Below are 69,505 nucleotides of genomic sequence, written 5' to 3' on the forward strand. Positions count from 1 at the left end.
GAAGGGAAGAAAAAAAAGGAAAAAGAGAAGAGAAGAGAAGAGAAGAGAGAAGAGAAGAGAAGAGAAGAGAAGAGAAGAGAAGAGAAGAGAAGAGAAGAGAAGAGAAGAGAAGAGAAGAGAAGAGAAGAGAGAGAAGAGAATAGAAGAGAAGAGAAGAGAAGAGAAGAGAAGAGAAGAGAAGAGAAGAGAAGAGAAGAGAAGAGAAGAGAAGAGAAGAGAAGAGAAGAGAAAAAGTAAGGAAGGAAAGGAAAAAATTCAGAGGAGAAAAGAACAGACTTCCCATCACTGACAGGACCAGAAGAGCCAGAGCAGCTCTGAAAGGGCTGAAAGGGCTGAAGGGCTTTTCCCCAAGGTGCAGCCTGCTCCAAGGGCTCTGCTGTGAACTCCCACAGGAACATCCCACACCCCAGGGCCAGCCCTGGGCTATAAAACCTGCCCTCAGAACAGCTCCCACTGCTGCTGCAGCATCTGCTGGAGATGAGGGCTCCCCTGCTCACCTTGCTGGCTGCTGTCCTCTCTGTGCAACAAGGTGAGCTGCTCCTGCTTAGCATGAGGATTAGGGGGACCATTTTCCACCTGGCAAAAACGTAGAGGGTTTGTCAGCAGCTTTGTGGTGCTGTCACCAATGTCCTTTGGCACCTTGATCAGTGATTTGATGCAGAAATAAGAATCTGGTGAATCCATTCTTCTTTCCGGTGCTGGAGCTCTGGTTAAATCCTCACTGAGGTTTTTGGGGTGTTCCAAAAGGAGGAAAGCTCAAAGTGATAGAAAACAAAATGTTTGGGATTTTTTTTTGTTTCTTAATCATTTCAGTTTTGGGGTATTTTAGAGACTTTTCTGTCCTGCTGCTTCCTCTCTTGCACGTGTCTTCCTAGAAAATGCAACACTGGGAAATTCTGTAGATTAAATCAGCGGCAGAGGTGAAAGAGCTTTTCATGTTCAAGGCATCCCTCTCCCAAAGGGAAGGCTGAGTGTTGTCCTCCTCCTGGGAATGAGGCACAAGTGTTGCTCCATCACTCCTGGCACGTGGGAATGATGACCAGAGTGCCAAAATTTCCCCCACACCTGACAGTTTCCCAGAAACCATGATACGAATCTGGTTGAGAAAGAGGCTTCTAATTAATCAATTATCACTGATGTATCAACCCCCTACTCCTACATCCTTTGGGAATGGTTCTCCTGGAAGAGCAGGACCTTCAGCCAGTTTTGGGTGCGGGAAAATGATTATTCAGTTATTTAAAAAAAAAAAAAAGGACTCAGTGCCCACAATTCCTGATTGAAACGACATAACATGGACAGAAGAGAAGAATTTTCAAAGGAAATGTTTTCAGTGTGAGCCAGGATGAGTTGGAAGCTCAGAGAGGTCCAGGATCACAGGTTCATGGTGGGATTCCTTACTGGTGACATTTGATACTGGCAGCAGATTCCCAGTGGATTTAAGGACAGGCTTTTACACAGCACCTTTCTGTGGCCTAGCTTAGATCCAGAATAAGAGATTGAAACTGTTTGGGCTAAAACTGGGACAAAGGAAAATGTGGAAATTGGGATTTGATCCTTCTCAGCTATCCTGGGTCTCATCCAAGACCCTAGTGATCAAATTTTGGTCAAAGCTCTTGATCTCTCAGCTGACCAAAGAGGGTATTTTGCCTTTTCCATCCATAAATTCACTGTTATGGATATTTTGTGTCCAGCAAAAATCATAAAGAGTCTTGATCCTTTTCATTGAATCACATTAAGGGTAGAAAAAAACTTCTAAGATCATCAAGTCCTTGCTGCAGTGTTGGACAAGACAAGGCAGATATTTGCTTAAGGTGTCCCTGAAAGTTTCCAAAAAGGAAGATTCCACAGCCTGGAATTGCTCAGAGACTCTCATCCCTTTAGGAATTTAGTTTTAATATCTCTTAGCATCTGTTTTTGTACTGTTCTTCTATATTTCCACCATGGGACACATAAAATATTTTATTAATTTCTTCTTTGCTGCTTCTTTTTTCTTGCATGAAGAAGATCCCTGTGACTTTCCTCAGTATATTCTCATTTTCAACAAGCTAAACCCTCCCAACCTCTTTTGACAAGGTTGCATTTCTGAGATCCTCTGACCTTTTCTCCTCCCTCTCCTCTGCTCCCTCTCCAAATGCTCTGCATAGTTTTGGAAGTGCTGTGAGAGATTTGGGCACCAGGGCTCCACTTTGTGTATCTTGCACATGACATTTCTGCCCCTGTCCCCTTGGGTGATGCCTGTGTCCATGGCTGGAATGTGTCCTGCTGTTGTCACTGTGGTTTTGAATTGAAACTGAACCAGTTTTTTGTCACCCTGCACTTAAATGTCTTAGGTTTTATCCATGGCAATTTATTTCTCTTTATTTAATTGCACCCACCCTTCTTTTTCACTCTTCTGTTGCATGCATCTGTCAAAATCACTTAAAATCACAGAATCATGGGATGGTTTGGGTTGAAAGGGAACCTTCAAGATCATCTCATTCCATGGGCAGGGACACCTTCCACCATCCCAGGTTTCTCCAAGCCCCATCCAACCTGGCCTTGGACACTTCCAGATATTGGGCAGCCACAGCTTCTCTGGGAATTCTATTCCAGGCCCTCCCCACCCTCACAGGGAAGAATTCCTTCCATTGCTCCAGCTGGTTTGACAAATAATCTTTGGGAATTACCCTCTGAGGGTGTTCTCATGTCTGGCTTTGCACCCATTCCCCAAAATTTCCAGCAGCTCTTGTTTCCTGGGCTTGCTCAAGGATGACATCCTTCAAGGTTATGCCAAAAATTCCTTAAAACCTCCTTGAACCTTCCCCTACTCTCCACATGAAAATTCAACTTGTAGAGGTGAATGAAGCAAAAAAGAAAAGCTGCACAGGATCATTAGTTGATGGTTTTTCCTTTTCTATCAAAAACTTCTTGTTTCATGGTGTGACCTCTGCTGTCCTTCCACTTTCTCACTGCCAACTTCTTATCAGGCAAAAGTGCACTCACAGGGACGTGTCCTTCAGCTGGTTCTGCCCTTTCCAGAGTGACAGACTTAGCAGGAACACAGCCAGCACTTGGCTTTGTTTCCCTCCAAAAATAATCTTTTTTTTTTAAAGGGGCTCCATCAGCAAACCCCTCTCTTTGCCCTGGGTGATTTCACGAGCTCTGATCTCAACCACCACTATAAAACCTTTCAATCTGCCCAGCTGGGGAGTGCTCTGTGCATATTTTGGGATGTTTTATCACTCAGATTATTTTTTTTTTCTCTCTTTCCTGTTTTGCTCCTTTCCAGTGGTCTGGAAAGCAGCACCACATTCTGGTTTTGAGGGCAGGCATGGATATTCTTGGAATACACAACTCATGGCTGTGTGACCTTCCTGCCAGTCATCTGCTACTGCTGCAGATGCAGGAATTATCCCACCAAATCTGCCTCTAGCACTTAAACCAAGCTTTTGGTTAAGATTTTCCACTCATTCCCAATTTTATGCTCAAAACAGGAGTTTGAATGAGCATCTGAGGGCTCTCACCAGATTTCCTGGAACTGAGGTCAGGGCAGTTCAGTGATGTTCAAGCACAAAAAAAAAGAGATGTGACAGCAATTTCTGAGCCAGATGAAAGAGAAGTAGGACACTGGGCACTGTCCACCTCCTTTAAACACTCTGGGCATCTTTAAATTCTCCCTGCCAAGCCCTGCCCAGGAGAAACCCTGAGCAGTAATTGGCAATTCCCATGGCTGAGCTGCTATGGCTCAGCAATAATCTCCTTCATAAAAGCCCCCAAATCCTTGAATTCCACTCACATCTCTGCTCCCAGGGATTGCAAACAGATCAATAATGCTCTGCAGCCTGAGCCAGAGGAGACAGAGAGGGATTTAGAGCTGCTGCCACGGGTCAGGAGATAAAGAAAGTCACTGGTCATTCCCACAAAAACATTCCTCAGGCTGTAATGAGGAAATGGAGATCTCTGCACTGGAGCTTTTGTGGTTTTTAAACTGTGCAATGTGCTTTTTTCCACCTTTTTTTTTTTCTCCCCTCTCCCAGTTTATCCATTCATGTGCTACACCTGCCAAGAGCAGGAGTCCAACAAGGAGTGTTTGACCATTTCCATGTGTGCCAAGGAGGACAAGCACTGTGTGACCATCAGGAAGGACGTTGGGACAAGTAGGTTTGGGGACAGCACCTTCTTTGTTTTGTAGGAGAGCAGTCCCAGGAATGGGATTCCATCCCAGAATGGGAACAGCAAAGTCTTGGCGTCCAACTTCCAGGAGACACTGACCTTACTGCAGTGTCCAGACACACTTGATATTCCTGCTGGAAATGAGGACACACACAGCAGCACCAGGCAGTGGATTCACACCTGCAGCTGTTTGTCCCTCCCAGAAATGTTTCCAGAAGTGTTTTGGTCAAATCTCACCATGGCTGATTCCCTGTGCCAAGCACAATCCTGAGGGCTCCTCAAAGATCTCTCATCCCAAATCTCAGGTCATGCAGAACATTCCCCCTGTGTTTATACTGTAGGAAAAACCAAACTGGTGGGAACAACCCAGCCTGAGCATCACTTCAGGCAGCCAGAACTGAAAGCCACAGGTGCTCATTCCATGGTAGGACTGACAAAACCTAATAACATGGAGCCCTGAGAAGTCCTGGTTGGGCTTGATGACCTTGAAGACCTTTTCCAACCTTAACAGTTCTAGGATTTTATGACATTTTGGCTGCCCCATCCCTGGAAGTGTCCAAGGCTAGGCTGGACAGGCCTCTGAGCATCCTGGTCTGGTGGGAGGTGTCCCTGCCCATGGATGATTTTTAAGGACCCTTCCAACCCAAACCATTCATGATTTTATGGTTAATTTAATGAAGTTTGCCTTGAGGATTAGTGCCTGGCCTTCCTTTACTCACCAACACAGATTTAGCCACAGAAACATTTAAACAATGATTTTTCACCCTCCTTTATCTCTTTTCCCCATCATTTTTTTCCCTGCACTAGAGCCCAACAAGCCTAAATACATCATCTCCAAGATGTGTTCTCCAACGTGTCCAGCAACAGACCAGCAACAAATCCAAAGCTCCCAGAACATTTCCTGCTGTGAGAAACCCCTGTGCAATGTGAATGGAGCCAGCAGCAGAAAAAGCAGCCATGGAATGATGTCCCTGGGTGTCCTGGCCAGTGCCACTTTCATCCTTGCATATGGATTGTGATGGGTTTGGAAGAGCTCCCCGTGATGGCTGAAATAAAAATGTTGTTCTGGGATAATTCCCACTCTCAAAGATTTGTGTTTTGTGGTTGAGCTTCCCCTGGGATTTTTGAGAGAGCCTGGCTGAGTCAGGTGCTGAACTCCCATTGATTTCCTGAGCCTGCTGGAATCTGAAGTGTCCCTAGACATCCAGCTCACCTAAGGAAACAGAGAAAATGGCCTTTTTGACATGTTCATTGCTGCTCTCAGGACATCCTTGAAGGCATAGTTTTGTCTCTTCCTCTCAAAGCTCTGTGAGGAATAACATCCCACCCTGGCTGGAACACAGGGAATGGCTCCACAGTTGTGTCAGCACGGGCAGATCAGTGAATTTTTTCACAGACAGTGAGTCTGGTTATCAAACATCTGTTTACAAACAAGCAGGTGGAAGTAAAGCTGATTTATGGCAGTGCTGTGGACATTTCTCCAGCATCAGTGGGGAGCAACTTCTGGCTCCTGAGGCTCTTTTTTCCCATTCCCATCTTGAAATGAGCATCTCTCATCAGGGAAAAGGGGGAAAGGCAGAGAGGGAAATGTGTGGCTGGGAGAGGAAAGGCAGAGGGAAGGTGGGAGGGAGAAGGGAAGGAAAGGTGGAACCTGCTGAGCTGGGAGCTGCTCTCACACTCCTCATGGACCTCATCCAGCTGGAAAAGAATCCCCATATCCATTCCCCTTTTTTGTTTTTTTTTTTTTTTTTTTTCAGGGCCAAAACAACCCCACTCAGCTGTCACCAACCCCTGTCACTCAGAGATTGTGAGAGGCTCTGCACAGCCCCACGTTCCTGGCAGAGAAACCATGGATTGTGTTGAGCTTTGTTTGTTTCCCCCATGCTCTCTGCTCCCTGAGGGGACACAGAAAAGCTCTGTAGGAAGCCTGGGGGTGTCACAGAGGAGAAAAAGGGCAGCCAGCCAGGGAATCACACAAACAGCTCAGAGCCTGGGCTGCAAGCTCCCATTCCTGGAAAACACATCAGAGAAAAAAAAAAAAAAAAAAAAAAAAAAAAGGAAAAGCTGGCAGCATCCCCAGCTCAGCTGTGTCCTGGGAGAAACCAGAGCTGGTCCAAACAATTGAAGGGTGTTTTTTCTTGTGGTTGTGTTTGATGGTTAAATGATATCTTTGCTTTTTCTGAAGCATTGCCCTGGGACTCTGCTGGGTTTTGGTTGCACATGTGGAAGGATGTGGATTTTTGAGGCATTTCACAGTGCCTGGATTTCAGAGCCACTGGTTTTCCAGGGGGATGAAAGATTCCACATCAGCTTCATGTTTTGTGCTTTGGATCTGGTGACTGGTTTTAAATACTTTTTCTAGATATTTTTTTTTTAATACTTTGTTTAAGGGATGGAGGGGAAATGGCCACCACAGTGCTAGGCAGGGAGAAGAGGACACTGACACTGAGCAGACTGGTGAGCTGTGTCTGCAGATGACAAATGTCCAAAGACCAAATTAACAGCAGAACCTGCTGAAAATTTTCTCTCACCAAAAACAACCTCAAAAGGGAAGGAAAATTAGGATGGAGAACAAAAAAAGGAAGGGCTGTGGTGGCTGTGCTGCATCCGAATTCCAGGAGCAAATCTTCCAGAAGTCCTCCATACCCTGCACAGCTTTTCCCTGCAGGACCTCAGGTGCTTTTAAAAAAACTCCAAGAAATTTGGGCTCCAGGTCAATCCTGTTACTGTTTTACCACCTGTATATTGGCAGGAGAAAAAGGAAATAGAAGGAGCAATTTATATCTCAACCAGTTTTGCTGGACATGAGAATGCAAAAACTTGGTGGGAGTCATCTGGAGAGGAAGGAATGAGTGGAAGTTTGAGATAAGTCCAGTGAGGGTGTCAGGAACCAGGATGGACACAGCTCAGGAGAGAACAGATCCTACCCAGATCTTTTGCAGATCCTTATTCCCAACTTTTTCCCCACTTTTCACTCGAAGTGCTGCCAGAAGGTCAAAGGAGAGTGGTTTCCTGGAATTGTGTACAAATTTAGAGGAGCCCTTTATTTTCCTGAAATTTCTAAATGCCAAATCAGCTGAATTAAGCAGGATTATTCCAAGAGACTCTTTGGAGGTGAAAGGATTGTGTTTAGCAGGATTTATTTGTCTTGTCCACCCACCTCATTCCTGGACTGAAAGCTCCTGATTGTAGGACATGGAAAAGTAAATCTGGAGGTGGGAATTCTGGATGGACTTTGCCATTCCCAGTGCTGATCCTCTGAGTGGAAAATCGCTGGAACTCTTCCAAATAAAGAAGAAAGAGGGACAATTTAAAACTCTCCCTGACTGGAGGTGAGGAATGGGCTGATTATGAGCTCACAGCTCATTTTCCACACTGCTCCTCCCTTTCCTGGGCTGGAGGAAGGTGCAGGTAGAAGATCCAGGCTCAGCTTTAGGCAAAGCCTAAATCTCCTTTTTTTCCCCCATGGATTGAATCAGCCCCATTCCCCTTTTCCAGTGTGAGGTTGGGGTGCTGGTGCTTTCCAGCAGAGAGGAATTCCAGGTGATTCCTGGAGCTTCATGTAGGATTTGTTTTCCAATCCCAGAGTCAGGAGTTGTGTTTGTGCTTCCATGTGTGGAGTAAGAGAGAAAACAGGTGTGGAGACACAACCACATCAAACACAGGAGCAAGAACCACTTTGCTGCCACAGATATTAATGAGATGAACTAATTAACACATCAAAAGTGAATAAAATTAGTGTTTTCGACACAAATATGCAAATCAGTGAGGGTTGCCAGCCAAAGTGGTGTCCAGGAAAATGGGGAAAAGAAATTCATCAAAGCTACTAAACCCAGCCTGTTCCTCCTGTTTCTGTGCAACTGGGAAATCTGGGTGTTTTGGGAGACTGGGTATCAACAAATCACATTTAGATTGAAAAAGAACTCCAAAATCCTTGAGTCCAACCTGTGATCAATCCCCAACCAGGCCAGAGCACTGAGTGCCACATCCAAAGCCTTTTTCCATGAAGAAATGTTTTAATAATCCATTATTATAAAGGGTGTTGGGTACTCTCTAGGGACACACTGAGCTGCCAACCCAGACTGGGAAAAAAAGCTCTGAAATAGATCATAAAAAAAACCCAAAACCAGTGTAGGGGCTATTGAGGAGGCAGGGATGATGAGCAAGAATTTTGTGACAGGTGGGTGATATCCCTCCCTGTGAAAAGATAAAATCTGTGAGGGTAAAAGTGGTACCTGTCACACAGCTCAGCCTCAATAAAGCTTTTGGCAAAAAAAAAAAAAAAAAAGCCAAGAAAACTCAGTTGGGCTGAAATCATGAGCAAATCACAGCCACCAATTTGCTGTCAGGCTGGAACAATCCATTAAAAGGCTCCTCTTGGCTCTGGGATGATGCAAAGTTTTAATTGCTGGTTTGGATGATGCATTAGACAATAAATCCACTGAGCTCACGGGTGATGAGCTGGGAGAATCTGCAAACAGGAGAATTCTGGGTGATTCCAGTTAATTTAAGTGGTGGGTTGAGAAAAAGAGGGTGTAATTTAGGAAGGACAAGCACAAAGCTCCCCAGTTAATGTGGCAGGAATATGGGATGAGGGAATCTCCCTTGCAGCAATCTGGCAGGAAAAGAAAATGTGCTGGATCACAAGTTTAACACGTGTCAAACTTTGGGAAAAAATGTGAAACAAAACCTTGTTGGAATTCTGCACTCCATAGAAAAGATCTTAACACTGGGAGGTGTAAACTGGGTGGGAACCTCCAAATGGAAGGCTCAGGCTGCTTTGTTCTTCCCACTTTTTGTGTTGGGGTTCACAGAGCAGCAAAAAGGATTTTAGACAGGATCAGGAGGAATTCCTGGCACCTAAAGGAGGGTGAAGAGCTGGAAAAGTGCCTCCAGAAGCAGCAGCTTCAGTGCCATAATTAGGATTCATCAAAGCGTGGGAAAACTCTGGTCTCAGCATCTCCTTTGTGGCTCCACTGGGGCTGGAGAATGAACTCATTCCTGGTTATTCTCATTCCCATTCCTGCTCCTCTCTGTCACCTTTCTGTCATTCCCATGTGGAGCTGGTTCCTTCCACCACAGGATTGGCTTTTGCTTTATCACAGAATTATGGAATGTTCTGGGTTGGAAGGGATCTCATTCCAACCACTCTGGCCACGAGCAGGGACACCCTCCAGGAGATCAAGACAAAAATGGAGCAGCAAAAGTGACCCAAAGCTCTTCCAGTGATGTGGAAAGAACTTCCAGGTAGGAACTTCCACTCCAAAGGATGTTCAGATCCAGGAGTCCCAGGATTTCAGTCAATATTAAAGCAGTGCTGAGGCAGAAGGTGGAGAGAGCTCTGCATAGGAATGATGATTTTTCCCATTTTCCAGCTGATTCCTTAAATCCCAGCCCTTTAATTCCACACAAAGAATTGGAGGTGCCAGGGGCACAATTTTCCTTGGTCCAGGAGAGGCAGGAACAGCCCCTGGATCTTTGCCCAGCTCACAAGAGCTCACCTGGGACCTGCCTGCAGCTCCAGGATGCAGAATTAGATGGTAATCAGCAATTAGATAATGAGCAGGCCCCACTCCTGGGAATGAGAAACTCCCTTCTGCAGTCAGGAGGAATAAAACTCCCTGAGATCTTTGGAGAGAAAAAAACATTTGATTATATATATATATATAAAAAAAAGGAGAAAGTGTATTTTGCCTTTCTCACTCTTCCTTATGGATTTCACTGAGCACCAATGTGGGTGTGCCCAGATCATCTGGCACGTGTCACTTTTGTGTCACCAGCAGCTGCCAAAAAGATGAAAGCTTTGCAATTTTCCCTGTGCCTCTAAGGTTGAGCACAAGGTGAAGGTGAAAGAGCAAAAGAAAAAAACAAATTTAGGACCTGTTTTTTACAGTTTTTGTTCACTTTCTCTTTCGTTTTCCCCCTTTTAGATCAAATTCCTGAATATTCCAGCCCTTTTATTGACTTTACCTGGGTGTTTTATGGCTGCTCTAAATTCTCTGGAATTTTCTACCCAAGGTCAATTTGTTCTTTCCCTACTTTTGAATAAACAGAGGAACAGCAATCAGCAAATGCCTTTCCTTTTACCTTTGTTCTGCTGGTTCTTCTGCTTCTTCCACACCCTGGAATATTCCCATTCCTGTATTTTTTGCACCAGTTTTAACATTTTCCACTACAAGCCTCCATAAGTCTATCACCTTGCCCACAGCTTCAGCATATTTTTGTGCTGCCTCCTTGGAGCCTGGTGAATTCCTTGTCCATAGAAAAGTGAATTTTTTTTTGGTAGAAGAAATAAGGGAAAGGACTGAAAAGCCTTTTCCCTCCCCAAAAGAACCCAGAGAAGAGGCTCCTGTTGTGGGAGAGAAATTTTGCAGGTGGGTCAGAACCTCTGATGGCACAAAAAAAGTCCAGGACTGGGAAAAAAAAGCTATAAAATGAATCCAGAGTTCACCCAGGAGATGGAATGAGGCCTGGAGACAGGGATAGACACTATATAGTTAAGGATTAGTGTTGAAGAAGAGAATAATGGAATATTTTGAGGTGGAAGAGCAAAATGATCAGCAATTCCAACCCTAAAAGTCACAACCTGAGGCCAGAAACAGATGGAGACAAATCACAGCACAAGGCCAAGGTCCACCCAGGGACACTTATGGAGCCTAAAGGGTTAGGCTTGAGCTTAAAGGGGGTCCTGCTGAGACTGCTCAGGGAAATTAAAGTTTCTGCCTGAGAAAGAAGCTCCTCTTAAAGAGTCACAGTTGTTTTCCTGTGAAAAGCATTAAACAGCATGGCTGAGGGTGAGTCATGCAGGCTTTGGCAGGAGGAAGTGTGAGAATTCCAACACCAGGCAGAAATCCACTTTCACCTTTAGCTCGGGGAGAGAAGGGAAAAGGAAATGTGGGTGTCAGCCAGAAGTGAGAGTTCATCACTCTGACAGCCACATCCTGACTGCAGGTGGGGGCAGGTGAAGGTTTTATTCCTTTATCCATAAAAAAATACAATAAATGGCATGGCCCAAAGGTCTGGTTGAGTGCTTTTATTTCAGGGATCATCAGGAATCTGAGGGAAATCCCAGGGGGCAGCAGAGGTGGTGGATGAGAGTTTGGTAGCCTAGACAGCAAAGAATAACCTGCAGCTTGGTTTGCCCATGGAAAATCCATGTCCAGAGCATCCTTGGATGCTCTAAATATGATCCTGAGGGAATTCTGGACAACTTTGAGCCAGAGAGATCAGCAGGGACTTGAGGAGGAGGGTGGGATGATGAGGAAGGGCTGGGATATGGAGTCAGGCCTCTCATTCAGCAGGAATTCCAGGGATGGTGATTCCCAGCTCCAGCAGCTGGGCTAGAAGAATCTGTGTGCCCAGGATATGCTGCTCTGGACAAAAGGGAATTTTGGAAGCAGCAAGGATGGAGATCCTGGGCTCCTGCTCTCTCATGTCCTCCCAGTCCTCTGCCAAATTGATTCTCCACATTTTGGCAGGTGAGACAGGACTCTCTCACAGTGGAAATAATCTGAACAATTCCCAGCTCCAGAGAATGATGCAATTACTCAAAAAAAAAAAAAAAAAAAAAAAAAAAAAAGGAGTCTGTCCCCTTCCTGTGTCATGGGAGGAAAGCAGTTTGAGCAGTTCTTCTCCACTAACAGGGGAAACGTCTCATTTGCAAATTCCTCTGGGGTTTTGGTGCCTCACATGCACAGCCAGGCTCAGGAAGTCTCACACAAACCCTGACACAGAAGTGTGGTGGGGAAGGAGCCTCTGTGTGTCCCACCTGGCTCCACAGAAGCTTTTACTGACCCTGAATTTCAAGCTTTAACTCGTCAAGTGCCTGTTCAACATCCAACCCTTGTACACCTAGCCAGTTTAGGTTTGATTTCTGCTTTATCTCTGCTGCCCTGATCCATCATGGGACCTGTCACACTCATCATTTCCTGGTTTTCAGTGTACCCATTCCTCCCCAGCGTGCCACAACCATGAAATATTTACTCTAGCACCAGTTTGTCCTCTGATCCAGCCAATTCCTTATCTCCCTTGAGCTGTCTCCACCTTTCCCCAGAACAGGACACATTCCAGGTGCTGGATTCTATCCTTGCTGCCTCTCTTGCTTTACCCTTCTTTTTGTGAATAAGTATTTTTTGCCCTTGCATTCACAATGAATGGTTCAATGAAGTCCTGCAGTGACCTCCAAACTTGCAAGAAGAGGCTGGAGCACTCAGGGCTGGACTAGAACAGAAATCTCTGCCAGCAGAGTTGTTGTGTTGAGCTCTGCAGTTTGTCCCACACAATTTGGGGGGGGAATGGGAGATGGGAGATGAGCTTGGGCTATAAAATATAAAATATCCTGAGCTGGAAGGGACCCAAAAGGATCATTGAGTTCTCAGAAGGGCTTCTTTCTTTACCTGGTGTAATTCCTACCACAAAAAGCTGGTTGCTGGTGGCTCTGGGTCACCTCTTCCTTCCTGTCATTAGTGCTGCACCCGCCCAGCCATCCCAGCAGTATCGGGATGACTCCATCCCGTGCTGGGCTGTGACCCCTGCGACACCCAGATCCTCCCTCTTCCTTCTTATCAGCGGGCAGGCTGCTCCAGGAAAACAATGGGGCTGATCATGTTAAATTCAAGTGTGGGAGAAACCCAGGAAAGTGTAGATACTTGTAATCTCTTGGGGAGGATCATAAAATCTCAAATCTGGGTTGGAAAAGATCATCCCAGCCATGGGCAGGGACAATTTCCACTATCCTTGGTTGCTCCTGTTATAAGTACATATTATTGTATTGTTTTTTTTTTTTTATTACTATACATTTAATTGTTATTTAATTATTTTTAATAATCAAGTATTAGGGTGGATACTACATGCTTGGTGTTGAAATGGTTTTTAAGATAACAGTTTTCTTTAAGCTGAAAAAGTGTCTTTGTAGTAAGTGAACTGCCTGCTTGGTTAGATAACACCCTGCTACTGATACACCAGTTACCAGCACAGAGTGCCTGTAGAAATTGAAGACCACAGCCCAAATTAGGATTGATAAGAAAAACAAATTAAAACCACCAGCCAAGAAACACACACGGTCTAAAAAGGAGGATTCAGTGAGTGACCATGTAAAACAGTTCCTGGAATATGGAAAATAGTTTACAAAAAGTTTGAATATATATGATGGGTCTATGAATATGCAATGGGCTGATGAATTTAAGGGTGTCTCCAAAACAGCAGGTGTGCTCCTGCTTGAATGCCAAGCACTTGCTGTTACAACCTTTGGATCTATTGTTTGTCTCTTACTGTCTTTTATTAAACTTGTTATAATCTACTAGGAAAGCAAACCCTGTTTTTTATACTCCAAACTTAATCCAATCTGGCCATGGGCACTTCCAGGGATCCAGGGACATCCACAGCTTCTCTGGGCACCCTCTACCCTCATAGGGAAGAATTCCTTCCCAATATGCAACCAAAATGTACTTCCTTGGCCTGTATGAAGCAGGGCTTTTGTAAATGTGTCTGAGTTCCATTTTCACAAGTTACCACAGCCTGGGACAGTTCCAGTGGAAGATATGAGAGCACAGAAACTGCTCAGAAGTCAGTTCCTGCCAGAATACCTGGCAGTGACAAACAGAACTGACCACAGCACAGCAAAGGGGAAGCAGGGGTTCGCAGGCATGGCTTTGCTTCCCAAGCACAGCGCTTTGAAATGCCTCCCACAAGACAGGAGCCGGAATTCCTCCTGACAGATGCGTTTGCCAAGAAATGCTGACTCTGCAGAATTAAACCCATCTGTGGCACGGAGTTTGTCAAGCCTGCTTGTTTCCTGCTGCCTCACCAGCCTTATCCTCCATTCCCAGGCTTTCCTGACAGCCACTTTCGCAGGGACCCTCCCCCACTGCCCCTCCCGCAGCTCGTTTCCTAAAGGATTTAGTTATTTCCATGGGACCGACTGAATTTGTTGATCAGGGGACTTATTTACGGTCTGAAGACTCATCCAGGCTGTCCCATGCCACCCCAGCTGCTGGGCTCTTCAAGCTTCCCAATCCTGTGTCTAATCCAATTTAGGCTCTGGGCAACAGATGGGGGAGTTGGTTCTTTATGTGCTTGGGTCGTGAGTGGAGAAGGGTCAGAGATGAAGAAGGAGTGTTGAAAGCAGGGACAGGTTCTGTATTCGCCATGCAGAGTTCTGAATACAGGGAATGTGTGTGTACAGGGGGGATTTGGAATGAGTGTGTGTGTTCAGGGGATCTGTGAGAGGAGGAAGGGGAGACAGGAAATCAGCAAGTCCTGTGGATAGAGGGAGTCAGAGAACCACAGAATCCCAGAATAACCTAAATTGGAAGGACTGGATTTGCATGAGTGGGGTCCAGCATAGAATCAGCCCCTTATTCCCAAAGAAACAGAGGGGACTCTAAAGGGGGCTGGAAACAACCTCTTGAGGCACAGCTAGGGGAAAACACCCACCCGCCGCCAGCCCAACGCGCTCTCCCAACGTCCCTTTCCCGGCCGCGGTTCTCCCGAACGGGGAAACGAAACCAGGCGCGGCCGGGGAGGCGGCGGGGGGCGCGGCGCGGGGGCCGGGCCCGGCCCGGGGGGCGGAGCCGCCGCCCTTTCCCCACCCCCGGCGCCCGGCCCTGCCGCCAGCGCCGCGCTGCTCCCGCCGCCCTGCGCATCGCCCCGGCCACATCGCCCGCACCATGAAGGCGCTGCTGCTCGCCGTGCTGGCCGCGGTGCTGTGCGTGGAGAGAGGTAAGGCAAGGAAAGGCAAGGGGGCTCCCCCGCTTCTCTGTCGCTTTTCTGGGCAGCGCCGCGTTGGAGAGCGAGTTGGGGGCTGGGGGAGCGATGCGTGCGCTGGGGAAGTTGGAGGTTCGGAGGGGATGCGAGGGTTCGGAGGCGCGGCGCTGAGCCGCGTTACGGTTCGGAGCGGGATGCGGGGATGTCGCTCCAAAACCTCCTGGAGCAGGAACTTCGGGGCTTCCCCGCCTGTGTGAGCATCTCCGGCTGTGCGGGTGCGTATCTGGAGCTTTTCCCAGTTTGCAGCACGAACAAAGAGCAGGGCCGGCTCAGCTCCCCTGGTTTTTTTTTCGGGATAACGGCGCTGGCTGGGATGGGCTGAGATGCGGCCGAGAGGAGAGAAGGTGGACGGGGAGAGGCAGCCCAGCCCCGGCAGTGGCTGATGGAGCAAAGTCACTCGTGGTTCTGCCCCTCCGAGCATCCCCCGGTGCTGCGGTGCCCCCGAAGGGACGAAGCTCTGCGGGCTCATCCCGGTCCTGCTGCTGTGTGTTCAACTACCAAGTTGCCCAAGTCGCAGGGCCTGCCATCCCCTCCTTCCCCATGGTCTCCATCCCCTCCTTCCCCATGGTCTCCATCCCCTCTTTCCCCATGAACTCTATCCCCTCCTTCCCCGTGGGCTCCATCCCCTCCTTCCCCGTGGGCTCCATCCCCTCCTTCCCCGTGGGCTCCATCCCCTCCTTCCCCGTGGACTCCATCCCCTCCTTCCCCATGGACTCCATCCCCTCCTTCCCCGTGGACTCTATCCCCTCCTTCCCCATGGACTCTATCCCCTCCTTCCCCGTGGGCTCCATCCGCTCCTTCCCCATGGACTCCATCCCCTCTTTCCCCATGGACTCCATCCCCTCTTTCCCCATGGACTCCATCCCCTCCTTCCCCGTGGGCTCCATCCCCTCCTTCCCCATGGACTCCATCCCCTCCTTCCCCATGGACTCCATCCCCTCGCTATCCAAAAAACTCCTCGGGGCTGTGCAAAAACCTCGGATGGTTCCCATATGTGGCCAAACAAAGCAAAGGGGAGAGTTCTGAGCTCTCTCTCCCAGCCCCTGCTCAGCAAGCAGGGGTCCCTGCTTGTTTTCTGAGATGAAATTCGCTGTTTTACTGCCCTTTCCCATTCCCCCTTCCCAGTGGGATCCGGGAAGCCAAATTAAAGCCTTGAGTCTGGCTTGACTCAGTTCCAGCTGGGAGGATGGGCAGCCCAGGCCAAGGCAGTGAAGGGTTCCATTTCCCCCCCCCCCAAAAAAAACCCCACAACCCTTTCTGCTTTAAAAGTTAAGTTTTTATCCTGGCAGAAGCGTTTGTTGCAGGTGGTTTTGTCACCAAACACTTCCAGCATGTCCTGGGGGGATTTCACACACCCTGCTCAAACATTTTGCATATGGATCTTGATAAGGATTTTGCCCAAGAGAATGGAAAAGCAGCATCGGGGCTGAGTGGAAAAGCTGTCCAAGCAACAGCATCTTCCTGGTGCTGCCGAGCTCCAGAGTGGGCTTTAAAGGCGTTTTTCTCCCTCTCTTTGCAAGAATGATTCAACCTCTTATCTGAAGGAATTCCCCCAATTGCCCTGCTCTGTTTTTTGGGAGGTCTTTGTTCCTCTGAGAAGCCAAGCAGCAAGCAAATAAACATATAAATTCCTCCACTGGTGAAAACAAAGCTTCTCTTTTGCATTGTTCAGTCTTGGGATTTTTTAAAATTTTTTTTTCCTTTTCTTGTAACCTTGATCTCCAACTCTTTTGCTCAGTCTACAGCTGCATGAAATTAATTCTGCCACCCCTCTTGTGCCTTTTGTCTAAACCCCTCAGCCTGTTTGTGCTCTCAGAATTCTGCAGTGGGTGTTTTTTTTAGGGCAGGAAGTGTCTGAATATTTCCTTTCCTAAACTCTACCTCTCCTGGAAAGATTTTTTTTTTTTTTTTCTCTGTTAAGACAAGGGGTAATGGGTAGGTGTGACAATGAAAAGCGTGGGGATAGGTAGGACATGCAGTGGCAGGAGCAGGGATTGAGTCACGTGGCAGAGAATTTCATGCCCAACAGCACTTTTATGTCATGCCCAAAGATTTCTGGTGTGTTTGTTCCTGGAGCCTTTAATGAACAGCATTGCACCACTCCAGCCTTCAGTGCAGTGAGCAAATACATATGGGGACATCTGTCCTGCCAGGATGCTCACAGGAAGCCTGTAATCCACTTCATTCCTGATTGCTGAAGATTCCTGGCATGACTCAGTTTGCCCCTTGGGGAGGTTCTGAGGTGAAGAGTTTGGGACAGGTCACCTGGGAGCAGAGCTGGGGAGGTCCCACATCACCAAACCCATCAGTGACTCAGGGGCTGGTCCCCTCCTCCTCCCCCTCTCCTAAAGGATCCACTGAGGAATCTCATCTCTCCTGGAGGTTTTGACTCAGCTGCTCCCAGCCCTGTAATCCCAGAGCTGTGGGTTGTGCTGTGCTCAGGTAACCCAGGATTGTTGTGGGGATCCTTGCAGGATGCATGAGCCACTCCAGGAAATTCTTGCTTGGGGGGTTGTGGTCTTGGCTTCCACTCCAAAGCAGAGATTTGGCTGCTCTGCTGTGACATTCAGCATCTCCCACTAACCCACTTTAATCTGTTTCTCTGAGATTGTATTTTGTTTTCTTTCCCCTCCTCAGCTGTGGCTGCTCAAAAGTCATTCATCTGAGAGCAATTGTTATTTTTTTTTCTCATTTTTCTTATAGAAACCTTTTATTTTCCTGAGAGAAACAGGAATGAGAAGAACCTTGAGATGTAGTGCAGTGCTGTGGCAGAGTGGGATAGATGCTGAGCAATATTTATCCAAATAATAATTCTTCAAAATATCCACATCAGGAACTGCTGAGCCTCAGGGAGCTCTCCCAGGGCTTCACTTCCTTAGGAAAATATTCCAAGGGGGTCTGCAAGAAAGCTGGAGAGGGATAGCACAAGCAGGAATGGTTCAAACTGAAAGAGAGTAGGTTTAGGTTGGATATTGGGAAGAAATTCTCTGTGAGAGTAGTGAGACCCTGGCAGAGGTTTCCCAGAGAAGCTGTGGCTGCCCCATCCCTGGTTGTGTCCAAGGCCAGGTTGGATGGGGCTTGGAGCAGCCTGGGATGGTGGAATGTGTCCCTGTCCATGGCAGGGGGCTGGAACTGACTGATCCTGAAGCTCCTTTCCAACCCAAACCATTCCATGATTCTTTGATAATCCATTTGTGGTGGAGCTGAAGGAGGTGGGAGTGGGGCTGCCTTGCACTTCTCACCCTGAATCACTCTGATTTATATAAAATAAATACAGGAAGGAAAAGGTGGTGCCTTGTGGAAGGACTGCCTGGGAGCTCCAAAATCCTGATTCCATGGATCATTGGGAACAGATCTGTCTGCATATGTAGGTCAACAACTGCAGCGTGGATGTGATGCTCTTGTATGTGAAATTCAAAAATCAAAGTGCCCATGGCCCTGCTGAGTCTCTGGTCCAGGCTGTCTGCACAAGCACTTCCCACCCCAAATGCTGTTTTCCAAAAATTCCTTTTTGTGAGGGATGAGGGCTGGGAGCCAGATAGTCCATCCTGCTGCTGTAGGATAAGCCATCAACAGCCTCAGGTTGCTTCAGGGAAGGTTTAGTTTGGATATGAGGAAAAATTTCTTCACTGGTCAAATTTTGGAGCAGTGGTGGAATCACTGTCCCTGGAAGTGTTCAAAAAATTGTGCAGCTGTGTTCCCTAAAGGTTTGGTTTAGTGTTGAATTTGGCAGTGCTGGGTTGATGGATTCAAAAATCTTAGAGGCCTTTTCCTGAAATGATTAATTCTGTAATTTCTAAAATTATATTATATCAAGACTGGTCTTGCAGGTCTTGAGCTTTCTGCAGCTGAAAAATCATTTCCACCATGTGCTCCAGCTCAAGCATGTCCTGATCTTGGTGCCCAAAGCTGGGTCATGGAAAGTTTGAACCCGTGGTCACACCTGCAGCATTTCCCATCAGTGTCACAGAATCATAAAATCAGAATGGTTTCACTTGGAAGGGAGATAGAGATCATCCAGTTCCAGGGTCACCATGTCCGTGTTGGCTGAGTTGAACCAGCCCAAATCTCAAAAATTCACCTCTGGAGTTTGGTTTCAAGTTGGCAGCTGTAGCTCAAACACATTCCTGGTGCAAACAGGGGGTGACAGAAAGTGCCAGGCTGTGGCTGTAGAGCTGATAAGAACTTCAAATGCCTCCCTGAAGCTTGAACCCTTTCCTTGTCCAATTTTTTTTGGAGGGGCTAAAAAATAATCCCCTATTTCAGGTTGATAAAACTGAAACAGAAAACGTGGCTGTGGGGCAGAGCTGGGGACCTCCAAGTGAGGACATCTTCCCAGCAGCTCCTAAATGAGCTGTGCCTTTCTCCTGCAGCCCACACACTCGTCTGCTTTTCCTGCTCGGATGCCTCCTCCAACTGGGCCTGCCTGACTCCTGTCAAGTGTGGAGAGAATGAAAACCACTGCGTGACCACGTACGTCGGCGTGGGACTCGGTGAGTGCTGGCAGCACCTCCTGCCCCTCTCCTGGCTCACTTGCTGAGCTGCAGAGAGGCTTTTTGCCTTCTTCTGGCTGGGAGGGGGGGGGATTAAACACAAAAAAAAAAAAAAAAAAAAAAAAAAAAAAGGAAAAATAAAAAGGGGAAGTTCTGCTTAGCAACTGAAGTTGGACCATCCCACGGGAATGCTCGGGAGGGACGCGCTGCCGGCAGGAGTCACGTTAAAGCCCACGTGCCACTCCGGGGGGAATTTCAGCTGGGGGCTGGGAGCTTGTGATGAATAAGTGAAAGTGTGGAGGATGCTGCAGGCTCCCTGTGTAGGAAGCTCCAGGGTTGCTGTTCCTGCTGATTTTTTGCCTGGTGTTTGGGTTCTTCATCCCTGAGTCCTGCCTTTGCTTCGCTTTGCGTGGACGAGGCGGAAAGGGAGGGTTGTGGCTTTCCTTCCTAAGTGCTTGGAGAGATTTGGGGGGGTTCTGTCCTTCCCAGCTGCTGCTCTGGCAGATCTCCTGGTGCCTTTGCAGGAACCAGAGCCCATCCTGGCTCTCCCTGGCAGGAGGAGGGGGAATTTCATGCCTGACTCTGCAGCGTGGGTGGGTCAGATGCTCACAAACAGAGACTGGGAGCTTTTATAAACTTGCCTTTGTAGCCCAGTGCAAATGTTTTCCTCTTTTCTGCTTCTTAACATGGGCTGTGCCTCTCTGGAAGTGCAGCCTTGGCTCCCAAGTGTCTCCATTGAGGAGCCCCAGAGTGGAGCTCAAGAGGGATTTTTGGGATTCCTCACTGGAGCTGTTGTGGCTGAGCACTGGCTGATCCAAAGGGGCATCCCTGGGGTGTTGTGTGGTCTCTGGGGTGTTTGTGGAAGCTTATCATGGGTGATTCTTGATAAGATGGGCTGGCTGGGATTCCTGTCTCCAAGAACCACTCCATCCTTTCCAGAGCACTTCATCCTCCCCGTGCCAGCCAGTGCTGTAATTCCTTTGCAGAGCAGGTGGTGTCCTGGTTAGAAGGACAGGTGTCTGCTAATAAAACCAGAAGCTTCTCTTTGTAATGGAGAATGTAAATCACCTTCTTCCAAATTATTATTATAATTTTGAAATTAAGGGGCTCTCAGGCAAAGATAAGGAAATTAGGAATAACAGTTCTTTACTAGGAAAATTAAAATAGAAATACAGTATTACAAAAGATCAATTTCAACCTTGACAGAGTCAGAATAAAACCTGACACCCTGTCAGTCAGTCAGGGTGTTGGCAGCAGTCCCATTCAATGGTGGCTGCATCCTCCTGCAGTGGCAGATGTGGTTCAGCTGGAGCAGTGCTCCTGTAGAAGGTGCAGTTTTCCTCTGAAGAGGAGATGATGTGGAAAGGTCCAGTGTTCCTCTGGAATCCAGTGGAAAGATGGATAACTTGCTGTCCAAAATCTCAGTTTTTATCTGGGTAGGAAAGGCTTGGCTCCTCCCCTGGGACTGGAGCATCTCCCAGTGGGATGATGTAATTTTATCAGTCATGCAGTGGGACTCAATGGGCCATTAACAGGAGATATCTCCTGGAGGGAGGATGGGTTGTGGAAAAGATAGAGATAGAGATAAAAGATGATTGCCTCACCTTGTGTTAAAGATGGCCCATTAGCAGATGGTATATGCCATGGAGATCAGGAATCACTGCCCCACCCACCTTCAACAGTGATACAAAACACATTTCTGGCCACATCAACCCAACACACGTGATCAGAAACCCCAAAAAAACCCATTCTAAACCTTCCTCTTCTCCCTCCTCTTCCCCCCACCCCAAATGCAGGTGGCAAATCCGGGCAGTCCATCTCCAAGGGCTGCTCTCCAATCTGCCCCAGCGCCGGCATCAACCTGGGCATCGCGGCCGCCTCCGTTTATTGCTGCGACTCCTTCCTGTGCAACATCAGCGGCTCCAGCAGCGCCCGGGCCAGCTCCACCCTCCTGGCTCTGGGCATCCTCCTCAGCCTCCTCTACGTGCTCCAGGCTCGCCAGTGATGGGGCTGCCTGGCCTCCCACGGCTCTCCTTAGCAAGGAGATCCTCTGTTTCTCAGCAGGCTTCCAAGGTGATTGTTTCCCAGACTTTTTTTGCTCTTCCAAGCGTTGGAGATCTGGGTGGTTTTGGCTGAGCTGTTCTCCTCCTCCTCCTCCTTCTCCTGTGGACGCCTCCCGTTGCACTCTCGCTCCTCCTTGGCCAAGGTGGATGGTTTTGGAAGGGTTTTCTGCTTTTTCTACCTAATAACAAACCCCTCCCACCTCCCCCCTCGTTTCTAAGGTTGGTTAAACCAGGCTGGGACTCTCTGAGAACAGATGCACCCCGAGCACCACCAGGTCTGCTCCAGCACGTGGGTGGCACAGGCAGTGGGAATGCAGGATCCAAAGGGAGACACCTTCCCGGCCCCTCACAGCTGCAGTCTCTTTTTATAAAATAGTCTCCTTTCTTCTGATCCTGGGCTGACTTTTCTGGAAAAACAATGCCATGTACCTTGTCCTTCCAAGTTCTGTAAGTGCCAGACCTGAATAAACTTGCTCCTATTGTTACCTGAGGTGGGACGTGTGTGTGTTTCCTTGCTCCAGGGATTAGGAGCTCTTTTATGGAAAATCCCAATATTGTACCCAGCACGAGGGTGCCTCACCTTCTTGAGCAGCTTTTGGGTGCTTCACATCCTTTCCAGCTGTGAGCAGCAAATCCATCTCCTCCCTGTTGCTGTCCTTCCTGATAAAAACCTCTGGGCCAGCTTGGGAATGACATTTCCAGGTGCATTTTAGTGCTCAATGCCAGGTTTTGTGGTCTGAGTCAACTCTAATGGAGCAATTACCCACAGCAGCAGGACTCTGAAGTGAATCTGCATTTTACTAAGACTTGGTGCCTCAGTTTCCCCACTTTGGACTTGTCATGGTGACCACCACAACGGCCATACCTGAATGACTGTGGGCAAGAGGTCTGAAATTTTGGTGAAGTCAGAGGAGAAGATGTCAACACCCAGATCTTTAGGTCCAACCTTCAATGCCTGATGGTGCCCATGGACTGCTGGAGGTGACTCCACCACCCAACCTTCCACATCTGCTGTCCCTCAGCTCCCAGGATCTTCCCAGCTGTTCTGACAAGGTTTTGGCTGGAAGTTCTCAGCTGTCCCATGGGAGATGTGTCCTCCTGCCCTCTGTGTCATCTGCCTACTCTGCTTGCCTGTGGACCTGCTCGACACAAACCAAGCCAGAATTCAGCCTTAAAATTCCAACTTCAAGCTTTTTGTCACTTCCACTGATTGATCAGAAGTGCACTGTATTTTTTTTTTCTATTTCTGGCAGCAAAACCCAGGTGTTGTCATATTTTAGCCTTGTACCTGCTTGCTTCTATTCTGTGTCAAAACTCAAACAAAAACTCCACAAACCTTCAAGTTCCACCTCTGTCCCCTCTTCAAGGAGTGATAAATGGAAGGTGGATACAGTTGTACAAATATTGGTAACAAAAGTGGTTTTATGGCTTTCCCCCCCTCCCTTCTCCCTCTCTTTTAATTAAAGTGACACAGATGTTAATGACAGCTTTTCCAGCAGGAGGGATGGGTCAGTGGGATGTGATCTGCAATTTAGTGGTTAATTTGGGAAGAATGCATCACTTGTGTTGGTCCTTTGGTTAATGCATCCTCCTGGGACCTTGGGGCCTCAAGTGCCCCACAAACCTCTGCTATGCACCTGGAGCACAGGGAAAATTGGGGAAAAACTCCTCAAACTGAGATGAACATTCCCCAGCTTCCCTGTGCCTCAGCCTTCCTCCCAAAAGGGTTCCAAACTTTGTTTTTTGGGTTCATTTATCCCTCAGCACTTGCTGTGACAGTGAGCTGGCACCCAGAGCACTCTACATTGAATTTAGGGGGCTCTGTCTTTTCTGGCCATCTAAAAAAAAGGTTTTGGGGTTGGTTTGAGACTTGGTTACCTTTAACAAAGAGCTGAATTTCAAAGCTCCTGATGTCCTTCCATGCTTTTATGAGGATCACACTGGACAGCCCCATGGGCTGAAGATCTGCTTGTCTCCTCCAAGCACCATCTCCCTCCTTTATTGGGGTTTCTTGGCCTGTGCCAGGGAGCAAAGGCTCACAGGGGGAGCAGCCAGAGGCTGCTTATCCCAAGAAATACCAAATTATTATATTCATGGAATTGCCAGGGGACTGAGCTGAGGGTTGGCTGGATAAATTTACCATGGAGATTGGTTTTCCTTCCTCTGTCTCTTTTTGTCTCTTCCTTCCCCTGTACTCTAATCTAGAATATGGAAAAAGGGATATTTTCAGTATTTCCTTTCCTGGCAGAGATCTCTTGGATAGATCCATGTGTATTTGAGAGAGGGAGGGGGGTGACAGCTTGTCACAGTTGAATCCCAAACACTTTCTCATCCACTCTCTACTATTCCTGCTCCTATTCTAGGTTTATTTTTTGCCCCCAAATCCCCAGAATGACAAATCTGGTGAGAACCTTGTTTGTTGTAAAGCCCACACCTAAAAATGGGCAGGTGGAGTAATTAAAACCATTAATAATAAGACAATAAGTAGGGATTTATGAAGTGTTCAGACTGGTGGGTTGTTAAACCAAATGCTGGATTTGGAATTTGAGGGGCTGTGGTGGGACAGCCCTGAAGTGCTTTGGATGTGTTTCTGTGGAATGAAGAGATCAAAATCTGAGCAGGAAAAATCAGATATTCACTTGTTCTGACAAGACAAGAGGTGATGAGGGGAGAGGAGGTTTGGCTCCCTAGAAGCATAAAATATCCTGGAAGAGTTTTTACTGGAACTTCAGAGCTGAAGTGAAATACCTGCCCACTTTGGAGTGTGCTCCTCAGAAAATGGTTTCGGTGCTTCCATCCCCCCACCAAGGGCTCCAATTTTTGTGGATTGTCTAAAAATGCTCAAAATCCATTTGTGGCATCAGTTCTTCCCACCCAGGATCTGGGGGTTTGCTGTTTGCCCAAGAGAAGGACTTCAAAATGAACACAGTTCTTCCAGCTGGTTTTAAGAATATTTGTCTTTTTTAAGGGCAACATTTATTTTGGAAACCACAAACCTGATGTGACTTTCTTGCTCCAACAGAACAGCTGATCAGTTGTTTTAATTATTACTCCAAGGATTGATTTGCTCAAGTTGGGGTTTTTTTTTGGAAGAGATTTGTCTCCCAGGCACAGGAAAAAAGGAGGATTTGGTCCCACCACCCCTGTGGGAAGCTCTGGTGGGGGTGAGCCCATGGGATGAGATAAATGACTGGGAAAAGCAGATGTGGAGCACATCTGGATGCCTGGAGGTTCAGATCCCTTGCTCTGGTTGGTCTCAGCTGTTTGGGATGAAGGTGGCTCTGGATCCTTGATCCTGAAGGAATTATCTCACCCCTCTTTGAGGCTTTGGAACAGGAATGGGAGCAGAAACACCCAGTTTTGCATTTTGGGAGTGCCCATGGTGCCAGGGAAGCAAAGCCCTGGGTTGGTCCTGCCACCTACTGGATTTTGCCAGACTTGGTGGAGGAGCTCAGAAATCCAAATCTCCAAAATCGAGGTGGATGAGCTGCCTCAAACCAAATAATTGCACCCAAAGTAAAGAATCAGCAGCAGCAGAGACAGATTGAAGGTTTTAATTCATCCAGCTTTGCTCTGATTTGCACTGGAAATTGAGAAATAAAAGGCTTAAGAGGCTTCCCAAATCCAACATTTTCCATGGGAACACTTTTTTCCCAGCTCTAATCCTCCTGTTTCATCAAATGAAAATATATGAAGCCAGTAAAATGTTGCAGGATAAAAAAAAAAAAAAAATATTGGCACGTTTTATTTCAGCTTTGTTGGATGATCTGAGGTGGTTTCCCTGAAATGTTGATTTTACTAATCCCTATCTGTGAGATTTGTAACTGTGTATTATCTTTATTGTAACAGGATAAGCAGGATAAAGAAGCATCCATCCCTTTAAATATATTAACCTAAGTATAAGTGAAGTGTATGTTCCACCTTGTTTCTTATACTCTAATAAAACATACATGGAATTAATAAAAAAAAAATACACTTGGAAGGAGATTTTTGGGTGGTTCTGCAGACATTAACTCTTGTTTTGTGTGCCTGGATTGTATTCCAAGCTCAGGGCTGTGGATAAAAGGACAGACCAAATTTAGGGACTAAAGGAGGGTTAAATGGCTCCATTTCAACTCAAGGCCATTGGAATCTTTTTCTGGGGATGAATAAAGGGATTGTCTTTGCCTTCCACAGCTCATAAATATCCTTGACTTGCCTATGACCCTGCTGGGAATGGAGATGGGATTTGGCCTTGGAGCCTTGGGGGAGAGGGTGGCTATTTTGGGCACACAAAGGGCCCTGTGGGGGTGTCCCTGGGCAGCTGCTCCTCTTTCTGCACTCCCAGGGACACACAGACACAGGGACACACAGACACACAGACACACAGACACAGGGCTGGGTGCTCTGGAGATTCCCCCCCTCCCAAATTCAGCTCTGCAAAGCATCATTCTAATTTTTGTTGGATCCCGTGGGGTTATATTCCCTGGGAAATGTGAAATAACAGCAATGGGTTTAGGAGTTTCATTCCTTTTCTCTGGGTAATTCTGGAGAATAATTGCATTTTCACTGCAACACGTGTTGTGCAGCCTGGTTTGCAAGTGGTTTTTGGGATGGGAGGGCTCCAGTGGTGACAGGGAATATTTTGGGGGCTGGGGGGACACTGCACAGCCAGAGGGTCACAGAAGAAACCTGCACATCCCTCCTGCCTGGCATTCCCATATTCCTCATGTTTATTGTCACCCATTCTCAGCTCCTGCTGTTCCCTGAGGATCTGCCTGTCTCTGCACAGCCCCAGGATGGGTTTTCCACGTTTCAGCTCTTTGGGAAGCTGAGGGAAATGGTGCCACATCTCCTGTTTGCTCTCCAGATGTTCCTCACTGGCATCCCAAGGTTGTCCTGATCATCCCAGGATGGGAGACACCAAATGGGGCTGAGGTGGGAGAATTCCAACCTTCCCATCACAGGATCCTGGGATGGTCTGAGTTGGAAAGGATCTCCAAGATAATCTCATTGCAACTCCCTTCCACTATCCCAGGGTGCTCCAAGCCCCATCCAACCTGGTCTTGGACACTTCCAGGGATGGGAAGCCTGTGCTTCACCATCTTCATAGGAGAGAATTCCTTCCCAATATCCCATCTCTCCCTGCCCTGTGGCAGTTTAAAGCCATTCCCTGTGTCCTGTCCCTCCATCCCTTGTCCCAAAACCCTCTCCAGCTCTCCTGGAGCCCCTTTAGGCACTGGAAGTGGCTCTGAGCTCTCTCTGGATCCTTTTCTTCTCCAGGCTGGACAATCCCAGCTCTCCCAGCCTGGCTCCAGCCCTTGGAGCATTCCCAAGATCTCCTCTAGAATTCCTGCCATCCATGTGCTTATAATTCCAGACCTGGATACAGCATTCCTGATGGGATCTCATGAGGGCAGAGTAGAGGGTTGTATCCTACCCTTTGCCCCTGGACAGGGCTCCTCTCTATCAAAAACAGGTTTTGGAGGAGGAAAAAGCTCTGGAACTGAAGAGGAGTCTGTAAAAATCTGATTCATTTGGGAGTTTTGACATGGAGATGTCAAGAAAGGTGTGTAGGAAGGGAGTTTGGAATTTAGAATTGGAGTGGTGCTAAAAGAAGACAAAAAAAAAAATTAATCAAGAGCTCCATCTTCCTGCCAGTGCTGACCCTCTCCACTCACTTTCCTCCTGCTTCCTTTTCTCCCTATTCCATGGATTTTCAGAGGTCACAGGGGCAAGGGGGGAATGGGATTTTGAGGCTGCAGGAGCGTGGGAAGGTGGGGAGGAACATGTTCCAACATTCCTGTGGGATCCCAGAAACCTGGGAGGGAGTTTTGAGTTTTTTCTGCTTTCTGACACTCACCCCTAGGAGAACACTGCTTTTGACCTGAGACCTTGGAGAAATTTCCAAATTTGAGTCATGGAGTTGGAATCACTGGTGTGTAGTTAGAATAGAAGTGATTTCACAGGGTGAAGGGTTTGGAATTTGGGGTTTTTGGAATATAGTGATAGGCATGGGATAAGATGGAGGATTTTGGGTGTTGTCTTTTTCTGTCTTCTTTCTTCTTCATGACTGCAGCTTGGACAGTTAGTGCTGCACGGAGAGTCACAGGAGTTTGGTTATTGAGCCAAAAATATAAACAATACAGGTGTTAGTTCTTTATTGGACTGTTTAAAATATCTTGTAACCAGCTAGATTCACCTCCATTTTGCTTACTTTTAACTCTCTGTGCTTTAGATAAAATTTAATAGCCTGAACACAAGAAATTAATTTCCTTGGTGTTTTTAATCCTGACTCTGACAAGCCACAAATTAAGTGGTGCAGCTAACCCATTACACCTTCCTGCTTATCACCTCCCAAAAAAAGGAGGTTTCACAACGTGCCTGGGTCTCTGTGGTCTGACCTTTCCTGGGGTACAGGGAGCACTTGGCCACCTGAGCTGACTTTAATAATTTGTTCTTGGCATGGGAGTTAAAGCTGAGCAGAAATATAACAAACAGCACCAAACTCATGGGGGCAGAGGTGCGAGTAGCTCCCTGCTCCACTCCAATTAACACCAGCCACAGGGAGGGTTGAATTTCACACGGATTCTTGTCACATTCTGTCACCCAGAGCTAAACCAGGTGCTTTCCACAGGTGCCAAGTGCCCCTGGCTCAGGTTTCATCTCTCATTGCTCAGATTCTCTCACCCATTGCTGCTCCAGAGGATGAATTTTGCACCTGAGCTCAGACTAGTAAAACCTGCTGGGTCCAGGAGCAGCAGAACCCATTTAGTGCCAAACTGTGAAATATGAAAGAAAAAAAAAAAAAAAAATTCAAGTTAAGTTCACTCAGTAGATAAAGATGGTGGCACATTGTATGTGACCACTCAGGTTTTTTATAAGGAGGTGGAGCTGGAATTCACTCCTGGGTTGTTCAAGGCAATTTAGATAAACTGAATTTCTCTCCTTATTTTATTTTTGCCTTGAGGTTTCTCATCCTCAAGCTGGTTGGAACTTAGTGACTACAAACCACGAATTTTGGGAGCAGCAAAAATTGAAAAATGGCAAAATTATCCTGAGAAGTCCCTCCTTCCTTGGGAAATGGGCTGGGAGGAAGGATTTGCATTTTCTCCTCCTGTCAGGAGGTGGCAGCTGCAGGTCCCAGTTCTGCCAGTGCATTCCCTTGGCATGGACTGGGATGGGAGAGTTGCCATTCCAGGACCACAAACCCCTTCTCCTAAGGGACATGATGGAGAAAGGGCTTCACCTGGAACCTGTGGATGAGGAATAAATCCATCCCCGAGCTCTCTTTGACCCCTTTTCCATGGCAGATGCTGTGGGGCCCCCTGAGCCCTCCCTTCCCTGCCTGTTTTCCAGGCTGAAAAAATCCATCTGCCTCCTAACTCCTCGTGTTGCTCTGGGTAAAATCTCAGCTCCAAGCCACATGAGATGTTGGGATCACAGGGACATGGTGGCACAGCTCAGAGAGCTGAGTTCTGCTGTGGCTGGGCTCTGCTTGGGCAGGGAGAGGGGGCAGATCAGGACAGGTGATGCTGTTGTGGGTATCTGATCAGGTGGGAGTAGATAAGTTGTTTTCCAGACATCTGGAACAAACCTCACATTCCTCACTTTTATTGTGAAGCCATTCTCTCTTATCCTGCCACTCCAGGCCCTCTCCAGCTCTCCTGGAGCCCCTTTAGCCACTGGAAAAGCTCTAAGGTCAGAGCCTTCTCTTCTCCAAGCAGGAAAATCCCAATTCAGCCTTTCCTTCTAGGTGAGCTGTTGTTTTCCTCACCTTTCCCATGTAGAAATGCTCTGGGAGCCCCAAGTTTTGAGATCAGAAACATGTTCCTGGAATCCTCAGGCATCTGCAGGCCATACCTGGGCAGTTTTTTGGTGCAGGGCACACTGAGCCTCTCACCTGGGCAGTGGAATTTTCATTCAAGTTTTATACTGGTTTGGGCAGCTCCCAGCAGTAAGAACATGGATATTTCCAGCTCCAGTGCCAAGCTCTGCAGGATTAGAGGGAGATGAAAAGCCCCTGGAGGCAAAGCTGGTACTTTTCAGCTGGTTATTTGGTGTTTTACACATGTTGTCCTTGTTCTTCCCTTCTGGGTCAGTGAGAAGTGACTCAGGTAGGACAGTATCTCCTATTCCTTGGATTAAATCTGGAATGAAGGCAGGGGATAATTAAGGCAGGTGACAGCTACACTGAGCAAGTGATTTACATTCCTGCATCATTAACAATGCCTTGGAAAGGTTGGATGGAGCAAATAATTTCCAAGTAAGTGATTGCTGCCTCAGTCAGAGTTGATGGGAAGGGAGAATTTCTCAGAAGCAAAAAGAACAAAAGGGAGAGAGAAAAGAGTTGATAGGGAAGGAATTAAAATTCCCACTAGTTATAAATATATGATCAATCCTTTCCATGCACATCACAAGCACACTTTAGGAATTATTAACTCCTCTGGGATTCCCCCACGGTATTGCTGTATCCATGTGCTGGCCACTGGCCAGGGAAATAATGGATGTGAAGGTCTCACCTGGAAAGAGTTAAGAGCTGCACAGAGGTTAATCTAAATTATAACCTGGAGATAAGAGATGCCTGCATGGAATTCAGAGAGGGAGAAAAACAGGTTAGGAAAAAAAAATAAACAAACAGGCAGGTGAATGATTACGTGGAGGGAACAGGAGTCCTTATAAAAATAAATCATCTTGTTCCTGGGGAACATCCAAAGCATCTCTGAGCCCCAGGTGCAGCTCACAGCACAGGGCTGGGGCACAGAGGGGGACACAATGAGGTCTGGTGGGAATCTGGGATGAGCAGCAGAGTTCAGGAACCTTTGTGGGGTGGTCTGACCTGTCTGCCCTGGGTCTGGCTTTAATCACATTCTGCTGGAGCCAGGAGACAGCAGAGCCCTGGGATCCACCTAAGGGAATGTGACCAGCAGGTGCAGGGGTGGGATTCCCTCCCTCTGCTGCACTCCCTCTAGATCCCACCTGGAGCTCTCTATCAGCTCTGGGATCATCAACACAAGGATGTGAAGCTGCTGGAGGAATTCCAAGGGGCCATGGAGATGCTCCAAGGAATGGAGCCAGGCTGGGAGAGCTGGGAATGTCCAGCCGGAATGATCCAGGGAGAGTTCAGAGCTCCTTCCAGGGCCTCAGGGGGATCCAGGAGAGCTGGAGAGGGACTGGGGACAAGGGATGGAGGGACAGGACACAGGGAATGGCTTCCCACTGCCAGAGGGCAGGATGGGATTTGGGAAGGAATTCCTGGCTGTGAGGGTGGTGAGGAGCTGGAATTCCCAGAGCAGCTGTGGCTGCCCCATCCCTGGCAGTGTCCAAGGCCAGGCTGGATGGGGCTTGGATGGATCTGGGACAGTGGAAATGTCCCTGCCCATGGCAGGGGTTTGGAATGAATCTTTAAAGTCCCTTCCAACCCAACCCATTCCATGATTCCTTGTCCCAGTTCAGTGCCAAGGTGAAAACCAGTGTGGGCAGAGCTGCCAAACTCCCTGCATCCATCTGCAGCTCCAATCTGTGCCAAACCCAGCTGCTCCCAGGTGTGGAAGCCACAACTCTCTGCTCACCTTTGAGCCTGTGGCTTGTCCCACTGAGGGGACACACATCCCTTCCCTGAGGGCACTTTGAGAAGCTCAGTTATGGAAATCACCTGAGCTTTACCCACTCCAAAGGCTTGGGAGAGGGGTGAAGTGTCTCCAGAGCTTTGCCAAGGTAATGATTTTTAAGCTAGGTTGGATCCTGGCCATACATTGTAGGGGATTGTAGTAAAATCAATTAGGAGGAATAAGGCTGCTGTGACTAATGAGCTAATGAGTGGTGCCTTAGTGAAAATGGCTCTACAAGAGCTGCAGGGTTGGATTCCTGGCTCATTATTCATAGGGATAGGCCAGAGTCAGGCTTGGCATTCTTTATTTTTTTACTTTGCTTCTCCAGCATTCTCTTTAACTTTTAAAGACATTTCTCATCAATGGGGGAGATGGAGAAGGGCAGGGATATTTGTTTAATTCCTTTCTTTCTGGTGCAAGAATCTCAGCTCCAGAGAATTTTGGTTTCTGTGAGGGACAGGTGGGGACTGTGATGTCCCAGAGATGAAATTCAGGGTGATTTAATCCCTGGCATCTTCCCAGCAGCAGTTCAGTGCTCAGAGTCACCCATCCTTGCTGCTTCCCTCAGTGCCTTTCATCCCTGACCCCTGGAGCTGCTGGGGCAGATCCAGAGGAGTCACAGAGATGCTCCAGGGGATGGAGAGAGTCTGGGAGAGCTGGGAATGCCCAGCCTGAGAAGAGAAGGATCCAGGGAGAGCTCAGAGCCCTTTCCAGTGCCTAAAGGGGCACCAGGAGAGCTGGAGAGGGACTTTGGATAAGGGATGGAGGGACAGGACACAGGGAATGGCTTTAAACAGAAATAGGGTAAGGTTAAATAGGATATTGGGAAGAAATCCTTCCTTGTGAGGGTGGTGAGGGTCTGGAATGGAATTCCCAGAGAAGCTGTGGCTGCCCCATCCCTAAAGGTGTCCAAGGCCAGGTTGGAGCACCCTGGGATAGTGGAAGGTGTCCCTGCCCATGGCAAGGGTTGGAATGGGATGATTTTTAAGTCCTCCTCCAACAAAAGCTTAGCACTAGCACAGGACAGGGTCATGTCAGCCCCCTCCACCCTTAAATCCCCATATTTCACTCCTGCACCTCCCCACTCTGTAAATTTGGGATTCATGGGAGATACATCAAGAGCTGATTAGAGCAATGAACATGGAGAGCTCAAAATAATTAAGTCAAGAAGGCTCTCAGTGCCTGCAGCCCTTGGTCTCTGAAACTCTGCCCTGGAGGTGGATGGGGAATTTTAGGATCTGCAGTGGAATTGGGCAGCCTGGGAGGCTGTAGGATATGGAGATTTCCAGGCTGGATGCAGAAGAGGCAGCTCTGGTGAAGATGCCTACACCCTGAGACTGCCTCAGCTGGTGGGGTGGGACAGAAAAAAAGGATTTGGCTCAGGATTCCCAGTAAACATTTGGCTGAACTTTCCCTTTTAGTTATGACAACAAACTCATCTGAAGGGAGTTGTTGTATTAATTTCCCTTTGAACAGATACACTAAAATAAGTCTAATTTTTAAAAATCCATCTTGTGACCAGGCAGATTTATGCAGATTGTGTATCTTTTAAGTTGTTTTTTTTTTTCTGTAATTAGTGGGAACTCCCCCCATAGAACAGGTTGTGGTTTCTTACAAAATAATAAAAGCAATTCCACAAAACAATATTTTAATATTCTCATTAGTTCTTGGGTTTGTTTTTTTTCTGAGTTGCCAGCCCTGCAAAGCAGCAGCACAGGGTGTGCATAAAAGAAGAAACATTTCAGGACTCAGATAAGATCAACTGAAACCATAAACAAGGTGTGTTGACATCCCCCCAAAACCACCCTCTGGAGCAAAGGAGGGAACAGGATTTAGAGCAGGGTGGTGGCAGAGATTCTTCCATCCAACATTTTCTGAGGCGAGGGAGATCACATTTCAGCTGTGCAGGTGAAACCAGTCATTTAACACACATTGTTTGAGGCCACTTAATACCAGAAACCAGAAGCCACACCCCATCCATGTTTTTTTCTTTTCTCTTTTTTTTTTTTTTAATTTTTTTTTTCCCTCTACGCACAAGGCAAACAACGTCAGAGGATTTCGCCTTTTTAACAGGATTATAACATTTTCTGCTGAACACGAGGAATGCCAGACATGGAATATGCCTAAATGTCTTTCCCTAGGTAATTTTTGGGGCTGGAAATAACTGCTTAGCTCTCATAATCCACATAATTACTGTATTAGAGAGACAACTGTGAAAACAATCCCTCGGAATTCCTGAGGATGGAAATCACCCAGAAGTGGTGCTTGGAAAAGCAGCAGGGATTGCTGAAATGCTGAGATTGGACACCATTAAGGAAAAATTCTTCTCTATGAGGGTGGGGAGGCCCTGGAGTGAAATTTGAGAGAAGCTGCTCCATCCCTGGAGGTGTCCAAGACCAGGCTGGATGGAGTTTGGAGCAGCCTGGGATAGTGGAAGGTGTCCTGTCCATGGCAGGAGATTTGAGACTAGATGGTCTTTAAATTCCCTTCCATCCCAAGCCATTCCATGATTCTGGAGCTTTAGATATGGAGAGATGGTGATTGGATTTTTTTATCCAGCATTCCTAGAAAAGCTTTTAACATTCCAAGGCAGGACAAGACAAATTGGCCTCGAGTCGTGCCAGGGAAAGTTTGGATTGGATATGAGGAAAAATTTATTTGCAGAAAGGGTTGTCAGGCACTGGAATAAGCTACAGATGTGTGATGGAATCACAACCCTGGCAATGCTCAAAAAATCTGTGGATGTGGCACTTGAGGACAGGGTTTAGTGGAGAAAATGGTGATGGTGCTGGTTTGACTCTGAATGTGATGATCCTGACATCTTTCCCAACCTTAATGATTCAATGATTCCAAGAGTTCAATAAAGTTCCTGTGATGGTGGAATAATAAGGTGGTGGGGATATCTCCAACACCACCTTGGATTCAGCTTTTCCCCATTCCTCAAGGCTGTGCTGGGAGGGTGCCTGGCATAAACACCAAAATGCTTTTCCTTCCCAGTTTTTGCAATTACACCCCAAGACTTGCTCATCCCATGATGGAGGAGGGTTTCCTAGCACAGAGCTGGCTTGATGTGCAGGAAAATCCAGCAGGTGCCTGGGGCAGCAAGGTTGGGACTGGAAAAAAGTGTTTGGGAAGCAAAAAAGTCAAGAGCTTGCAGCCACACTTGGAGAATCAGAGGGGATTCTCCATTCCATCCTTCCTCAGGATAATCAGCCTGAGAGATTATTTTGGCCCAAACTTTTGGGTCCTGGCCCTGTTTTTACCCCAGTGCTCCATGCATTTTTGCAGTGAGTGAAGTCTTGAAAATCAGATTTCCACTTCTAGACCAGGCTGGACAAGGTTTGGAGCAACCAAGGTGTCCCTGCCCATGGAGATGGTTTGGAATGAGATGATGCCTTCCAATCCAAACCATTCCATGATTCTCCTCCTCTTGATAAACTCTGGACCACACTGAAGGTGAAGATGCATAGGAGAAAAATCCACAAGGTTCAATTCCTTGGTGTTCACAACCACCAAGGTTTTTTTTTTTTTTTTTTTACCCAGGATTTCTTGAAACCACTCCAAAAAAAAAGAGGCAACATCCCCAAGCTGCAAGACAAAACCTGGACACCAGGATTATTTCACACCCTAAAGTTTCCACATCCTGCTTGGACACAAAGCACCAGGTTCAACCAATCCCAGTCATTGTCCACCCTGCAAAAACCAATTTTCTTCTCCAAGGAACATGAAAAGAGATGACGGAGTAGCAAGAGGTGGGGCCTGCTTTGGAGCTCCTTCAATTCATTTATAGCTCAACAAGAGTTATTTCCCCAGCAGATTTGGGTCTGGGGACAGAACCAGTGCATGGCAAATCACCAGGAGTGTGACATCTGTGGAGAGTGGTGACATCCCAGTGACCTGACAACCAGAGCTGTGCAAGATGAAGGTGTTTCTGTCTCTTCTCTTGGCTGCTGTCACTTGCATGGATTTGGGTGAGTTCCTGCTTGGATTTATCCAGACTCCTCCAGGAGGTGCAGTGTGATGGGATAAGATGTGCCCTGTTCCCTCTAAAAGCCACATTTCTGGCTTTAGGCAGTTTTCAGGGAAAAAAAAATAAAAAAATCTGTCTTTGGAATATTTCCATGTGTTCAGGGTGGTGATGGTGCCATTGGGATTGTCAGGTCAGGCTCTTTAGGAAGTTTCACAAGGCAGAGTGTGATTAAAATTTGCATTCCTTTAATGCAAATTCCCACTCTCACTTTTTCCATGTTCGTTCTCAATCTCACTCTCTTTTTTTTTTTTAACATTATTTTTAACTTTCTGTAAATTTTTTGATACTTACCCTGAATGTCAGTTCCATGCAGCATGTGTGGGAGCTCTCAAAAAATGCTGCATATGGGATTTATCCAAATTTAGCTTTTAGAAATGGGAAAGATGGGCTGGGACACTGCTGGTGTCCCAGGTATTCCAGGATTGATGTTTATCACAGAATCATGGAATGTTTGGGTTAGGAGGGAGCCACTGGAACAAGTTACCCCAAAAAGTTGTGGATGCTCATTCCTGGCAGGGTCCAAGTGCAGGTTGGGCAGGGCTTGGAGCAGCTTGGTCCAGTGGAAGGGGGTGGAATTCCATGATCCTAAAGGACCCTTCCAACCCAAACCATTCCATGATTCCATTCCATGATCCTCCATCCTTTCTGTCCCTTGTTTCTACCACCACACCAATTTCTTGGACAAAAATGGATCATCCCAAATTTTGTTGGTCTTCTCCTCGATATCCAAGGTAATTCATGATCAGGATCAGTCCAGGATCTGTGACTGCTCTTTGGGATGTTCTCACATCCACACAGTGCTGGGTCTGATTTTATCTGTGCCTGTCTATGGAGCTATGTTGGGATTTTTTAACTCCTTTTTATTTCCTTCTTATGCAAGGACATTTTCAGTCCTCCCTCCTTGCTGAGCAGACTCTGCAGGGGAGAAACAGGTGGTGGCTTGTTTGGTTTTCTTTTCAGAGAGGAGCACAAATCCTGTGGGTTGGATTTGTCCAACATCATGAAATGTGAGACTAAGAGCAATGCTTCCTCCTGAAGATGAATTTCACAACTGTCAGATGTGGAATTAAGTGCAAACAAAGCATCAGGTCACGATGGGCAAAGCACGAGAATCAAGTTTGCTTTAGCAGGAAAATTGCTGTGTTTGTTTAGAAAAGAGATTTTTTCTGGCTCATTAATTAGGATGGTGTCTGTTTTCACAGGGTGACTTGTTTGCCTGAGCCTGCTGACATCCCACTGGAGCTGTGCTGGCAGGAGCTGAATCATTTCTCCTTTTTAGTGAGGTTTTAATGATTTTCAGCAGCAATGTCACACACACAGGGTGACAGGGGCTTCCCTGACCACAGAGGGGCTGCTGGGGTGTGATGGCACCAAAGCACATCAGTGTGGTTGTAACACACTCTTTGAGGGGTCTGTTGGGGTGGAAGAGACATGAGGACCCAGATCAAGTGTTGGGTTCCTCAGAAAACCACATAGGGAGAAAATGCTCTGAAAAACTTGTTGTAAAATGGCTTTTTTTTTTTTTTTTTTTGGTGATAGGAAGCACCAGACACTGTTTTGATTTGATATCTTTAGCTTGGAGCACTCTGTCACAACAATCTGGGTTCTTCAGTGCTTTTCTCCAAAATTTGTGCATCTCTGAGGACTTTAGGCTCTGAAAGATTTGGTCTATGGTAATTTTGTGGTTGTAGGAGCTGAGAAGCAGCTGCAGCTCTCAAGGGCTTTACAGCTTTACAGGGATGAGGAATGTCCCTGATGAAGAGAGGACAAGGCAGGAGGAGCTGGATCAGGATGGATTTGGAGTCTTGAGTAACAAATTTTGTGTCTGTGGTCTCTGCTTCTGTCTCATGCTGCTATCTGATTTAATTCTTCCCTGTGAGGGTGGGGGGGATCCTGGAACAAGTTTTTCCAGGGAAGCTGTGGCTGTCCCATCCCTGGAAGTATCCAAGACCAGGTTGGATGGGGTTTGGAACACCTGGAAGGGGTCCCTGCTCATGGCAAGGGTCTGGAACTGGAAGTTTTTAATGTCCCTTCCAACCCAAACTGTTCCATGATTTAAAATAACCACTCACACATTCTTCTCACAAACCCAGAATCTCAGCACAAGGGGAAGGGTTGTGCTCAGTTTGTTCTTGTGATGGAGTCAAATTTCTTCTGTCTGGGGCACCCTCCCAGCCTTTGGAAATTTTCACAGCTGCAACTCGCATCCAAGTCTGACTTTTTTGTGTGTGTTTGTCCAGATCCTTCACCAAGGGGACAAACCTGACAAATTTCTGTGATAAAGTGGCTGAACTGGCAGACTTTCTGGTCCTGGTAGATCTTCTATCTGGACTTCAGGAAGGACTTTGATGCTGTCTCCTATAAGACCATGGAATCAGGGAATGGTTTGGGTGGGAAGGGAACTGCAGACCATCCAGTTCCACCCCCTGCAATGGGCAGGGAACACCCTCCACTATCCCAGGTTGCTCCAAGCCCTGTCCAGCCTGGCCTGGAATACTTCTGGGATGGAGAGTGTTTAGGAATCTTGTTCCCAGATCCTCTTGGACAAGCAGTTGAGGTGTGGGATGGGTGGACATCTCTCTTCTGAGGAAAAGCTGGGACTTCTCAGGCTGGAGAAGTGAAGGTTCAAATTAGGGATCTTATAAATGTCTGTAAACTCCTGAAGGGAGAGAGCAAAGAGAGAGCCAGGATCCTTTCAGTGACTCCCAGGCAAAGGACACAAACTGAAACCCAGGAAACATCAGGAATCACTTCATGACTGTGAGGTTGACTGAGCACTGGCAGAGATTTCCCAGGGAAATTGCAGAATCTCCATCCTTGGAGATATTGAAACCCCACCTGGAGACAGTCCTGGACAAGAGGCTTTAGGTGGTCCTGCTTGAGCAGGGATTGGGCTGATGGAACTCCAGAGGCCCCTTCCAACCTCCCCCATTCTGTGATTCTGGGAGTCTGGGAGTCTGGGATCTCTTTCTGATGCTCTGCTAAAGTCAAGGAGAGACATTGATCCAGAAAACAGAGAAATAAATCAGCCCAAGCTCTGTCCTGTGTCACAGGATCTCCTGTGTGTGTGGCTTTGTCTTGTTTGACTCGTCACAAGGGGTCTGAACCCGACCTGAGGCTGTGCTTTCACCACCAGACCTCTGTGTTTCTCATTCCTACCATTCCAAACACATTCTATTATTCCATTCCCATTCTCAGCATGATTATTCTGGAAGATCCCTCCCAAAGGATACCTGGAGGGGCACAGAATCCACACTGAGTCCATTCTCTTTTCCCTCCTCACAGGACACTCCTTGCAGTGCTACACCTGCAGGGATTTGACCCCAGTTGACAAGTGCCAGACAATTGAGAACTGCACAAAGGAGGAGACCATGTGCAAGACTACAATGTACTCCCTGGAGGATGGTAAGGACAATTCCTTCTTTATCCATACTTTCAACAGGGATTACTGTTTTGGCAGTGCTGGTGTGGTTCTTCTTTCCACTCATATGTAGAAAAGAACTCTGGTGGGAGCTCCAGCTCTCCTGCTGTGGGGAGCAGTGTTTGTGTGAGGGAATCTTCAGTAAATGCAAGCACCTGGCTAATGCTCAGAAATAAGATTTTAACTTTTTGCAAGGTCATGTGGTGATAGAAAAACAGGGAGTGGTTTTAAACCTAAAGAGGGTGAGTTTAAATTGGATATTAGGAAGAATAGGATGGGGAGGCCCTAGCAGAGGTTTCCCAGAGCAGCTGTGGCTGCCCCATCCCTGGAAGTGTCCAAGGCCAGGCTGGATGGAGCTTGGAACAGTCTGTGATAATGGCAGGTATCCCATGGCAGACAGGTTGGAATTTGATGACCTTTAAACTCCTTTCCAACCCAAACCATTCTCTAATCCTACGACACCAACTCCTGCTCCTCAGGAGGAGAATGGTGATGCTCTCCTCTGTTTCTCCCACTCCTAACTGTTCCTGCTGCTCTCCTTTGGCACAGTTTACCCCCCCACGGGGGTCTCCACTGTCACCAAGATGTGTGCCTCCAGCTGTGAGCCCTCCAGCGTGGATAACATCGGGATGACACGTCCTGTCACCTGCTGCTACTCTGACCTGTGCAACTTGGATGGAGCAGCAAGTTTGAGCACGGGGCCACTTGGGATCCTGGCAGGTTCCCTCTGTGCCTTTTTCTGGACTAGACTGTGAAGGGATGATGGGAATCATTTATTCTGAAAATTCCATGGAGGAAATGACACCCCCCAGCAGCCCAGCTTTCCATGTGGATGTCCTCATGAACAACACTCAACAGCTCCCAATTTTTATTTTATTTTTTTTAATGTCCACACTTTTCCCACAACTAAGAGAAAAGCAAAACTCAGGAAGGCCCAACTCAAATGTTTAATTGATTTTTCAACAGCTCCCACAAAATTGAACGTGGAGTTTATTTGCTGTGCTGGTCTGGTTTAGTTTGAAGTAAAAAATTCAAGTGTGTGAAGTATATTAAGGACAAAAAACAATTAAGAAGAGCCTTCCCTACTTCCTTAGAGCAGGTTCTCTCCATCCCATCATCTTCTGCTGTTCTTCAGATCTCCTTTGTACCCAAAAAATTAAGGAAACATTTCTGTGTCCAAAACATGAGAGAGGAGACTGAAATTCCCATGCCAATGATCTGTTCCAGAGAGGTTAAAATCTCATGTTCTCTGTAACCTTTTGAGGAGAATAAAAATAATCTTGTGTTAAAATGGTTGCAATCACATTTATTTTTTCCTTTTTTATATTTCCAAATTCCATTTTCAGTATTGTTTAACAAATAGATTTGGGTTTGGGGGTCAGTGTCACAGCAAGTAGATGAGACATTTCCCATTATCCCTCACTGGAAGTGACTTTCCATCAGCATTTCTTCCATCAACTCCCCTTGTACAAATCTATCTTTACTGGGAATACTGAATGTCCCTGAATTTGGAGATCAGTGGAATGACTTTCCCCTTTAATCCTCCAGCACATCACCTGCAATTCCTTGTGTGTTGCTCTGGCTCCTACATTTTGATAATTTTGATTTTGACTCTGGTTCTGCATTTTTCTACAATCCCCTTTCCAAGCTCCAGCAAAAATATCCTCCTCTAATTACCACCCTGCTCCTGACATTTGGGATAATCAACCCAAATGTGATAGAAATTCTTCCACATGGTTGCCAAGAGAAGTGGTGCAATTCCCATCCTTGGGAAGTTTTCATGGCCTAGATGGGTGAAGTCCTGAGAAACCAGAGCTGGGAGCTGGCTCTGGAATTTGGATTAGGAACATTCTGAGGTTGCCTTTCCAACCTGAGCTCTCTGTAAATCATGATCCCACTGGGATCACTGGAACACAAAAGCCATCATTTCCAGGCATTCTACATGGAACATACACTGGGAAGGAATTCTTCCCTGGGAGGATGGTGAGGGGCTGGGATGGAATTCCCAGAGAATCTGTGGCTGCCCTATCCCTGGAAATGTCCAGGATCAGGCTGAACATGGTTTGGAGCAACCTGGGAGAGTGGAAGGAATCCCTGCCCATGGCAGAGGGTTGGAATGAGATAAACTTTGAAGGTCCCTTCCAACCCAAACCATTCCATGATTCCATGAAACTCTGCAAGCTCCTTGGTGGGGATTTCTCCAGCTCTGCCAAAGTCACAGATCCTGCAGCCAAGGGGGTTGACCCAGGAGATGCCCCTGGGAAATCCCAATGACTTCATTTGAGGTAAAGCAGTGAAATTTCTCACTGTGCCCTTCAGCCCTGCACATTTATGACTCTATGGAACCACTGAGATTTTTTTTTTTGATGTCCACACCCTCCAAAACCCATCAGGCACAGCTGATTGCAGCCAGCCCTGAGGAGCCTCCCCTCCCTTCTTGGGCCACCTCACCCCTTTCATCCTTGGCCACTTGGGCAGTGTGTTTGCCACATTCCTGCTGCTCCCTGCAGAGATCATGGCTCTGGGGGGACATCTGGCATGAAAGACAGAAAATCTCTGTGGGTGAGGAGGAGCTCTCCAAGCAGGGGGTGATGCTCTGTGGTTAAACATCAACCTGAATCTCTCTGTGGTTTGTATCTTTTCTGATATAGACATTAATTTATTAATTAATATATTAGCTCTCTTCTACCTGGTGTGAAGCTGTCCTCAACTTCCTGTTTCTGGAAATGTTTCTGATTATTTATTTCCCCCTAATAGCCACAGAAGGATTTTTTTTTTTTGTTCAAATTTAATTCCCTCCTCATCCAGTTGATCTCCAGGTCCATCTGTTTTTTCTAATCCTCCTCATTCCTGGGGGCTGTTTGAAGCTCTCCCTGGAGGTTTCCCTGCATTTGTTTAGGAATGAGTCTTTTGCTCCTTTTTTTTTTTTTCTCCCCAAGCTCTCCCAACCCTTTGGGTTTCCCTCTTGCCCTGTCACAGTGAATTTTTGGAAGAGTTTGGCTCAGTCTTTTCTAGACCTTTTTTGAAACTCTGGTAGAGTACAAGGGTTCATGTTTCAGACAAAAGGCAAGGAGAACTTCAGGGAGAGATGGATAACTTGTCCAAAAACTGTCTGAGGAGTTCAGGCAGGGCTTTGCTTGGTCAGTGGACACTGAATTTGGATCAAACACCCACCTCAAACCTTCCTGACTCTTGTATGGGTCTGGGATGAGTTGCCACCTATTTTTTTTGCTAATGTGAATTAATAAAGTGATCTGTGTTTTCCTCCTAGCTCAGGTCAGGCATGAATTTTTGTAGAACAACCTGCCTCTGTTTTTTGCTTCAGCTCCCAGCCTGAGAGACCTTCCCAAGGGCCTGGATCTGTCTAAACAGATTCCCTGGGGAGCAGTAGGGTTCAGGCAGAACTCTGGATAAACACAATCTCTCTGTACACTGAGATAAACTCCCTACAATATTTATCTGAATATATTTTGTTTTTTCCCTGTCCCCAGAGGCAGAAGCAGGTGAATTCCCTCTTGGAAGCCCTCCAGGTAAAATCCAGCTAGTATATAGCTCAGGAATCAGGGACTCAGCAGAATGTTTCACTGCTGCCTCTGAAAAACAGGGATCTGTGTGGTGCTTCCAACCCTGGCAGGATAGAATCAGTCCAGAGTGTTTGCTAATTCTTCCTTGGAGGAAGTGTTCCAAGAGGTCAAGGCAGTTGTGGTTTCCTGTTGGGATTGCATTGAGGTTTTCTTTTATGTCCCTGCATAAAAAAAAGCCTTTTGCTGCTGCCCCTGGAAATGTGAAGTCTGAATTCCAACAGTGCTTGAGTTGTTCTGTCTGGAAGTTAATCCTTCCAATTTCCTGGGACAGGGACACCTTCCACTATCCCAGATTGCTCCAAGCCCTGTCCAGCCTGGCCTTGGACACTGTCAGGGATCCAGGAGCAGCCACAGCTTCTCTGAGCACCCTGTGCCACCCACACAGGGAAGAATTCCATCCCAATATCCCACCCATCCCTGCCCTCTGTGCCCTTTCCCTCCATTCCTTACCCAAATTCTCTGTCCAGCTCTCTTGAACCCCATTTAGGCACCAGAAGGAGCTCTAAGGTCTCCCTGGAGTCTTCTCTTGTCAAGGTGAGCATCCCCAGCTCTCCCAGCCTGTCCATGCAGTGCCACCTAACTTTTCTGGAAAAAACCCCAAAACCTGCATAGTTGTTCCCAGGATGAACATCCCAGTTTGCAAACAGAGCTGTGCCTGTGCCTAGACCAGAAAGCAGAAGTGTGTGCTCATAAAATCCAGGAAGTTCTTTTCAAAACTGATGATAAGAACAAATCTGGATGGCTTCCTTCACTCTGAGCAGGATCCCTGTGGTTATATAAGGAGATTATCTTTGATTTCAATGTGACTCAGGCCCTCAAGGGCAGGGCTGTGGTTATGGATTTGTAAATCCCTGCTCCCTATGGCAACCTCACCATCCCCTTTGCAAACAAGCTGGGAAGGACTTGGACCCAGCACAGGGATCCAAGGCAGGATGGAAACTCTTGCTGATGTTTGGAAAGATATCCAGCTGGATGTGACAGCAGCTGAGGTATGGTGAAAGGTGTTTTGGGGGTAAAGCAGAAACAGAAGGAGTTGCCTCCCTGGTTGGATCCAGATCTGGAATTACACATGAGGTTGGGAGCAGCTCTGGAGTCTGTGGTTCAACCCCCTGGGCTCATCTGGGGGATGATTCAGCTGCTTCTCCCAACATGTGGAAGTGCTGTTCCAAAGCCCATTTTTGGTGAATTATTGAGTTTTATGGACTTTTCTTAGGCCAGAGTAAGATGAAGGTGGGGTGGGAACTGAGCCATCCTTCATACTTCTCCCTTATTCATGGATAAACAATATTTCCTGGCATAATAGGATGGTTTGAATTGGAAAAGACTTTAAGATCATCCAGTTCCAACCCTCTGACATGGGCAGGGACACCTCCCACTATCCCAGATTGATCCAAGCCCCATCCAACCTGGCCTGGGACATTCCCAGGGAATCACAGCTTCTCTGGGCAACCTGTGCCAGGGCCTCATAACCCTCACAAGGAAGAATTTCTTCCTAAATTCCAGTCTAAATTTACCCTTTCTTTCAAACAGAATTGTTTTTGTTTGCTGGGACATGCTCACCATGTGAATTTCTTGAGTAATTAATAATTTAAATCTCTTCCCAAACCACACACAGATGTTCTTTATTTTATGAACTTCTGCAAAGGGCTTTGGTTCAGTATCACAACAATTTATACCATGGCTTCCTTGACTCTAAAATGAGAGGAATATTTATCAGCCACCTTTAATGCTGAAGTTTTTCTGTCTAAATTCAGGCTCTGAGCTCCTCAGAGGAAAAGTTGTTCTAGAGCTTCAAATTCCTGTTCCAATGATTTGTTATCTTGGCAATGAATCCTTCCCAGTGCTCCCATTTGATTGGATCCAAGAAATTTGGGACACTTTCCAGGTGCAAAGTTTTCCTGAGAGAAGGATCTCACAGAAAGCTTGGCTGGAAATGTTGCATTCTCCACCCTCCAAAACTGAGGTTTGGATGCCCAGTGCATCCTTGTCCCAGTTATCAGACAGAATTAGAATATGCAGCTATTTATAAGGAAAACCTACATCTGGATCCCAAAAATAGAGCAGGATAAAGCCTTGTGAGGAATTAAAAAACCCCCAAAACAGTGCTGCATTTAAACAGCTCAGGTTTGTCATGGGCTTGCTTTCCTTAAAATGCTGTTTATTCCAGTGGTGATTAATTCCATGCATCTTTCCAGACCTGTAGGATGGCAGGATACAGGCCAGAGACAGAACTTTGAGTTTCCAGGAGAGAAGAAATGCAATAAAATGAGGAACAGGGATGATTCAGCCTCATTTCTCCTCCTGTGATTAGGGAAAAAATGATCCCACTCTAGACTGGACCTGCCTGAGGAACCTGCTGCCACTCATTCCCATGGGATACTCATTCCCATGGACTGGGGACATGGCAGGGACATTTTCTGGGGTTATTTCTACCACAGTGCTGGGAGGAGGTGACTTTGTCACTCCTTGTCCCCAAAAACAAAGCATGAGGATCTTGGAACCAATCCAGCTGCAAACATCTGGGGGCTTGTAGTGAGCTCCTGCAAATTCCTAACAACCTCATTAAGCTCAGGTGCACTTAATCCTTAATGAACCAATGATGTTATCACGTGTTGTTCTGGAGTTTGAATGATTACAGGATTCCATAAACCCCATTAACTCTTGGCCTCCAGGGCTGGCAAGAGGCTGCCAAAATAAATGAGGTTACTCAGCAGCGAGGGAGGAACAAGAACAGAATTCCATCCATCCATCCATCCATCCATCCATCCATCCATCCATCCATCCATCCATCCATCCATCCATCATCCATCCATCATCCACACATCATCCATCCATCCATCCATCCATCCATCCATCCATCCATCCATCCATCCATCCATCCATCCATCATCCATCCATCCATCCATCATCCATCCATCCATCATCCATCCATCCATCCATTCCCATTCATCCATCCATCATCCATCCATCCATCCATCCATCCATCCATCCATCCATCCATCCATCATCCATCCATCCATCCATCATCCATCCATCCATCCATCCATCCATCCATCCATCCATCCATCATCCATCCATCCATCCATTCCCATTCATCCATCCATCATCCATCATCCATCCATCCATCTATCCATCATCATCCACCCATCATCCATCCATCCATCATCCATCCATCCATCCATCATCCATCATCCATCCATCATCCATCCATCCATCCATCCATCCATCCATCCATCCATCCATCCATCCATCCATCCATCCATCATCCACCCATCATCCATCATCCATCCATCCATCCATCCATCCATCCATCCATCCATCCATCATCCATCCATCATCCATCCATCCATCCATCCATCCATCCATCCATCCATCATCCATCCATCCATCCATCATCCACCCATCATCCATCCATCCATCCATCCATCCATCCATCCATCCATCCATCCATCCATCCATCCATCCATCCATCATCCATCCATCCATCCATCATCCACCCATCATCCATCCATCCATCATCCATCCATCCATCATCCATCATCCATCCATCATCCATCCATCCATCCATCCATCCATCCATCCATCCATCCATCCATCCATCCATCCATCCATCCATCATCCACCCATCATCCATCATCCATCCATCCATCCATCCATCCATCCATCCATCCATCCATCCATCCATCCATCATCCATCCATCCATCCATCCATCCATTCATCCTTCCATGCTCCTGCTGTCCTGGCCTTCCCAAGAAAAACAGCCACTCCCCAGGGCTCCTGATCCAAACACTGGAACTCATGGGAATACCACCCAAGAACAGGGAGAAGAAGAGCAGTAATTTATTCTCCATCTGGTTTTTGACCATCACAGCTGTGAAAGTCTGAAACATGAGCCACAGAGATGCACAGATTTCAGATGAGTTTTTTTTTTTCAAATTAAAAATAAGAAATGTAATGTAATGTAATGTAATGCAATGGAATGGAACAGAATAGAAATGGAATGGAATGGAATACAACGAAAAAGAATAGAATAGAATAGAATAGAATAGAATAGAATAGAATAGAATAGAATAGAATAGAATAGAATAGAATAGAATAGAATAGAATAGAATAGAATAGAATAGAATAGAATAGAATGGAAATAAAGGTTGGAGTTGACTTTTAGAAGCTCAGGAGACCCTAGGGTAGTAAAATCCCCTTGAGATTACCAAGACTGGCCCTCTGTGCTTGAAGAATCCCACCAGGCCATGACATCTTTACACACAGCTGGAACAGCAGAAATCAGATTTCAGAAACCCCTTTTGTGATCCAAGGGCACCAGAAGGCAAAAACCCCCTTCCTAATGGCATTCCCCAAAGTTCTTAAGCTGCTCATGGATGGTGGACGATGACATTTTGTTTAAAACCCCTCATTTTGTGGGGAAAAGTCAGATATTTTGCTATTCACTCTCCAGGATGACTTTCCTGCTCTGCTGTGAGTCTGTCACCATCTCCCACGTGTTTTGTTTCTCTTTCAGGATTTGGGTGGCATCCCCCAACATGGTGACAGCTGTCTTGATGCTAAAAGCACCTCTTCCCCCATGGCTTCTCTCCCTGGAGATTGGCAGCAGCCAGGGAGGATTAGGAACAACATCTGGCTTGTTTTCAGCCTGGCTTTGTAAGGACACAGATCATCTGATTGTGGCATTGTTCATGAGCAGGTAACGACACTGAGCTGCTGCTTTGGATTTGCTGCATGGAAAGAATTTCTGGAGGCCCTGTGGATTTCAGGAAGTAGATTTTTGGGGTGGAAATGGTGCTGTTAGAACTTCCACTGGGACTGAAAGCACATTTTTAAGGATTCAGAAGGTCTGTGAGGAAGAATAACATCAAAGCACATTGATGATCAGCTCATGGTGAAGCTGCTCCCTGGAATCCCACTTTGGATGGATGTTCCTCACTGGGAGCAGTGGCACATCCCTCTGCGAGCATCTCCCATCCCTGCTGGCTGCCAGCCACCCTCTGGAATCCTGCCCAGGGCACAGTTTCGACTGGCACATCTCCACCCTCCCCCGGGATTTTCAGGCACTGCCTCCAGCCCCAGCCCGTGTTTGTGCCTCATCCAGGGAGCCCAGGGAGCAGCCAAGTGACATTCTATGGACCTCCAGTGCTCTAAGGCACCCAACTCCAAAGCTCTGTGGGCTCCTACTCTGAGCTCTTGGCTCCTACTTCGTCGGGTTATCTTAAATAAGCAAAGCAGCTAATAGTTTAAAAGGTTATTTATTACAAAGCACATCAGTCTCAAAAGGCAATAGCAAACAAGCAGTGGCAAAAGCAATGGCAAATGCAGTGGCAATAAGCAATGGCTGGAAGCCACAATGACTAAAAGAAACAATTGTCCCAGTACAGTGTCTTATATAGGATTTTTCCAACAAGCTAAGATGCAAACTCAGACCACCACTCTTTAACCTATTAGAATTCTAGTTTCTTAGCACACCAGATCAAGTGTAACACTATGCATACACTCCACCTTGTTCTATCTAAAAAATGTAAGCAATATTCTTACTATAACTCTATTATGTCTAAATCCTGTCTAAAACTGTGGGTTTGGAGCCTCTGCTGAAGATATCAGTAGATTCACTAGAACACACTCTGCTACTCTGGCATTTGAAACCTTTCACTTGCTAAAAGCATTAGAACTCACTCTAAAATTGCTGAATTACTGAATATACTTAATATACTTCAATCCATCCAAAGGCTTTAATTCAATCCCTGCAGTCTGATTTCTCTTTGAAGAATTCAGAGAGACCCCTGGCTCACTGACTCCAGCACCCAAGGAATGTGTGGGGCAGCAGCAGGGCTCAAAGAAGAAGCAGAGATTCTCCCAGCCATCCCAAGCTCCTCACTCTGCTCTCCTGGTGAGATTTTTGGAGGTGACCCATGCAAGGACAGGAGCTGGACTTGATGATCCTTTTGGGTCCCTTCCAGCTCAGGATTTTTTGTGACTCCAGGATTCTAAATCCAGGAGCAAATACTGGAGCACCTTGACTTCACTCAACCTGCTTTTCCAGGAAATCTTTTATATCTCCTCTCCTGATTATTGAGTGAAAACCATTTCTTTTGCAAGGGTGTCCCAGTCCCAACAGGACAGGAATAACTCCACTGCTCCTGGGTGATGAGTCCAGGGCAAGGCTGTGCATTAAAACAAAATTTGAATTGTGCTTCAGTACAGGGGTGTCACTGCTGGTGTGACTGGGGACACATCAAATTGTCCTTGGATGGGCAGGAAAGGCCTGAAGATGTGGAAAACATTTTCACCCCTTGAATTACACAGATCTGAGTGCCAGGACAAGGGGGAATGGCTTCCCACTGGCAGAGGGCAGGGACAAATGGGATATTGGGGAGAAATTCTTGGCTGTGAAGGTGCTGAGACCCTGGCACAGGTTTCCCAGAGAAGCTTTGGCTGCCCCATCCCTGGAAATGTTCCAGGCAAGGTTGGACAGGGCATGGAGCAAACTAGGATATTGGAAGGTGTCCCATGGTGAGGGGTTGGAATTTGATGATTTTTACAGACCCATCCAACCCAAAACATTCCATGATTCCATTAATTTGGCCATTCCATTGGTCAAAGGCAGCCTATGGGATTTTTGTTCAGATTCTGGAGTAGGTTTGTGGGACTCTGATCCATATGTTTTATATATTTTGACTTTCAGTTCCCTATAACATGTTGGATCTCATGGATTTCAGCAATTTGCCCAAACATGAGCTGATGCAAAATAGTTTCACCCCAAGGCACAACATCCTCACCCACATTTACTGAGAATATTCAGAAACTTACAGCTCAGTCCTAAAAAATGTGAGGCTGGACCAAGCCTGGAGCCACCAAGGTGTGACAATTCCCATCTGTCAGTGGGATTGAGGGATAAAAGGGATCAGGGCACAGAAGGATTAAAACACATCCTATGTGTTTTCCAGCCTGATGGGAATGTGCAGAGTGCAGCCCCAGTTCTGTGCTGGAGGTGGAGCCCACCCAGACCATCTGCCCCAACCCTTTTACAACACTCTGAGCATCTCTCTCATATCCAAGTGACCCAAAATGACTTTTCTAAATTAAGATCCCAACCATGACGCTGTGCTCGAATTCCTTCCCCCTCAGCACATCTGCTGCTGACACTGAAAGGTTCTTTTCACCTCATTTTTAGGCTTTGTTTCCAGGCCTGGGGCTGTACGGAATAAAGAGGGAAAGAGGCTTCTGTGTTCCTCTGGAATTAGGGATGTGAGAGTCAAGCAGGAGAAAAATGAAGATATCCAAGAGAGGATGTGCTGTCGTGTCAGAGGCAGATGCTCCAAGCCCTCCAAACCCTAATATGGAAAAATAGCTCTATTTTAAGACTGGAAAAAAGTGCACATGATAGGTTTGAGATGAGAAATAATTTGGGAGTGATATTGAAAATGATATCACTGCTGCTGTACTTCAGTGCTGCCAGGCTCATTCCATAATTAATAACTCCTTCAGATGGAGTGACTTTCCTTTGAGGGTGCAGAATTAAACATTTAAATCCCTCTCTGTAAATACAAGGCTGTGGCAGAGCTCTCCAGAAGCCTTGCAGCTACACTCTAATGTATATTTATATTCTAGATAAGTATTTTTAGCCAGAACTACAAGTCCTCTCTGCATTTGATGACATCAGAGCTCTGTTTTACATGCAATGTCCCGACTGCAAAAAATATCCCCTTCTTTTTCCTGCTCTTGGAATATTGTGATAATTTCTCCCCTTGTCTCATCTCTCTTTCATTTTAATGTGTGTTCCAAGAGGGCTTTTTTTCCTCTCTTTCACTCCCAAAGTTGATAAAATATACAATTTTTTTTTTTTTTTTAATGAAGCAGCCAAACAGCTCCAGATGTTTCCCACCTCTGCAATTGGGATAACAACCCATTTGGTTGTGATGTTATACTGGGATTACAATGACCACTCATGGCCCGACCAGTGTCCTGCTGTGGAAAACAACTGGAAATGATCCCTGCTGGAAAACCCAGTCATTTAAATATTAATCCTGCTGTTCCTGTGGTGCTTTTCTGGAAATCCTGCTCAGAGCAAACCAGGATTGAGCCTGGGTGCTCCTTCAGCTTAAATCCAAGCTGAGTGCTGTGTCTTTCCAGAGAAGGGATTATCTTTTGGATGCCCATCCCATCTTCTGGAATTGTGCAGCTCACCAGTAAAGGCTACTCAAGGCTCACATATAACCCTGATTTTTGGCTGGAAGTGGGATTCAACAGGCTGTCCCAGCTGGAATATCCACAGATGAGCCTCTCTTGTTCTTTACTCTCTGATTTCTGGGTGGAAAAAAGGGATTTCAGGTTTGTAGCTGGAAACAGGAGATGCAGATCAGGAAAAAATTCCTCCCTGTGTGGAGAAATTCTCTGAGCAGGTTCTCCAGAGAAGCTGAGGCTGCTCCATCCCTGGGGGTGTCCAAGTCCAGGTTGGACAGGGCTTGGATCAATCTGGGATAGTGACAAGTGTCCCTGCCCGTGGCAGGGGTCAGAATTTGATGATCTTGAACCTCCCTCCCCACCCAAACCATTTCATGACTCTGCACATCTCTAGTGCTGCCCCACATTTGCAGAAAGCCATGGAAAAGGCAATTTTTTATTTTTTTTTAATTTATTTTTTTTGCCAGACAAAGCATAAAGCACTGAGGAACACCCTCAAATGTGGAGATAAAATCTCTGAATGTGCTGGGAAGATCAAACCTCAGCTGGACAAGAAAATTCCTTCAGCAGAGCAACATCAGCCCTGGATTCCTCTGGCTGTGAAGCCTCACCCAGCAGGGCTGAGAGGTTGCAGGTCTTTTTCTGGCCCTTTGGAGACACATTTTCCTCTGTTCTATTTTTTCCAGCCTATATTTAAACTCCTCCCTCCCCTTGTCCACTCGACCTGGTGATGCAAAAATCCAGCCAGGCCTTTGAATCTCCTGAATTTCCTGGGGCAGTGGCTGAGCTCAGACACTTTTTTTTTTGCTCCCTGAAACCCCCCCAGTTCTACCAGTGCATATTCTTAAAGATCCTCCTTTCCCAGCCTTAAATCTGCCTCTTCCAAGGAGGATTTTTGGGCTCCCTTGCTCATCCCTATGTGTGGTTTTCTCCCTGTCTGGCACAGAGCAGTTTGAGAGCTGAAAAACAAGTGAGGAACCCCCTTCCTGCCCCACACTCCTTTCCCATGGAAATATCCAGCACAAAAGAAAGATGCTGCAGGCTGAAAAGTCAGAGAATCCAACTTTATTTATGAAATTCTCACCCAGAAGGGAACCCTCATCCTCCCAGTCCCTCTGTATCCAGACCCTGCCCCATCCACACGTGGAAAGCAGAGCCCAGGATCCTGCAGAAAATGTGGAAAAGCTGCTGAAGACAGAGCTGGAAGCCAGGATAACCAAAAAAAAAAAAAAAAAAAAAAAAAAATCTGAGGATGGCAGGATGGAGTTTTGCTTCTGACCTGACACATCCAACTGGTTTTGAAGCAGAACAGACGAGTGGGAAGCAGGGGATGGTGCTCAGTGTCTGTGAGGGTGGGTGGAATATTGGAATCTGAGTAATTCTAATTATTATCCTCTCCATGGTGTTTGCTGCCTGTAGATCTCAGCATTCCCAGGGGTTTTTCAGGGAAGTTGTCAATGTTTTAGTGGAGCTCTGAGGGTTTCACCTCTAGAAAAAAGGGCTCATCATCCTCCTGTGCTCACAGGGACTTCTACCCAGGAATGCAGAATTGTCAGTTTTCTTCTAAATGCTGCTGAGACACACCTTGAGAAACTATTCCCTCTGTGCAAGGAGGAAAAAGAGCCCCCTACTTTGGTTTCTTGTGGAAAGAGAGGAGGAAAAAGGGGGGAAAATTTACATTGCCACGGGGGGGGGTGCAGGGGGTGTATCCATGCTCCATTCCTTGCTTCCCCATCATCTGGATGATCCCTGGCAATGGGAACAGAGGGAATGGCAAATTTCCTGGATCTCTGTGAGCTGGGCACACCTGGCTCATTCATATCTGCTTCCACTCCAGCTGCTTTTACAGCAGCATCAATCCTACAGCTGCTCCAAGCAAATGCCAGCTGGGATCCCAGGATTTTTAACTGATTTTACCCAGAGCTGAGGGTCTGGGATAACCATGATTATTCCTATCCTGCAGTTTCTGCTCTGAAGGGATGAAGGGAGGGCAGAATAAGAGAAGGATTTGCTTGGAATAGTCATTAAAACATCTGGAAAGGAAAATTTGGGAGCTCAAACTGCAACCTGAGCTCAGGCTGAGGGGAGGGTGTGTCTGGAAATTTGGAAATTTGGGGTGCAGATCTGACCTACCCTAGTCAGTCACTCCAGGGGGTGTTCTGATCTTTCCAGAAATCCATCCTATTCCCATATGGGAGTTGATTGAGGACTTCTGAACTCATTCCTTAGCTCATCCTTGGAATGAGGCACCAGCAGACCCTGATGGGGAGGAAGGAACTGAGCCCAGATCCATCTGCTCCTCTCACCCAGGCCATGGCACAGGGAAGCTGAAGCTGTGGCTGCCCCATCCCTGGAATTGTTCCAGGCCAGGCTGGAACACCCTGGGATAGTGGGAAGCATCCCTGCTCATGGCAAAGGGCTGGAACTGCATGATCCTGAAGGTTCCTTCCAACCCAACCCATTCTCTGTGGGTCCTGAGGAGCAGAAGCAGCTGAAGGTGAGGAACATCTGCTGAAACATCTGGAAACTGGAGAGAGATTTGAGGGGTTGAAGTCCAAGTGCCCAAACTCTTGGCTTGAATCCAGCGTTGGAGATTGGGGGAAGCCACAGCTCAGCCAAGAACATTCCCAAAGCATCTAAGAGCTCATGAGGCAGCTTGGCAGGGACAGTGGTGGCAGCTGGGACACTTGTGACCTCACAGGGAGCACTGGAGGAGCGTGCCAGCCACCAGGGCCAGCAGAGCCAGCCCTGCAGAGCTCCTCCTCACCCCGTTGGTGTCATCCGTGCACAGGTCAGTGTAGCAGCAGGATTTGGGCTTGGATGCCCCTATCCCATCGTAGGAGAGGCATTCCTCCTCACAGTCCCTGGTCACAGTGATGTTGCCAAAGAAGGGATAACCTGGGAGAGGAGGAGGAGGTGAGTGAGGGGGGAAAAAAATAGTGGAGGGAAATGGGGTTGAGAAACATTGGCAGAGGAGGTGTTGGATATCCCTAATCCAGCCCATTTTTTGTGGGAACAGGTCTGCCAGTTCTTACTGCTGACTCTCTCTCACCCTCCTGCTCCTTCCCAAATCATTCCAGCATGGACAAGGGTCACAATTCCCTGTAGATGTTTGCACTGTCTGTAAATTCAGGGTCCTTTGAGACATCAGGGTAAAGACAACACAGAGGGAACGAGTGCAGTGAGTCTTGAAACTTCACTGTGAGGCTCCAATCCTGATGGATTTCTCTCTTTCCCTCTTTAGAGTGGGATAATTTCACCTGGGTTTTTATGGAGGTGTTAGAGGGTAATCCAGGTTGGGAGTGGGATGGGGAGAGGGAGGGAGGGGATTCTCCCTCTCTGTCCTGTGAGACCCCACCTGAGGAGCTGCCTCCAGCTCTGGGATGTGACAAAGCCAGGGAATTGTCAGAACAGGACCAGAGGAGATGCTCCAGGGCTGGAGCCAGGCTGGGAGAGCTGGGAATGTCCAGCCTGGAGAAGGGAAGGATCCAGGGAGAGCTCAGAGCCCTTTCCAGTGCCTGAAGGGGCTCCAGGAGAGCTGGAGAGGGACTTGGGACAAGGGATGGAGGGACAAGACACAGGGAATGGCTTCCCACTGCCAGAGGGCAGGGATGGATGGGATTTTGAGAAGAAATTCTTCCCTGGGAAGGTGGGCAGATCCTGGCACAGGTTTCCCAGAGCAGCTGTGGCTTCCCATCCCTGGAAGTATCCAAGACCAGGTTGGATGGGGTTTGGAGCAACCTGGCATAGTGGAATGTGAGGATTTGGAGCTCAGTGCTTTTTAAACTCCCTCCCAGCCCACCCCATCCTGGAATTCCCAGATTCCTCCCCAGTGAGGGTGCTGGCACTCACCTGTGTCCACGGAGTGCAGCGTGGTGGTGCACACGGTGGCTTTTGGGGGACACACCACGGCTGTCCTGCACCTGGAGATCTCTGTGGGCTCCTTGCACGTGTAACATCGCAGGGACTGGGCTGCAGGGGGGACAGAAGAGCTGCCTGAGTGACACAGCAGGCAAGACTCACCCAAATCTGCAGCTTTCTGACCAAAACAAGCGTGTCTGGAGGCAATGGCAAAGCTTGGGTATGGCAGGGGGGGAAAGAGCAAATGACTCTGGAGGCTCAGCAGCCCAAAAAGGGGGAGGAAAGGTGGCTGTGGTCAGGTGGGGCTTGTCTCTTTCTCCAGGCAGCACTGACAGAACCAGAGCTGCATCAAGGGAGATACAAGTTGAAAATTAGGAAAAAGTTTTTCACAGAAAGAGTGATCCAGTACTGGAATGGTCTGGCCAAGGAGGTGGTGGAGTCACCATCCCTGGATGTGGCAGTGGTGCCATGGTCTAGTTGAGGTGTTGGGGTTTGGGTTGGACTCAGTGATCTTGAAGTTCTCTTCCAACCCAGTGATTCTGTGAAAAGAGGGATTTAGTGGGACCTGTTCCTTGAGGAGCTTTGGTGGGTCTGAGAATTGAGAGAATTCTGAGCATCCTCTGGGAGAATTCAGCCTGGAGAAGAGGAGGCTGAGGGGAGACTGCTGCTTTCTAAAGAGGTGATGTACAAACTGAGAGGAATGTCAGATTTGTCTTTGCAAATAAGCTGTGGGTCTGCTGGTTAGCACTGAGAGAGAAAAAAAACAATGGGATGGATTCCACTGATTGATGAATGGGAAAAGAGATTTGCCTTTACAAACCAACTGTAGGTTTGCAAATGAAATTGGATGTTGGAAGATGAAAGAAGCAATGGGGGAAACTATGAATTCTGTAAGAATTAAAAATTAAAAGGGAGGGTTGTGCATTAGAGGGGAATCTCAGGTATCAGGTGTTCTGGGAAGTCTGTGCCTCTCAAGTACCTCAGCCAGTGGGGAAAGAGAGAGGGAAAAGCAGCTGGGAAATTAGGATAAAAGGAGGCTGCATCCTCCAAAAATGTGAGAGAACCCAGGGGAATGCCCCATGGCCTCTCCCTTTATTCAAATAAAGCAAAAAGGAATCCTCTGTCTCCTTTTTGGATACAAACCTCTAGTGTTTGTAGATTAATTTTCCTGCCAAAACCCTTGCTGGCTGCCACCTGGGCGAGTGACATTACTAAATACACAAATCTTGGTCACAGCAGCTCTCAAAAACCTCACTGTGAGTGCTGAACATCCACAGCCAGCAGACACTGAGAGTGAGGATTTTCCAAAGTCCTGCTGGTGTGGTTTGATGACAAAAAACCAGCCTGGTTTGAGATTTTCTATCCTGCCCTCCTTCCACCAGCTGAAAAACAACCTGAAAGTGTCCAGTGCCATCTATTGGTAAAAATTCACACCCTCACTGGTTTGATTTGTTCCTGTTCTGCTGTCAGAGGAACCTCTGGGGCTTTGTGATAAGGATAAATATTTTCGAAGGCATTTGTTTGAACACTTGAATTCAGAAGGAATTTTTAAGGCATCTACTGCTCACAGCAGCTCCTTTGGAAAATTCAGCTGTGGGGCAGAGCCCCAGAAGTGAAAAACTTCTCTTTGTCTCTTTGCAGAAGTAAAAAAGGATTTTTTCATGGGAATATTTCAGTGTTCTTGTGGCCTGTAAACAGGGGTAGTGGAGCCATCCCTGTTTATCCCAACTCCACTAGATCCCTTCCCAATGCTCCACCAGAGGTTGTTTTATATTTTAAAAGAGGTAACACATTATCAACAATCATTTGGATGTCTGAGGATGTGTAGGATGGATGGAGCAGTTCTGGCTTCAAGCACTTGAGAAACTGCCCTGCAACCCTTGGGGTGAGGTGGTTTCCATTTACAAACCTCAACATTTTCATGGATGAGCTGGGAAGTGCCTTGGGGGAATTAACCCCAGTTAAAAGCAGGTTTAAGGAAGGAAAACCTCAACCCCCTCATTTTTCACTGACTCTGGGTGGGGCATGGGTTCTGTGGGAAGGTTGCATGGAAGAGAAAAGCCCAAATCCATAAGGACAGGGACAGCTCTGCATCATGATTTGAGCCAATAATTCCCTGTTCCTCAATGTCCAACAGGACCTTCTATTCCTTGACATCAAGCCTTGGGAATATAAATGGTCACAGACACATCCCTCAGCCACCACAGGGGTGCCTAGACCAGCTGCTTCCCTCTGGGAATCATTAAAAAAAAAAAAAAAAATTCTGCCTGATTTCAACTCTAAAGAAAATGGGGTTGATAACTCTGATTCCATAAAATTCTTTGAGATCTTGGGTGATTTCTCAGAAATTCCATTAAATCCAAGACAGGACTGCAGGTGGAGATGTTTGATCCCTGCCCAGGCTGCCTTTCCTTTGAGATCTTCCAGGGTGCCATGGAAAAAGCCTGAGGGTTTCTGGCTGTAGTTTAAACCCCTCTGGGATGGTGACATCCCTGGAATGCCTGTTCCAGGCAGGGATGCAGCTGCAGTTGGTCACATCTTCATGGAGAAAGGACACAGTGATGGCCAAACCCTGCTGCCAGCTTGCCCAAGAGCCAGACTCATCACAGGCACAGGGGAATTTCCCATTTCCACCCATCTCCTGAAATAAGGGAAAATCCTGGAGCTGGGGGGGTTCAATAAAAATTTCCAATATCCTTGGAGTTATTATTATCTATATTGAAATTTCACCTTCCAGCAGCCAGCTGGGAGGTTTTAGGGATGTCAGAAGCTCAGGATGAACATATCCCACCCCATTCCTGAAGGGACAGGGTGGCAGCTCAGGCAGAGGATGGCACTTCAAGCTGCCCAGGCTGGTCCTGCCCTGTGCCCTGTGGGTGTCCCCTCCATCCCTGGATATGGGGGACAGGTATCCAAAGGACATGCATCACTCCCAGTGAGGCATCACAGCTCTTCCCACCAGGAATTGTCACCTCCCCTCTCCTTTAATAAATAAAAACATCATTTCCCCTACCTGGGGGTTACCAGGTCTTTCCCCTCCCAGGAATTTCCCAGGGGAGTATTGGGAATGAGAAATTCTTACCCAACTCCACGAATGCCAGACCCAGCAGGAATCCCACCAGGAGCTTCTTCATGCTGAGAGCAGATCCAGGACAGCTCCAGAGAGCTGCTCCCAGGCAGCTTTATATGTTTTCCCACCCTCCTCCAGCTGTTGTTGATGCTGTGGGCGGATTCCCTCGGGGTGATCAGGGGAAAGCCCAGCTCCAGTCTGGATTGGGATTTGCAGAGGAACGAGTTCCCTGACGAGGTGACATCACCCCAATGAGCAGAGATCCTGCCATAGCTCAGCTCTTCCCCAGGTTCATATCCTGGGGCTGGTCCCATGGAAAAGGAAAAAAAAAAACACGGCTGGCACTGCAAGGTGTGGCCTCGTGCCAGGGTTTGGATGGGGAATGTGACAATTGTTTGCTCCTTCCAGTCTGACCCCACGAGCTCCAGAGCTGGCTTGTGTCACACAACAAGTGTCAAGAGGCAAGTGGCAGCAGGCTGGGCTTGCACGTGCTCTGGAGAAATGAATCCACAAACTGGCAGCACTGGGGCTGCCCAAGGATGTCTGTTTTTCCCAAACCCAGCTCAAAATCGAGCCTGGTTTAATCCCTTGATTATTAACTGAGCTGCTGGGAGTCGCTTGGAGGCCAGTGGGATTTGGTGCTTCCAAGTCTGGAATTGGGATAAATCATTGGGTCATGCTGGCAGAGCAGGACACTCAGCCTTCCTTTGGAAAGTGGTCAATTATTTACCAAATTTTATCTTGAAAGCTGGGAAATAAACCCAACTTGGAGCAATTAATTGATTTTCCCACTCCAGCACCTTCCTGATAGCAAATTTCACTTTATCCACATCAAGGCAACCCTTTCAAACATCATAATTTATTTTGCATCTTATCCAGTATTTGGGCAGACAGCTTCAAATGCTTGGAGCTGGAGAGAAATTATTTACTTCTCCCTTTGGGTTGAGCTGCTATTTTATATTTCACAGGAAAAGCTGATAGACTTTTCGTTGGGTTTGTTGTGATCCAAATTGGAAAACCCAGGGTTGTGCAATTTCCCATAAAACAGCTGAATAAGCCAAAGAGGCAAAGTTTGTGAATCACTGGAGCACTTGGAGATTTTAGGGATGGAGATGAGGTGAGTGGAGGTGCTTTAATGAGCTGCTTTGCCTGTCACAGACTTGTTACAACAACACAGGTGGGAATATTGCTGCCGTTCCTGGCAGCCTCTCCTCCTCCCCAGCTGGAGGATGGCTCCCAGTAACCTGAGAAGTGTTGCTAATGAAAATTTCCACAGCCACAGATGACACGAAGCTGACAGAGCTGTGGGAAAGGGAGAGAAAAACCTCCGCCCTAATGCTTCTCTATCAGAGTGAAAATTATATTTTATTTTATCTTCCTCTGCTCTCAGAGTTCAGATACTGAAAAAAAAATGTATAAAACTTAACTTTCTGGGCACACAGGAAAAAATAAAATCCACTGGGTGAAAGCCACCAGACCTGGTTACATCCAGATCCTTGCTCAGAACTGGGCAGCTCAAGGCACATTTGAGCAATATCCTAATTAAGAGCTGTGAAACTGGAAAAGATCCAGTGCTTTCAGCATTCCAGGTGGTTGTGCCTCAGTGGGAAAGCACAGAAAAGCTGCTTGGTGGATTGTGGAGTGGAAATGCCCATGGAGACATCCTCTCATACCTGAAAGTCATTTCAGACTGAGAAATATTTGGGGATAAATCTGTGTGGTTGAAGGAATAGGGATTTAAATATTTAACCACTCTCTTAACTCTGTCTTAAAGGCTTGGAAATCTTTCCACAAGGCAGAACACTGGAAAAACACCAGGAGAGGGGCTGGGTGAGCAGCAGTGCCAGGCTCCAGGGAATGAGAATTTGGGAGTGTTCCAGAAAAGTTGTGGAGGCAAGGAAAGGACTTTAAGGCCTGCTGCCTTTAAGGTATTCCTTGATCTAAAGATAAATAAAGAGATGGAGCCCTGGAAACAAACCCAAAACCCAATAAAAACAAGCACAGATGCTGTCCAGGTGTGTGTTGGGGCAGGAGAGAGGCAGATTTTGGAAGTGGCAACACCCTCCTGGATTCCCAGGTGGAATTCCACTGCTGATGTCAAGAACAAAGTGGGATCCTAATGTAAAAAATAAATAATAATAATGAGGAGAATGTCACTGGAAAACACTGGCTGCTTTCAGCTTGGCAGAGTTAAGCCAAGCCTAAGTTAAATGAGACTGGAAATTGAGGTTGGATCTTAAATTGGGATTATTTCTGTAAGTGAAGGCAGGGAGGAAACCTGAACTGCTTTAAACCTGATAAATATGTGGAAGCTGTTTTTTGACAGCAGTTAGGTAAGGCTTAGACAGCTTGTAGGACTCAGGAGCCCTAAAAATTCCCTTCTGTCCCTGTCAGGGGTGGAATAAACCCTGGGAAAGGTTTTGAGCACTGACAAATCAGAAGGGGCTTTGGTTGAAATGTCACTTCAGGTCTGGAGAGCTGAGAATATCAACGAGGTGTGGGGTGTCAGGAAGAAAGGTTTGTGTGCCAAAAGCAGGAATTCTCAGTGGGATGGATCCAAACCTTCTCCCAGCCTGTCCCTGGGAGATTATCCTAATTTATGAGGTGATCTAGGGAGATAAAATCTCTCTCTGCTTATCACAAATATCAGGAAAGGCAGATGACAGAAATTCTGTGTTTATGGGTAAGAAGGTGAAGTGCTTCACCTGCTCTAACTTCCCTTACAGTCAATTCTTGTTTGAATTATAAACCCCCACATTTTTATGAGATGTTCTGTGGCAGGGAGTGAACACCCAGCTTTGCTCAGCTGTTCCAGTTGTTGATTATCAGCCACATGTGAAATTAGTCCTGTGTAAAATATTTCTACTCTGATTTATGGAGTCCCTACAGCCAGTGGCTCTTGTTGCACCTCTCTACTAAATGTAATTTCTCACTGTTGCAATCGTCCTCTTTTCCATAGAAATGTAATTTGTCTGAGATATCACTTGGATAGACTTTGGTGCTGTTTCTGACTCCTCTGGAAAGTTTCTTCTCCAAGGCTTTAATCCTTCTGATGGTGCCTCTCTGAGCTCCCTCTGCTTCATCACCTTCTCTCCTACTTTGTCCAGTCCAGACCTGGACATTTTCTGAGCCTTTCCATAGAATCCCAGAATGTTTTGGGTTGGAAGTGATCTGCAAGATCACCCAGTTTCAATGTCCTGCCATGGGCAGAGACACCTTCTACTATCCCAGGCTGCTCCAAGCCCTGTCCAGCCTTGCCTTGGACACTTCCAGGGATGGAGCAGCCACAGCTTCTCTGGCAACCTGTGCCAGGACCTCCCTGCTCGCCCAGGGAAGAATTTCTTCCAAGTATTCCATAAAACCCACTCTCTTTCAGTTTGAAGCCATTCTCCCTTGTCCTGACACTCCATGCCCTTGTCCAAAATCCCTCTCCAGTTCTCCTGGATCCCCTCTTCAGCTACTGAGAGCTCACAACAAGAGCCTGCTGCTCTGCAATCCCAGGAATAAACAGAATGGATCCATCTGCTGTGACAGAAACACCAACCAACCCTGTCTGACACTGTGGTCATGTCATGGCAACCATGGCATCAATCTACATGACACCAAAGCCTTTCCTGAGAGCTGATTTGCAGGATGGAGTCTGATCCATTTTCCACATATCAGATTCCCAAGCATCCTGGTGAAAATTGGTTTTCAGAAAACACAAATCCTGCTGATCATCACACTGAGACACCTGGAGTTCCAGTGATCCCAGAGGGGTAAAAAAAAATTATTTTTGGATGCTCCACCATCTTCAGGTGTGACTCAGTAGCAGGGAACCTTTCTGCCCATGGCTGCAGTGATGTCTGATGATCCAATGGATGTTCCACCTCTCATGGGTGTGTGACAACAACAAGACTTTGGGCTTGTTGGGGTGGAGTTGGTCTCCACCCTCCTGATGAAACTCTGCCACTGGGCAGGAAGGAATTCAGGTTTTGTTGGGCTGGAGAAGGGGGAAAGTGTGAGCACCCTTCCTCAAGGAGCTCTTTGGGTCTGTCTTCCAGGGGCTGTTTGATATTAAATGTTTCTCCTCCATGGAGAGTATCTAAAAAAAAAAAAAATCCGGATTCACAGCTCTGACTCAGTCTCTAAAGAGGTCCTGGTCCTTTTATTCTGTGTCTCATTTTGCTGCTTTGCACCCCCTGTCTGAAGATGTGATGTGAGAAATTCAACCTCTCCAAGCAGAGAAGGAAACTGTACTCCTAAATTCTGGTTTAAACTCAGTAATCCTGAGACTAAGAAGCAGGTGCTCCTAAGGATGGGAGGAAACATTCCAGACTTGCTGGATTTTTTACAAAAATATGTAAAGATTTTTTTTTTTAAAAATAGGTGAGTTGTGTGCAGGACCCTGAGAGAAAAAAGAGGAGTCCAGGGATATGTTCATGTGGAGGTTGGAATCACTGAATCATGGAATGGTTTGGGTTGGAAGGGACCCTAAATCCCATCTAATCCAACCTCCCACACCTTCCACTAGATCAGGTTCCTCTTCTTACAACCACAGGACTGAGGACAATTCAGGCATCTCCTCTACCTTGGGAATGTGACTCAAGCATTGTCTGAAAACTGCAAAAATCTCTGAGATGTGATTCTGGATTGGATCCCAGAGGGGTGAATATCCACAATTCAGGCATTTCAGGCTTCCTTTGAGCTGCATCATTAAGATTTAAGAGATTTAAGATTTATTGTAGTATAAAGTGATCCCTGAGTGTGTTATGTTCTGAACCCACTGGATTTGCTCCAGGGAATGCCCAGGCACACTCAGAGGGCCAGGGATGTTTCCAGAAAGGCTGTTCTGGTTGGGAGGATGAGAAATTCAGGCATGAGCTGTGACAGCTGTGATCAGGATGAGAGGATGGATCCTGGTCCCTTAAAACACCAGCATTGTCACAACAAAGCTCATTGTGTCCATTATTCCAGTGTGGTTCCTTCTCCATCCCAGGGACACTTGTTGGGTCTTAAACACTAAAAAAATTCAGATTATGTATCTAATTTCAGTGACATCCCAGTGACAGTTGCTGGATTTTAAGCACTAAAAAAATTTGGATTATTTATGTAATCCCAGTGATATCCCAGTAACAGTTGCTGGATTTTAAACACTGAAAAATTTGGATTATTTATGTAATCCTATTAACATTCCAGTGACAGTTGCTGGATTTTAAACACTAAAACATTTTGGATTATTTATGTAATCCCAGTGACATCCCAGTGACAGTTGCTGGATTTTAAACACTAAAATAAAATTGAATTATTTATGTAATCCCAGTAACATCCCAGTGACAGTTGCTGGATTTTAAACACTAAAAAATTTGGATTATTTATGTAATCCCAGTGACATCCCAGTGACAATTGCTGGATTTTAAACACTAAAAAAATTTGGATTATTTATGTAATTCCAGTAACATTCCAGTGACAATTGCTGGATTTTAAACACCAAAAAAAAATTGGATTTTTTATGTAGTCCTAGTGACATCCCAGTGACAGTTGCTGGGTTTTAAACACTGAAAAATTTGGATTATTTATGTAATCCCAGTAACATTCCAGTGACAGTTGCTGGATTTTAAACACTAGAAGAAATGGATTATGTATGTAATTTCAGTGACATCCCAGTGACAGTTGCTGGATTTTAAACACTAAAAAAATTTGGATTATTTATGTAATCCTATTAACATTCCAGTGACAGTTGCTGGATTTTAAACACTAAAAAAAATTGGATTATTTATGTAATCCCAGTAACATTCCAGTGACAGTTGCTGGATCTTAAACACTAAAAAATTTGGATTATTTATGTAATTTCAGTGACATCCTGACAGTTGCTGGATTTTAAACACTAAAAAAAAATTGAATTATTTATATAATCCCAGTAACATCCCAGTGACAATTGCTGGATTTTAAACACTAAAAAATTTGGATTATTTATGTAATCCCAGTAACATCCCAGTGACAATTGCTGGATCTTAAACACTAAAAAATTTGGATTTTTTATGTAATCCCAGTAACATCCCAGTGACAATTGCTGGATTTTAAACACTAAAAAAAAATTGAATTATTTATGTAATCCCAGTAACATCCCAGTGACAATTGCTGCCAACCCTATGTGAAAGCTCACATGACCCATAAATCCACACTCCATCATGTAGGAAGCCTGTGGCCATGTGATTTTCCACCTGAAATTCAGATAATTTGGAGTAATGGGGTTATTAAAGGTTGGAAAAGACCTCTGAGATCACCAAATCCACCATGTTCACCATTAAACCATGCCTATTGTCAGATCCAGGTGATTTTTTAAACCAGGCATGGTGATTCCACCACTTTTATTTTATTTTATTTTTTTTTTTCTGATGCTTGGACACTAAAAAAGCCAAGGCTGGAGGATGCTGTGAATATCCCTGGGGCATCTGGAGCCCCCAGCATCTCCCTCCACACTTTAACCAGATGATGCCACTGTCAGTCTCTTATCAACAGTACAAGGGCAACATGCAGAAAGTGGCCAATTACAGAGCCACTTCCTTCCCTTTATCAGGAAGATTTCCCCCTCTTTATCAACTCTGGCTGTGCAGAGAAAGGAAACAGAGCCCTTGCTAGGAATTGTCACTTGTCAAACCCAGGGATTGTCACCCAGTCTGTGCCTGGCATCACTTTGTCAACCTTCAGCATCAGCAGCAGTGCCTTTGACTGACAGGTTGGCAGCAAAGTCTGTCACCAGACACAGATCTGGGTGAGTCAATCTAAATAAGTAACCCCTGCTAAGTGATAAAATTAGCCTGTGCTGGGTGTTGCCATGGGGATCCAGCAGGATAATGGGAATAGCGTGACAAGGAAGATAATTCCCATCATGGGGTCTGTATGGTCAAGGCATAAAGTTGTGGGAGCATCAATTAGCAGAAAATGCAGCAGAAATAACCTTTGAAAATTTGCAGAATCACAGACAGACTGAAGCAGGACAAAAAAAAAAAATCCAGAGTGGGAGTCACCTGGCCTTTCTTCTCTGCCATAGGTGGCTCCTGGGTGACTCATTGGAGCTGTTGCTTTTTCTAGTCGGGCAAACAAGCCCAAATTTCATCAGAAAAGAGCCTCATCAAAAAGTGGATGGCACTAGGGATTACCTGCTTCCCTTCACTGGCTTTAAAAAGAACCCTGCAAGGGTGGAGATGAGGTCACCTGGAGGCCTCTTCTTAATAAATGTGTGTTTTGTAAAGGAATCGTGGAGTGGCTTGTGTTGGAAGGGACCTTAAAAACCATCTAGTTCCAAGCCCTGCAGGGACACCTTCCACTATGCCAGGTTGTTCCAAACCCCATCCAACGTGGCCTTGGACACTTCCAGGGATCCTGGGGCAGCCCCAGCCTTTCTGGGAATTCCATTCCAGGGCCCTTCCACCCTCACAAGGAAGAATTTCTTCCCAATATCCCATCCAACCCTGCCCTCTGGCAGTGGGAGGATATTCCCAGTGTCCTGTCCCTCCATTTCCTTTTCCAAAGTCCCTCTCCAGCTCTCCTGGAGCCCCATCCAGTGCCAGGTATCCTTGGAGCCTCTTCTCTTTTCTCTTCTTTTTTCTTCTCTTCTCTTTTCTTTTCTCTTCTCTTCTCTTCTCTTCTCTTCTCTTCTCTTCTCTTCTCTTCTCTTCTCTTCTCTTCTCCTCTCTTGTCTTCTCTTCTCTTCTCTTCTCTTCTCTTCTCTTCTCTTCTCTTCTCTTCTCTTCTCTTCTCTTCTCTTCTCTTCTCTTCTCTTCTCTTCTCTTCTCTTCTCTTCTCTTCTCTTCTCTTCTCTTCTCTTCTCTTCTCTTCTCTTCTCTTCTCTTCTCTTCATATATTTGTTTATATCCAGAAAGAGAAGTCAACTGGAGGTTCAAAGACATGGATGTAAAATGTGAAGTTTGTGGTTCACTAAAATCAAAGATTCAGAAACCTCTTTTGTTTTTTTCCATTAAAAAAAGAGGAAAAGTAGGAAAAAAAATTCTAGAAAGAGTAACTGTGGCCTGACATGGTTGAATAATTTTAAAGATTATTCCAGGAATGAGAGAGAAGCCTAAATGAATGAATAGAAAATGAGCAGCAGATAAAACAACATGAGGGAGGTTAAGAAATATACAAAGTAAAAATTTGCAATAGTCAATATTACTTGTATCTCAAGAAAGACATTGAATGTTATTTATTCAATTATTTAAAATGCATTATTTAAAGTTATTTAAATATTATGTAAAATTATTTATCCTTTAAATTCAGAGGCAAAATAAAGTAGTGATAGATGAAAACTGAATATTAAATTAACCACTTGTTTACTCAATACATAAAATGTTTTTGATTTTGGGGGCAAAGACAGTATAGAAAAAGGTGTTCAGAAAAAGAAACAACCACAATTGAGGTGGAAAAAAAATTAAATTTATTCAAGCTGGGACAAAGCAGAACAGGATGTTTTGCACCCCAAAACAATTAGTGAGCTGAGATACAGAACAGCCAGTCCAAGTCCAGTCCCAAATATTGTTTATAAATTGGTCAAGGCAGAGTCATGAGGTCAGAATTTAGCACCCAAATTAAAAAGAGGAGAGGTCTGACCTCAATAGAGTGCCAGGAGTAAAAACAGGGTTTGAAGAAAGGAAAATAATAAAGCCCCCAGGAAAATACTTAAAATCTAATGTTGTATTTGCTGTTTTCATGTTAATAAAATCAGATTTTCATGAGTTTAGCAAAGTAATAACACAGAATAATGTGGGAATATTTATTAAGATGGCACAGATGGAAATTGGATTGATATGAGATGTGTGAGAGTTTTAAAGGTTGGCAGTGGAGGAGCTGGAAATATTTAAAATGTTGGGAGTGGGATATGAGCCTGGAGAAATTCATCAGAGCCCTTCCTCACTTTTGGAGTGCTCTTGCTTAATATTTTCTGTTAAGACCTTAAAAGATGCCAACCAGGATGGAATTTACTGGTGCCCCAAATTTGGGAAGCCTCAGCAATTCTGGGAAGGGTCAGGATATTGTGAACAACCAGGTGGCTTGGATGCAAGTCAGGGATTAAGGAGGATCATCCACCATAATAAATCAGTTTTATGGTAAATGAGGACGTCACCTGGAAATGATTGGGAGATGAAAGAGTGGGAATTCCTGGATGATCCCAGGTGGACTCTCTGTCAGGCACCTGGGGGAGTGTGGAAAAGGTGTTTGGGGCTGTGCAAGGATGTGCTCACAGCACCTGGTGCATTCCCCCACCTGGGACCAGAATTCCCATCCTAAGGAGATGAGAATGGAGGGAATCTGAAGCTAAAAGGAAAATTTAATAAAGAGGCACAGCAGCTTTTTACACAGGCAGGTGGTGATAGGACAGAAGGGAAATGGTTTTAAATTAAAATTTGGGAAGAAATTCTTCCCTGTGAGAGAGGTGAAACATTGGATTAAGTTGCCCAGAGAAGATGTGGCTCTCCCATCCTTGGAAGAGTTCCAGGTTGGACAGGGCTGGGAGCAACCTGGGATAGTGGCATGGAACTGGAACTAAATGGTCTTGAACATCCCTTAAACCCCAAAACTTTCCATGATTCTAAAAGAGATGGGATTTCTTAGCAGGAGGAGAAAGGATTCCCAAATCTGGACATAGTCAACAGCAGGGAAGAATTGCCCGAGATAAGAAAAGCTGTGGGACTAAGGAAAAATAGTCCTTCACTTCTCCAGTGAATAGTCCTCCAGGCTGGAGGACTGATCCATGTTCATGACTGGAAAATTGGGATGGAGACACAGAAGCAAAGGCTGCTTTGCACTGAATATCAGCAGTGTTTTTGCCAAACACTAGAGTGCAAAGGCTTTATGACCTCCCCAGCAGTAACATTCCAGGAAAACCTTTAGTCTTGTCAGACTCCAGTGCCCATCTATCCATCCTGGACAGCTGTCCTGTAATCCAAGGATGTTGGATAATGCCTCATTTGGGGATCCAGGTTTGCAAATACTCCCCATAGATAAAAATAAGAGTTTATGGAGAGTGCTCAGCTCTGGGAACTGATGAATCCAGACTTTCCACAGTTTTGCCAGTGCCCTGGCAATTCATATTTGGGTAACTCTGAGATTTGGAGTGGTAGAAGTGGAGGAGGAAGTGCCCAGGTAACATTTCCACTGGTTTGTGGAGGCTGTGAGTTCTTTAGCCAGAGAATTTGGGCTCGTTCATGCTGACATCTTAGTCCTGGAGCCAACAGAAAAAGTTTCCCTGCCATTTCTGTGAGCAAAGCTGTCCCCTGGTTTTTATTTCGTGGTGAATCACCAGGGTGGTGGTGGCAGGGCATTTACCTTGGCGTAGCCACACGGTGTTGTGGCTTTGCTTCCTGGTCTGCTTGGGCTCCACCCTTGGTGTTTTGGGGCTCTTCACAGAAAGGTGGTGAAATCTGTGCAGGGAAAGAGCCAGTTGTCCTAGACAGGTTGGATAAGATTAGATTATTTTGGATTAATTAGTATAAATTAGACTAGACTCGACTAGAATTTTCAATTGGAAGGTCCTACAATGCCCATCCATTCCAAGTCCCTGAGCAATTCGGGGCTGACCAGAAGTTCAAGTATATTCTGAAATCCAAATTCTGATAGACCTGAGGCACTGACCACCTCTCTTGGTAAAAAAATGCTTCCTGATGTCCAGTCTACACCTCTCCTGGTGCAGCTCTGACCCTTTCCCTCATGTCCTGTCCCTGGATCTCTGGGAGAAGAGCTCAGCACATCCTCTCCACTTTCCCTCCCCAGGGAGCTGCAGTGAGGTTTTTGTAAACCTTGACCTTGAGGTAGTGACTGGTTGAAGACATTTTGAAAAGGGTTTGGATAGATCCAGGTTGGGAGGGTTCAGCCTCATTTTCTCCAAACTGTGCAATCCCAGAGCACTCAAGTATGTTCCTTCCTAATTTGTGGGGCCCAGAATTGCACAGAATGTTTTGGGGAAGCTGTAGCAATGCTGGACACAGTGGGATAATCTCCCTGGACACAGCCCAGGGTGTGGTTTGCCCTCTTGGACTCACAGTGACTCCTATGGAACTCCTGTCAGATTCCTTTGGCAGGACTGGTTTCCAGTCCCTCCTCTCCCAGTTTCTCTTGTGCCTGGCATTGCTTCACCTTAGGTGCAGAATCTGTCATTTAGACTTGTTAAATTTCACCCCACTAATAATTAATTTTGTTCTCTTTCACAGCTGGGGAATAAACACCCATCCCAGACTCCATTTCCATTCTTTGCATCTTTTCCACTTTACATAAAGGTCTCTGGGAACAAGACATTTCTCTAGAACAGAGTCACAAAACTTTGAAGGAAAACAAAGATTTCCAGACTGGATATTAAGAATTCCTGCTGAGCATGGAGAATACTGATGTGCAGGCACAGATGTGAGGATTTTCATGGACCACCAACAGCAACAACTATTTTTGTAAACTTTGGGTTGAGGTAGTGACTGGTTGAAGACACTTTGAAAAGGGTTTGGACAGATCCAGGCTGGGAGGGAATGGTTCAGTCTGAGAACTCTTGAATCCATTTGGAAGAGGAGTTTCCTTCATCAGATTTCTCAGATTTCCCCTGCCCCAGCAATCCCACAGCTCAATGTCACATTTTTACACAAAGTCCTTCAGTGTCTTCAAACATCTTCAGCTTTTGCTGCACATCTCAACTGCAATAAATGTTATTTGTTGGTTAAAACTGATATTGCAGAGCATCTAAAAAAAAAATTAAAGACCATGGAATCATGGGAACAGCTTATTTTGGAAGGGTTGCCAATGATCCTCCCCTCCAAACCCCTGCCATGGGCAGGGACAGAGATGCTGAGGACAAGTCTCTGGCACTAAAGCTGGCTAAAAAAAATGGTTTGTGATTCTTTTTCCTGCCAAAACCCACTGATTGTATCCAAACTGTCTCCTGGAAATGGTCTTTGGGTTGTTTTAACTCCTCTGCCACCCCCATTTGGGATGTTTGGGAGATCCTTGACCTCAAGCCATGCTGGTGACAGTGAGGATGAGTAATCTCCAATGTCCAGAGGTGTCCACTGTCCTGGAATTGTGACCTCTGGGCCTGGGACTTGCTGCTGTCATTTCTAAAGGGCCAGAAAAGCAGTAAGTTTTTTATATTTTGGTTCCATGATTTTTAAGGAAATATTTTTCTCATCCTTTATTCACCCTGCATTTCTGGGTGCATCCCACCTCTAGTGCCTGCTAAGGAGGATCCTTCCAGGGAATGCAATGTGTTTCAGATGTCTTGGGCTTGATTTATCCCAAAATGAGCCTCAGAACCTGTACAATAAAGCTA

General features: G+C 46.4%; 4 protein-coding genes across 4 annotated transcripts; 3 read left to right on the forward strand and 1 right to left on the reverse strand.

Moving 5' to 3' along the window:
* The first annotated feature begins 411 nt into the window (after positions 1 to 411).
* Positions 412 to 5,187, forward strand: LOC306799953 (lymphocyte antigen 6E-like). The gene is made up of 3 exons (XM_079301620.1): positions 412 to 529; positions 4,017 to 4,136; positions 4,960 to 5,187. The coding sequence occupies exons 1-3, from the start codon at positions 478 to 480 to the stop codon at positions 5,169 to 5,171; spliced, it is 384 nt and encodes a 127-aa protein (XP_079157746.1). The 5' UTR covers positions 412 to 477; the 3' UTR covers positions 5,172 to 5,187.
* A 9,568-nt stretch (positions 5,188 to 14,755) lies between these two features.
* Positions 14,756 to 21,962, forward strand: LOC306800558 (lymphocyte antigen 6E). Its single transcript, XM_079302794.1, has 3 exons — positions 14,756 to 14,871; positions 19,290 to 19,409; positions 21,206 to 21,962. Exons 1-3 carry the CDS (start codon positions 14,820 to 14,822, stop codon positions 21,412 to 21,414), a joined length of 381 nt encoding a protein of 126 aa, XP_079158920.1. The 5' UTR covers positions 14,756 to 14,819; the 3' UTR covers positions 21,415 to 21,962.
* Positions 21,963 to 33,577: 11,615 nt separating this feature from the next.
* Positions 33,578 to 39,786, forward strand: LOC306800560 (ly6/PLAUR domain-containing protein 2-like). Its single transcript, XM_079302796.1, has 3 exons — positions 33,578 to 35,033; positions 38,378 to 38,497; positions 39,063 to 39,786. Exons 1-3 carry the CDS (start codon positions 34,982 to 34,984, stop codon positions 39,266 to 39,268), a joined length of 378 nt encoding a protein of 125 aa, XP_079158922.1. The 5' UTR covers positions 33,578 to 34,981; the 3' UTR covers positions 39,269 to 39,786.
* An 11,548-nt stretch (positions 39,787 to 51,334) lies between these two features.
* On the reverse strand, positions 51,335 to 57,344 carry LOC306800586 (ly6/PLAUR domain-containing protein 2-like). Its single transcript, XM_079302822.1, has 3 exons — positions 57,232 to 57,344; positions 54,141 to 54,260; positions 51,335 to 53,186 (listed from the first exon to the last, which is right to left on the reverse strand). Exons 1-3 carry the CDS (start codon positions 57,281 to 57,283, stop codon positions 52,984 to 52,986), a joined length of 375 nt encoding a protein of 124 aa, XP_079158948.1. The 5' UTR covers positions 57,284 to 57,344; the 3' UTR covers positions 51,335 to 52,983.
* Positions 57,345 to 69,505: the final 12,161 nt, after the last annotated feature.

The sequence above is a fragment of the Erithacus rubecula genome (assembly GCF_903797595.1).
Source record: "Erithacus rubecula genome assembly, chromosome: 3".
Classification (NCBI taxonomy): domain Eukaryota; kingdom Metazoa; phylum Chordata; class Aves; order Passeriformes; family Muscicapidae; genus Erithacus; species Erithacus rubecula.

Excerpts from the sequence above, each read along its gene's own strand:
- LOC306799953 (XM_079301620.1), top strand. The coding sequence starts at position 478 with ATGAGGGCTCCCCTGCTCACCTTGCTGGCTGCTGTCCTCTCTGTGCAA. Across the intron at positions 530-4,016 it reads TGTCCTCTCTGTGCAACAAG|TTTATCCATTCATGTGCTAC; the intron begins GTGAGCTGCTCC and ends CCCCTCTCCCAG. Across the intron at positions 4,137-4,959 it reads CAGGAAGGACGTTGGGACAA|AGCCCAACAAGCCTAAATAC; the intron begins GTAGGTTTGGGG and ends TCCCTGCACTAG.
- LOC306800558 (XM_079302794.1), top strand. The coding sequence starts at position 14,820 with ATGAAGGCGCTGCTGCTCGCCGTGCTGGCCGCGGTGCTGTGCGTGGAG. Across the intron at positions 14,872-19,289 it reads GGTGCTGTGCGTGGAGAGAG|CCCACACACTCGTCTGCTTT; the intron begins GTAAGGCAAGGA and ends TTTCTCCTGCAG. Across the intron at positions 19,410-21,205 it reads GTACGTCGGCGTGGGACTCG|GTGGCAAATCCGGGCAGTCC; the intron begins GTGAGTGCTGGC and ends CCCCAAATGCAG.
- LOC306800560 (XM_079302796.1), top strand. The coding sequence starts at position 34,982 with ATGAAGGTGTTTCTGTCTCTTCTCTTGGCTGCTGTCACTTGCATGGAT. Across the intron at positions 35,034-38,377 it reads TGTCACTTGCATGGATTTGG|GACACTCCTTGCAGTGCTAC; the intron begins GTGAGTTCCTGC and ends CCCTCCTCACAG. Across the intron at positions 38,498-39,062 it reads AATGTACTCCCTGGAGGATG|TTTACCCCCCCACGGGGGTC; the intron begins GTAAGGACAATT and ends CCTTTGGCACAG.
- LOC306800586 (XM_079302822.1), bottom strand. The coding sequence starts at position 57,283 with ATGAAGAAGCTCCTGGTGGGATTCCTGCTGGGTCTGGCATTCGTGGAG. Across the intron at positions 54,261-57,231 it reads TCTGGCATTCGTGGAGTTGG|CCCAGTCCCTGCGATGTTAC; the intron begins GTAAGAATTTCT and ends TCCCCCCTGCAG. Across the intron at positions 53,187-54,140 it reads GCTGCACTCCGTGGACACAG|GTTATCCCTTCTTTGGCAAC; the intron begins GTGAGTGCCAGC and ends CTCCTCTCCCAG.